This window comes from Haliaeetus leucocephalus, unplaced genomic scaffold, assembly GCF_000737465.1.
Source record: "Haliaeetus leucocephalus isolate CR32 unplaced genomic scaffold, Haliaeetus_leucocephalus-4.0 Scaffold280, whole genome shotgun sequence".
Classification (NCBI taxonomy): Eukaryota; Metazoa; Chordata; class Aves; order Accipitriformes; family Accipitridae; genus Haliaeetus; species Haliaeetus leucocephalus.
Window position 1 is genome coordinate 1 of NW_010972716.1, and position 72,089 is coordinate 72,089.

The 72,089-nt window shown below is 38.3% G+C and overlaps 1 protein-coding gene across 1 annotated transcript; it reads right to left on the reverse strand.

Moving 5' to 3' along the window:
* Positions 1 to 32: 32 nt before the first annotated feature.
* LOC104833316 (mucin-5AC-like) lies at positions 33 to 23,754 on the reverse strand (the record flags this gene model as incomplete). The annotated part of the gene is made up of 30 exons (XM_010569902.1): positions 23,715 to 23,754; positions 23,310 to 23,381; positions 22,010 to 22,271; positions 20,863 to 20,977; positions 20,287 to 20,377; positions 19,765 to 19,877; positions 19,056 to 19,272; positions 18,584 to 18,709; positions 17,418 to 17,535; positions 16,434 to 16,572; positions 14,547 to 14,657; positions 14,059 to 14,128; positions 13,135 to 13,272; positions 12,882 to 13,046; positions 12,047 to 12,141; positions 10,896 to 11,022; positions 10,072 to 10,327; positions 9,411 to 9,460; positions 8,695 to 8,795; positions 8,411 to 8,562; positions 7,730 to 7,868; positions 7,515 to 7,628; positions 7,014 to 7,193; positions 6,278 to 6,517; positions 5,555 to 5,711; positions 4,827 to 4,955; positions 4,330 to 4,471; positions 3,026 to 3,069; positions 2,722 to 2,928; positions 33 to 1,437 (listed from the first exon to the last, which is right to left on the reverse strand). Coding segments are annotated over exons 1-30 (5,315 nt in total), but the record flags the coding sequence as incomplete, so codon positions are not given.
* Between the last annotated feature and the right edge of the window lie 48,335 nt (positions 23,755 to 72,089).

Consider the following 72,089-nt stretch of genomic DNA (forward strand, 5'->3'; position numbering starts at 1 on the left):
TGGTGGTGGGCAAGGTGGTGCTGCTTGGGCACTTGTCGTTAGGGCTGCAGCAGAGGACGCGGATCTTGTAGTTGAGGCACATCTTAAATTTGCCAGCCTGGTCTTCGTTCTTGCACACCAGTCCAAAGTGGACGTCGCACTGCACGACCTGTCCGATTGACTGGATGGAGACGTCGGGGTAGTCCTCGGCCCGGCACTCGATTTCCTTTGGGCGCTGACAGACTTCCTTCCCGGCGGCCCGGATGTGGTGGTAGGTTTCAAAGTCTCCCTGGCTGGGCCCCGAGGAGGGGAAGTCGACGTCGAACCATTCGCTCCAGAAGCACAGTTCGGGTTCGCAGGCGGTGGTGGACTCGGTGGTGGTGGAGGTAACGGCGGTGGAGGATACGGTAGGTGTTGTTGTAGGGGTTTGAGTTTTCATATGTGTTGTTGTTGGTGATGTGGTTCGGACATGAATATGTTCTGTTTGTGGTGGAGGTGTTGATAATGGAGTTGTCTTATGTTTGGTTTCGAAGTGTGGTGTTGTTGTTAATTCTGTGGATGATGTTGTTGAAGTTTTTGAAATAATCCCAGTTGTTTTTGGTTTTTCTGTAGTTGTATGTGGCGCTGTAGTTGTCTCGCATGGTACTGTTATATTTTTGCAGCATTTAAATCTTATTTCGTAGTTATAGCAGATGGGCGGTAGTTGGTCTTTATTGTAGCATATCAAGCCTTCTTCTGTATTACATATTATTTGTTGCTCTAGAAGTTGATATGGTGTATTAGGGAACCTTACTGCTCTGCATTCGACAGCTTTTCTATTATCACAAACTGTATATCCCTCTTCTTTTATTTTCTCAATTGTATCAAACTCTCCATCATTGTATTCTGACCCTGGGTAGCTCACATCATACCACATTGACCAGTAACATTCTTCTTTAATGCAAGGAGGAATTGTGGAAGAAGTGGTGACAGGTCTTGTTATTTCAGTTGTGCTTGGGGCTGTTTCTTTAGTAGTTGAAAGTGTGAATGTTGTACTTTCAGAAGTTGTAGTAACTGGTGATGGTGTAGTGCTTGGAAATGATGTAGTTTCTGTGCTTTTAGTGATTGGTGTTGACATGCTGAAATGTGTTGTGGAAGAGCATGGTACAAAAATACAGCATAAGATTCTGATTTCATAGTTGTTACACATTGTTGAAATTTGATCTTTGTTGTAACATATGAGGCCAGCTGTTGTACTGCATTCTACTTTTTGGCCAAGGTCTTTCAGTGGTATATTAGGGAATTTCTCTGCTCTGCACTGAACAGCCCGCGGAGCTTTACAGACTTCATAACCTTTGGCTCTCAAATTATCAAAGGTTTCAAAATCTCCACCATCATAGCCAGGGGTTTGCACACTCCCATCATACCATTCTGACCACTGACAGACTTCATAAACACATACTGATGTAGTTGGTGACACTGTGAAAGAGAAAAAGAAGAGACCATAAAACTTAAAATAAATTCCTGTAAATATTCTTTTTATTATATTAAGTGGGCTGAAAATTCTCCTAAGGTCATTTGCTGCCATTGTGAGCCTGTAGTGCATCAGTTTAGTGTACTTATTTAACATGAAGTAGAACAGAAAATCCATCACCCAGCAATTTAATGTACTGACGTGCTTAGACCTGTCACTTGTCAAATGAATGCTAATTACCTTTTACAAAGTGCTGAAATAAGTCTCTGGCTTAATTTATACACATTGGGGGTAAAAAAAACCCTCTCATTTTTTTACATTTGAATCAGTGTGATTGCTTAGTTTGCATCTTGCTTCAATATTTACTAGTCTATCTGGAATGTCAAAACCCGATTCAAATCCAGTGGAAAAAATAAGATTTAGTCTATTCATCAGGATTCATAGGTACTTTTTTTTTTTCCTTCTCTTCAGAATGAGCTGACTTCTGTAATATGCTGCATTGTCTTTGCTCCTCCATTTGATATAAAAGATACCTAATGCAGCTTTATTAGCACCCCTACACTTTGTACTTAAGCTCTGGTCTTACGAAGTCATTTATTGGTTGGAGAGCAGTCCGTAAGCTTTTGCAAATGAACTCTCATTGTGAAATGGCTGGAAAACAGCTGATGAATTCCAGCAGTGCTGATGGTTTCTGTGATTTCAAAACTTGTAGTTCTAAATTTTGTACTGAATACTTATTTCATTAAACAAAATGCGCCCATAGTAATTAGAGATTGCCAGCCTGAAGAATGCTCAACAGGAATTCTAGAAATTAAAATTTCAGTATCTCAGTGCCCATATCTCAGCAATCCACTTAGTACTGTAATTATCAATACAATGCACCCTACCAGGAATTTTACAGAAAGTAATAATTCTGTAATTTAATAGGAAAAATAATGAATTATATGTTCAGTAATGATTATTCCAGATATAGAAATAGTTACAATTACAGATAATAAATCTGATACTGTTTTTTATCATTCACTGTGAAGATAAGCAAAATAATAGTATCGAACCAGTGTGCAGTGGTTGCCATTTTGGTATTTCAGAAGTGGTTTTATTTTCTATGTTTATTTCCTTGTATTTGGTAACCGAATACTGACTGAAACCAAATGCTAATAACAAATGAGACTGTAATTTATTTTGAGGTTGTATTAATTCATTTATGTTGTGAGTTTGGGTATGGTTTTGTAGCTATATTTTACTCCCTACTGAAGAGAATACGCTCTTATAGGCTGTAAAGGATGTACCTGAGGAAGTAGTGGCAGGTGGCGTAGTGCTGAAGTGAAATGTTGTTCTTGTTGTGGGTGATGTTGAGATTGGACATTCATAGACAACTCTTTGAAGAGTTCCATTGGGACCACAGATTGCAACAATACACCCTCCTGTGCCATCTGTAGTATTGTAGATCACATCTTTATAGTTGTATTTCTGTCCCTCATAAATACAGACACATTCTGTAAATCAAAAGAGAGTGATATTCCTTGGTATCCAAAACACAGAGCAGTGCCTCAAATGCATCCTATTCAGATAAAACCAACTTTGTCAACATACCATATTCATCATATTTGCATTTTTTGCCATCATTTGTGCATTCACTGGAAAAGAGAAAAAAGGAGATGATGAATGTGAATATATTGGTTCATGACATCATTCTATTTTTTCAATTTTTTCTACCCTTCCTTTGCTATTCATTGTGTGTTTAAATGTAGAAGGACCCTGTCTTCTCTGAGTTAGATATTCAGTTCTGCCGTACAAATTCAGGTTAGGTAGGATCACTCAGTTTTCTGGCAAGAAAGGCAACTCTTCTATGCCAGCATACTAAACATGCAGTATCCTTATTGGTGCTTTTGGGGGCTGGGCAAAGATGTGGGGATGGGTAATCTGAAGTGTTCTTACCTCCCCGATAGCTATATTTATTTTTTGGAAGTGCAGTAAATGTATCATTTGAGAAAGGATCACTGTATCACAGATGTTGAGGTTGTCTACACAGTGAATTTCCATCAGACTTCAAAAGACACAAGAATGCATTCCATTTCTAAAGGGAATTTATCTATTATCTGTTAAGAACTGAATCCTGATATGTTTATTTACAGTGACTGAGAGCATCTGTAGACTGAATAAACTTAAGTAAATATAGATATGTATTTAACAGGTTAGGCTTAGTGCCGTTAATGACATAGACCATGCAGGCAAAGCTGTATATGAACTGCAAAACATGCCATGAAAGTTGGATTAGCTCCAATGGGCTTCATGCTAAGCTCTTTGCAATCCTGACTGCACTGCTTAGAGTATTCAAGTGTAGCTACTTTAAAGGTATCATGGGACAGGTGTTAACTCCTTCAACAAATGGTTCTTCTAACTTTGTGCTATTTGATAGAAGGCTTAGCAGCACTTGTCCCAACGTCATCAATTCTGACAGAATGTGGGGAATACTTGCTGACTGTTGCAAATATGCAAGCACTAGTGCAATAACAGAAACAAACTCAAAACAATGAAGATTATTTGCCTGCTAACTTCTATATAATTTCACATAATGATTTTAGGGATATCTTAATAAAAGTTTTCAGACTCTTGTCTTCACTATTATTATTTTGTTTTTACTTAATTTAATAATGATAATAATAATAATTTAAAGGTACTCTTATTAGAGTACAGAATAAGTAGTAAATTAATCTCTCTATGGTAAAATGTTTTACCATATCATCATTTAACTTCCTGGGAACAGAAGAAAATTAGACATTATTCAGCAGCCTATGACTGGCCTAGTTCTTGTTGACAATGAAAAACTTAATTGATTATGCATTATGTTCCACAACTTTAAACTCAACATTTAAAAAAATCTTTACTAATCCTACCATGATTGACAATTCTGCTTTGAAGGCATCTGCATTCCTGGTTTGTAATTTTTTCCATTTTCATAACAACCACAATTAGAAACACACGTCATGGTTTCTTCATCAAAATAGGGCTTATTCTTTGGACAGTGTGGATAGCAGCCTGCAATTAAAAAAAAAAAAAAAAAAAGAGTTATGTTGACACTAGGCCTTTCACAAGTAGAAGTAACTCTATACTCTGCTTATATCTGCTTTCCCCAAATTATCCCATACAGTAAGTGGAATTTCAGACACTGTTACTGCTATTCCTTTGACTACACATTATGCTTTGGAGCATTTTGTCCTCATCTTCACTCCAAAAAAGGTCATGATCCATGAGGGAGTAAGATACTAATTAGAAAATCTCTTCTTATAATTTCTAACATAAACATGTCATACATTGAGCAATATAAATTTTGTTAATCATATTACATTTTAGCTTTTTATAAGTAGAATGAGATGTGCATAATTATGTTTACCTTCCAAACCTCTCAACTCATGAAGGCAGTTCCCACTCGGATTATTGCAGGTCTTCATACAAGGGGCTCCACATGGCTTGTAGTGCCACTCACATTCCCCTTGCGGATTGTAGTAATCACAGAACAGAGCTAGAGGAAAGAAGAAATGACAGAAAAAGACCTTTGATCTTTTTTCTCTACAGTCTTTCAGTTTTTCTGGGTAAAAATCCCAGGTGATCAGCATAATGACATAGGTGGTGAACAGTATATTGTCTTATTTCTAATTTAATACAGTTGTTACACTTCTACCACCTTTTGACACCAATACTGTTATAAAGCATAGAACAGAGCTACACATTAAGCATAAAAAAAATGAATTAATTGAATCACTGATTTTAGCTAGTATGCACTAATATTTATTCACACTGAGCCTGATGTAGACAGGTGGGAGTGTAATATAATATTATAGTTCACCAGTTGTGTATCATGATTGACAAGTCAATCAGACACTAATGACACCACTGGTAAAGTTACTATCAATGGTTTCATTTTAAGAAGATGGATTGGCTTCCAGTGATTTATCCAAAATGCTTTGTGGTTTGGTTTTTTTTTTGCTGTTTTTAGAATACAGCAGTTCCTCTTACAAATACAATTTTATCCTTCTTTCTTTTTTCTTTCTACTTGTTTTCTTTTTTTTTTCTGTTTTCTTTCCCTCTGACCCCTTCAAAAAGAAGTAGGGTGAAACTCACGACAAATGGATGGAGTTCTCCATGAAATGCAGATGTCCAGCTCATTGCACGCTTGAGCATAGGCAGCCACTGCTGTACAGAAACATTCACAGTCTCCTCCAGTGTCGCAGGCACAAGCATCATCCACGCAAGCTTGATAATATTCATTTGGTTCAACCTGTTGGAGAAAACATTTGAGTTTTCATGCACTTGTCCTCTTTGAAAAGGCATTCACTGTCCTAAAAAAGCTGAATAAAATATCTGAAACCGACAACTCTATATGTGCGAGAAAGATAAGAGAGGAAGAAACCATGAGAATGCTTTGAAAAAAGAGGAAAATGTAGAATAAAGTTATAGTAATAAGTTGTAATGCTAAGAACTATTTGGTGTTGAAGATACATTTGCAGAAAGAATACTGTTACATTACTACAAGCTAGCACACAGTCATATATATATATATGTAGAAAATGATGCCATTAGAAAATAAACATAACCTGAGATTTATTTGTGGTTGTCCCTTCTATTAAAAACCCTACAACTATTAATTTCTTTAGTGCACTAGTTCAAGGCACAAGCTGAGAAAATGAAACTGAAAATACTTTCTATGCAGTCTGCCTGGAACTTGATCTGACTTCACTTTGTCAAGGATGACAAAGTGTATTTTAGTGTTTTTTCAGCTATCCCACACAAAAATTAATGTAATCTCTTGCTCAAGAGAATTTAAGACTGAAGTTTTTCTCATACCTGGGAGTGACACTTGGTAAACACTTTGCTGGTAATGATGCTGCATTGCTTTTGTGCCCAGGCTTTCCTGTATGGGTTCGCAGTGCATGGGTCCTTGGTACGATTGGCATTTGGGCAATTAGAAGACACTTTCCAGCTATTGGCAAACTCCAGCACATTTCCTACCACAGACTGACTGCGAGTAGTGAAGTCATTATTTCCATTGCCATCATAGTTTCCGCAAAGTCCACAGACATGTCCCTGGATGGGGACAATAACAAAGATGAGTAAGGTACAGTTTCTCAGTATCTGCAAGTAACAGACCTCAGGAAGAATCTTATTTAATATTATCAGGACCTCTTCATTAACAGTCTTGGACACTTTCATAAATTATCTTTCATGAAGGGATGTCTCTAACATTGTCAGGAAGGATGAGGATAGGAAGCAGAGTAGACTCATGGTTTTTGTTCTTAGTATTGAGCTAATTAGTTTTACCTAATCCTGAACATACCTCTTCAGTGAGGGCTTTTCATGAAGAAAGCTACTATGTAGTTGCTCTTGTGCCATTGCTGAATAATGTAATTTAAGGAAAATGTGTAATACACAACATAAGTCAACACTACAAGGATAATAAAATGCAATTGCTGCTCTTTCAGTCTTCCGGTTACAGCCTAAATTTCCATTTTTTTCCCTTTGAGAGATAACATGAATATGTTTCAGAAATAATTTTATCCAGGATTTGGATTTTAAAATGTACCTGAAAGCTAGGACTAAGTTTGATGAATATACTGGTTTTCTTGTCCCACATGAGTATCAGGCCAACAGTAGTGTCAACCACCAGGTAGATACCCATGGAACGGATTTGGAATGGCATTTTTCCTCCAGGTGTCCTCTGGATGACATCAGAGCGTCCATCACTGAGGACCAGCTCATAGTTCTAAGACAGGAAAAGAAAAAGAGACCAATTAAAAAAGTCACCTATTGGGTACAGTTTTATATATTACCAGTAACTGTTACTGAAATAACAACTCTATCAAAATGATTCTATTAAACAACCTCATGTTAAGCAATTTCTCTTTAGAATTCCCTACTTTGCTTTCTCTAGCAGAGAGCAGAATCATTAGTAGTGAGCAAAGAAGTGTAGTAACATTTTCACTGTCTTGGAGAACACTTCTACAATGTTGTCTACCGGGGACAGCTTGTTCCATCCTTCTGGCACATTAGGCCTGGGGTACAACTTATTAAAGAAAATACTTACCCCCAGGAAAACTTTAATAGACTTAGAGCAGGTGGTTCCTGTAGTGCCACATGGAATGTTCTCAGTGATGACTCTGAAGGTTCCCTGATTCACACCTTGTTGACCACAGTAGTTCTGGAACAGGGGAATGATATTTAGTGTTAACTATGCTACATGGTCATATGTAAAATGCAAGGTACTTCGATAGTGCAAAAATCTGGGAAGGACTCTGTTACCTGGACCAGAACATATTCACAGTCTCCTTCAAAATCAAAGCGTTTGCCATCAAAGGTGGTGTAATGCCCATCTCCATAAACAGAACAGGTTTCCAGGCAAGGTTCCTCAGAGCAGTGCCATTTTCTGTTTCTACATGTGCTACATAAGACAAAAAGCACTCTGAATGTAAAAACCAGACATACACACAATACAGCTATATGTACATTCCTGCATGTACATCAATCTGATTTTAAAATGTGTTAAGCCTATACTGAAAAAATAAAGTTTGCTTATTCTCAGAAATGCAGCATAGCTCAAAAGCCTTCGGGATTTACCCAAAGTCTGTGTTACTTCATGATGTCATGAATAATTTGGATTAGAAAATACTTTAAATCTTTCACATTTCCAAATCTGGTTGGATGTATCAAAATGTAGGGATTCCGTGTGATGAAAAAGCTTTCTTGACTTGAATGAATACAACATCCAAGCCATATCATTCTTCTGACCACTTGCCATTTCTGTGCTGAGTGCCACTATAAAAACCAGACAGAGCTTGCTTTTTAGGTACTAAGTGGATCATCTTATGTAGGATTCCTTCCTATAAACCTTGATACTGCTAGAGTGAAATGCTATAATTCACCTAGAGCTTAAACTATTTGCTTTCAGATGCTTGAAAATAACATTTTTCAACATGCTCTTACCAGTTATTACAGCCAACTCTGATTGATTCTCCTGGACTGTAGGAGTTCCCATTATGAACACATGGACAGTCTTCTGGAGCTATACAGCCACGTTTACCATCCAACACTTGATTGTGAGGACATACACAGCCAGAGACACATTGGGTTCTGTACTGTAAGGACCATATAGAAAACATGACTTGAAACATTTATTTCCCTGATGGAAGAGTCAAGTTGGAGCTGGTAATTGTAAAAGAGATCTAGTTTAATATGCTTTCAACTGGTTATAAAGAGTCTACACTTACACATTCCATATCTAGAGTCTGACAGCTCTTCTGGCATCCTGCTCCTACCACATCTGCAGTGGCATTGCCGCAGTCTATATAGACCATGGGAGGTACGCAGACTGAAAGAGAGAAAAGCCATGAGAAATGTGAGATCAACCATGTATTTATATCTTCACGTTTCCTCAATGCAGGCTGAAGAAAAAAAAAAGGGGGGGGGGAGGAAGACTCCTTTGTGAGATAAGTGTACCTTAATATAAAGCATTTGACCAGAAAGAGAAACTGAATATTGTTTTGAAGTCATGCTTATCTGGTTTTTGTGCTTAAGCTTGGACTACTCATAGAAATTAATGTTTAGTTAGCTTCATGAAACCCTTCCTTTCAGGGAAGAAAAAAGGAGAAAAGATCCTGGTTTACGTTGTATTTTTTAGGCTTTTAGTACTTTTATTTTATTTTAAAAGTGGACGGTTTTCTCCTCATGTTCATTGAGGTGACCAAGTATTCTTTTCCCCTGGGTAACCCAGGGGGCTATAACTTGTTTCAGCCATCTGAAAGGTAAGACAGTATTTCTTTACATTTTGGGAATATCCTCTACATTACAGAAGTCATCAGTTCATTTTCTTGTTTATTTCAGACTTGTACAATTTGCTTCATTATAACAAAAAAAAAAAAAGAGAGAACTAAAAAGGGTAAACATGGAAAGGAAGAATTAAAGAAAATCTTAAGTGATATGTTACCTGGTTCAGGTTTCTTTCCAATGCAGCTCAGCTTTCCATAGATGCAAGTGCTATAAAAAAAAGAAAAAGACAACGGATATGTTTTTGCTTTTCCTTGTTAAGTTTCAGCTTGTTTCCTAATGAATTTGAAATAATGAAAAATTACTGTGTGATAAAACAGAGAAAATGTGTCCTTTATCAGATAGTTTGTACTGTTCAAAAGTATTTTATGTTAGAGCAGACAAAAATACAAGCATATTCTACATAAAGACAGGTTTGCTCTGTCCATTTGTCTGTTTAAAAACTGTCCTTCAGAACGGTTCAGGTTCCATTCATAATGGCAATAATCTGTAATGGGATTATCAAGCATTTTTCACCATGGAACAAGTCTTTTACAGTCATGGATAAGAAAAGTATGTGTGGTGGGGAATGAGCGACTGGGTGGGAGTTCGGCTGTTAGCCAAGGCTAACCTACCACTGTATGGTTTGTTGAATTCCTGTAGTAGTCTAAGTACAATCTTCTGAACATAGATAGCCCTAACAATTTTTAAGGATCTGTGATTTTTTTTTAATTGAAATTATTAGGGAAAGAAATGCATATGACTTGAATAGATGCATAACATGTATAAGGTTCCATGATTGCCAATATCCATTCTCATTCCTTTGTTTACAAATCTCTTACCAGACAACACCATTATCATGAATAACTTCTCCGGAAGACAGAGGCATTCCTTTGTAGTAACAAGGACAGCTAGAAGCAGGCACACATTTGCCACTTTCATCCATGTAGGTTCCATTTACGCAGGTGCAGCCATCAACTGGGACAAACTTGATGCTGCATGTGACATCAGGCTCACTCAGAGACCGACAGGTGGGTTGACAGGAATCGACATTGTAAGTGTACTTCAAGGATTTCGGACACAAGGTGGTGTCTTTTGCTTGAAAGTAAAAAGGCGAGTTACATTTGTAGTTCGTTTAAGAATCAACGTAGGTATAAATGCAGTATTTGAGGTGAAGTACATATCATAAACATTACAATATATGTACATATACTTTACTGATATCCTTGATAGTATAATTTTTTTTTTTGTACTGCTAGGGCAGATTTTTTTCCTATAAATGTGTCACAAATACAAATGTTTTGCTCAGGTTAAGGAAGAAAAAAGTTCAATTATATTAATGCATAGTGTGTTTTTTCTTCATTGCTATTTTCATATTTTTTGTCAAAGTAAACTGAGAAACACTCCACTTATTTTATTCCTATTGCAAGGGTATTGAGGTCCATGTTGCTGCTTCTCATTCTGAGCAAGTAATCTAACAAAGACTCTTTTTTATATTTCTCCCTGCTTACTGCTTGTCTTTTATGGTATTCCCTTCCTCCTCGAATTATTGAAAGTCAATGCCATACTCACAATTTAACACAATTTACTGTGGGAATCCCTAAGAGCTGCTGTGTGGGGCATTCTGGATGATCATTTTCAAGAGGCAAAGGGATGTAGAACTTACTGCAGGCTTTGCTCCTCCATCCAGTGATCACAACTCCTTTAGCAGCACAGGCCCTGACATAGCTGGAAAGGGCAGCACACATGCAGTCCTCACTCTTCTCACAGTTACACGTGTCAAACATGCAGTTCTAGGGACAGAGGATGATATATAATTGTCAGATTGTCATATCAAAGCCATGGCGCTCTATACTTTTTAGTGTCATGTTTGTTAGAGCTAAAAGTGAGTGTAATCCATATGCATAAACAAACATATGCCTGTTTTTCACTTGAAGATTTCACTGAGCACTTTCAAAAAAGATTCTTTGCAAGGAGAGAGAGTAATTAGAGGTCCACATTCTTAAACTATTTTTTATTTTTCTTGTTCTTTTTTACTTTTTCAGGTGTTGGTAGGTTTCCCAACTACTTTCAGTTTGCAGTCACTGTGCCATACATACTGAGAACAAGCAGAGGGTATTTGAATGCCACCCAACTTTTAGGGCTTAGGCTTAGGAGCTTGGGCCCTCTGCATCAGAGGAACAAAGAAAACAAGAAGTCATTTAACGTGTAGCTATGCTGGGCAAGGTCACTATAATATTGTCATTCCAGAAGATGTTGAACATAACTTATAGATTTCCAGTAACAGGGAGAATTTGTAAAGTCCCCAGGCAGTCTGTTCCAGAGCTTCATTGTCTTGAATTTCTGGAACATTTTTGTTCACATCTTATCTAAATCTCTTTGCTGCTTCTTACATGCATTTCTTGCCTTGTCCTTGGATATATGCAAAAACCTTCTGAGAGCAGTTCAGAGCAACTAAGCAAAGTGCTAGTTAAGATTCTGACTAAAGCTTTCCTCATATCTCAGGAGGGACAGCTTGTGTCCTTTGACCTCATAAGAAGTCCAGGGAGTCCAAGCTCCTAGCTTAAGCATTTAGGTTAGTACCTAAAAATATGGGCAGCAGGAATACAGCTGTAAGTTTATCCTCCTGGGAATGGAAAGAAAGGTACCTTTACAAAGGAGTTATTATCATGATGTGGAGATAAAAATGAACCCTTGGCTTGAAAAGAATGACCATGAATGCATCTCCTCCCAATTGGCAAGTTCTTCTCTCAGGTGTTAGTATCAGAAATCTGAGTCTTTTTCTTTTATATGGGAAAAAAACTAAGAGCCAAGTACCTTCTGGTAAACTTCTGGATTCACTGTTGAGTGACATTCAGCAAAAGGTCCCATGGTATCAGAAAGCAGTCCACACCAGTGCTGAGCATACTGGTCTGTGAATTGAATACATAAGAATTTCTGTTGCACTTCATTGTCTAAACTCTTGTCCCAATGTAACTATACTTCCTGCAGGGAAATTGCAGGAGCTTAACTTTAAAACAGAATTCAGCTGTGAATTTGCTGAAACACAGTCTTTCACTTCCTCTATACAGAAATATGAATGCTTAATAAACTGAATGCTCTTAATTCATGGTAGTTGTCATGGAATAAACTAAGACATCCTTAGCTGAATTTTGAAGGTGAAGGTTCACATTGTGAATTAAAAATATGCTAGTTCATCTCAGAAAACAGAACAGTGGCTTGTGAATGCTCAAAACTTACATATTTCATTGGGTGAAATGGAGCCTGAGAGCTACAAAGCTCTGAATTGTAAGTCTCATTCTCAGTTTAACAGTGGAAGGACCACACTGTGTCCAACCTTCAGTGAGACTATGCACAGCTTTTTTCCTGTATGACAATCAGTCCTTTCCAGGAATGGATCCCTGCTATGCTGTATGGTTCCAGTTTCCCTTATGTAAGTTGGCAAAACCACTTGCTTTCTTTATGCAAAAAAATATTTTTGAAGATCCAAAATATTATCCTAGTTATTATAAGACTTCTAGTATCAACTGTGCAAAATAGTGTGTGTGCAAATGGTCCACTTATTTTGGCTAAATACTTGGTGATAGATCAAGTTATTCCTTCTTTCCATCTTAAAAGAGAACAGCAAGAGGTTACTATATGCTGAGCTTACCATTTTGTATGCTGACAGTACAGGGGTTCTCAAAGGTATTTTTGGCATCAGGACAATCAGCCCGAGTTTTCCAAGTATTGCCAAAAGCAGCTGAAGTACCCTCTATTACACCACTGGTGGTTTTGAAATCATCTGTCTGCATGTCATTGAAGTTTCCACAGAGACCTAAAAGGAAGCAGATAGATAGGCTATGTACATCTCCTACAGAATGAAGCATACCGATGAAGGCAGTCGTTACAATAAGATCACTTACCGCAGGTCTGCCCTTTATGTGATGGGTCTAAGTCTATAAAAAGTTGCATGAGAGGCATAAGCTGAACCTGTAGCTGAAGACCAAAAGATGTTTGCAGAATGATGAAGAAAGATGATGGTCTGAAGATGGTGACATTCGCTAGGGACATAAGAACATAAGAGTTATAATTTCATACAAGATGAACAGTTGAAATGACTGTTCATTATATAGAGAGATTCTACAGTTGTGTTTGATATGATCCTAATTTCTGAAGAACTGGGGGGAAAATGATCCATATGGGATTTAAAATCCAGCACCAAACCAGACTGTCTTTACCCTAAACAAATGTATAAAACCCCTCCACTTTCTGTCAAGTATTTTAAAATAAGGGGAAGAGCACACACTTCTGTTGCTATTTAAAAGACCACATTTGCTTGATGGAAATTATATACCATGATTTAGTGCTAGACTCCAACCTGGACCTATTCTGTTCTTTCAGGGTTTGCTTTCTGTTCAGGTGCAGTAGTATGTGAGAAGAACTGGCATGAGAGAAACTCTCCAGTGATAAATGTGCACTAAGCAAAGGGACAGAGGGAACACAGGAAACTAAACAACTTGAGATATTGGAGTCCTGTTGCATATCAGAATTTTCCTTTCCTCTCTTATGGCAATGTTTGGATCTGGAAATGTGCAGTGATGCTATTTGCTTGAATTGAATCTCCATTTAATTAGTTATTGCTAAAATTAGACCATAATTTTGCTAAAATGATAAGAGTTAGACAGGCAAACCCTATTACTTAAAAAATGAGAGACTATGCTCTATTGGAGTACCTTGGTTTTGCTGCAGTGTAACCAAAGGTAAAATTTGACTTTAGATTAAATGATGTAATAACATTTTGAAGTCAAAAAAGAGAAAAGTTACAGAAGTCTTCCAGAGGAACTTACCTGCAGAGAATGGCAGCTGCGTGTAGATCTTATTTACAAATACGTTGCCAGGAGGCTGGATCACTATGTTCTGTCCACAAGAAAAGACAAAGATTTTTCAAGCATATTTAGGAAAGGTAAAACACTTTCCAAATATTTTCTGTCTAGTATTCTTCAGGATAAAGGAAAAAAAAATGGGGGGAGACTGTGATGATGTTCTGATTCCTATACCATTTCTTTAATCTTTATTACAGTGGTTCATTGACTGTCAAAACAAACAAGCAAAAACCCTAAGACAACTAAATGACAGAAAACTACTAGGATCTTGACTTCCAATGTATCTCCTTTATGCTAAATTTTTCTTTGAGTAATGTTCAAATGAGATACAACAACAAAAAAAAGAGTGCAGATTTCCTGTGTGTGCTGTTATGTGTCATTTGCAAACTACTTGTCTATTAAGCTTTGAAAACATCCCTGCAGAATGTTAGGTGTCTACATTTGCTACTTACAGTTTGTCCTCCACTTAGGCTGACAGCTATACCCTTGAGGCATGTCTCAGTGTCAGTCAGGCCACACTTGTGGATATCTCCCAGAACAGTGAACTCATTGCTGTCACAGAGCTAAAAGAAAACAAAATATATTGTTAAAAGGATTTGTTATATTAAAATATTGTTATGTTAAAAAGGTTCAAACTCAAATGGCATTCTTAGTAAAGTGGTCCTTTTAAAATATTGTTAATTCCTTTTCTTCCAGCTCATACATTCTTACGTATATGCATAGAGTCACCAAGTAAGGTGCATTCATGCAGTCTGCACAGTGGAAGTTATCTATTACTTCTGACATTTAAGGGCAAGTTAGACATATCAAGCTGAACATTAAAACTTCCTAATGTTTTGGTAATAGTAGTTCCTAATGTTTAGTTAATACTAGTTTAATATGCTAGAGAAGAAGAATGAAGTGTGCCTTTCTTGCCCACTGGTTATGGTGTTTACCTGGGAGAGGAGAGAAATTGTTTCCAGTTTTTTCTGCACTGAATAGATTATCAAAGAAACGGTGATTTGGTCATTCTTTTAACAGGTAGGAAAAAGGCATTTAAATATCCCCTCATAGGAGAAAATTAAGCTAATATCACTATTCACTAAACTACTGAATAAAGGCAAAATTCAGTTTTTCTCTTGGTTCTGATTTCCATTGGACTCTGTTCTGCAAGGTATATTCAAAGTGTGCCTAATGGCCAAGACATTACAGGGAAACATGCAGAAGGCTGTGATTCTGAATGTGTCTTATAATTTTCTTGGTGTAATGAAGATTAAATTAAGGACAGCTGAGTTGCAGAATTACAGCCATCTGGAAATTTAATGTTGAAATTGTGGGCTTTTTGACTTTTTGCGTCCACATTTAGGGGTTTTCTGTACCTCCAGAGCCTCTGAGAATCTAATTTTATGTGTTGGTGCCAAAAGGTGAGTTTAGCATGTAAGTCTGATCTATGCTCCCATTGTAGATTGAGCCCAGTGCTTGTGAAACTCATAAAAAAGTTTCATTGATTTAGTCTAACCTATTTCTAAATTACATCATTCTAGCTAATTTCTAAGTTTTTACAGTTCTCTTTCTTGGTAACATTCAGTTTGAGCTTTTTGAGAACAGATTTTATATAATATGAAGTTTTTATGAATATTGTTTACATCACTCATCCAGTACAAATAAACATCAAATATACCTAGGGTTCTGAAAATCTGCAAATCTGTAGTCATTATTTTAGATATATCTACTCAGAACTCAGTCCCTACTAATCTAAAAAACTCTAGTAAATCTTAGGTATTTTTGTAAGCCATCAATTTCTAATTCAAGTTTTAGAATACACATACAACTTAGCTTTTTGCTTTTAAACTCTAGAATCTTCAGTGTTTACTGGGGAAGACTGTTTGGAGGGTTGATCATCTTAATGAAATAACTCCTCTCACATGAATGCTGTATAATAATAATTCCTTTATGAATACTGTTAATCAAATAAGCCATTGAACTATATTAACTATGACAAAAAGGACAGTACCAATGGATGTAATAAACACATTGCTCAGAAAGAGTAGTTATAAAACACCAGACAGGCAATATTTAATTAAAAAATTAATGGGAAGATGGAGATTGTTTCATGGAATCTAAAAACTCAGTGCAATTCTTAAATGATGATCAAAGAACACAAAACTACTACAATATGTTTATTTAGTATAACCCTAACAGAAAGCCCCCTGAAATCCATTTAAGGCTCTATGTGGAACCTCTAAATTTCAGAAAGTTGATGTGATTGCCAGTAGTTTTAATTAAACAACATTATATATAATAAAAAAAAATTTCCTTTAGCATATTGCTTTATAGCAAGGATTCTGACTCATTTTTACCTTTGTTAGGACATAGCTACAGTCTCCAAAGAAGGAATAATATTTCTCATCAAATGTTGAAATGTGGGAGCCTCCTTCAATACTGCAAGATCCAGGGCATGACTGGGTGATACAAGACCATTCACCTCCAGCACAGGTACTGAAATGAAGAAAGCATTCAGTAACCTTGGGTAATGCAAGTATAAATGAAATAAGAGACAATAAGGGCAGTTGATGCCTTAATTTTCCTCTTGAAGCATTGATCATACTGTCAAAGAAACCAACATTGCTTTGAAATCTCAGAATAAATATGGGGCAGGCACATTTATATTAGTGATAATGTTTTATATATTGCTGTTCATTTCCAATCTTTGGACAGAATTCGGTCTTGGTGAACCTGGCATCCATTCTGCTGCGTATGAAGGATCGCCCCTCATCTTCCTTAGCATGGCTCAAGCTTCAAGCATGCTAAGTATTTCTTGGAAAATAACATGCATGTTTGTGGTTCTTGTATTCATAGGTAGATAGGTGCATTTGCATACACTTATGCAATATACTTCAGTAATTATAGTGATATTTAAAAAATATATATCTGTCAAGCATGCCTCTCAAATGTGATCTCCCACTCTGTCTAATGCCACATGTCCCTAAATGTCACGTCCTCCATAGTATTTACCTGAGCATCCTACTATTACACTATAGTGCTACAAAGGATGCAACACAGTAATTCACATTTTTAAACACTTCTGGTATTTGAATTTGATTGTCTCCTTTAACTGATTGGTCTTGAAATTGGAGTACCTATATGTAAATTCAAATTTTTGCTTCTAAGTGTGAGGAGAAAACAGAGATGTAAGTATCCTCTAAAAATGTGTAATCAAGGAAGTTCAGCTGATAAGTAGTTCCTCATTTCTTTTTAAGGGGAAATTAGTAATTTTTCCCTGTCTTCAAAATGTTCAGGTAATGCACCTAAGAAAAAAAAGTATGAGAAAGAGAGTACGTTACCATGATCTGCATTTAGATGAGAAGGAAGCACCAGGAGCGTAAGTTTCACCTTCATAGGTACAGTAACATTCTTGGCGGGGAATGCAGCCAGCACCATTAATGTCATCAAATACCATTCCTAGGGAAAAAAAATGGTCAGTTACTTATTCTATGCACTGCAGAACCTGCTTTTGTACATGTATCTGGCAGATGCCTGAAAGCGTGTTCCATTTCTTCTTTATTACACAGAAAATGAATAGAAAGTACTTTAAAATAATAGGATGCCAGCTATGTAGGGATTGAAGGGCTATGTTCCATTGAAGCCTATCTAAAATCTTAGGGTGATTGAAAGAGACCTCTAGGGAAATACCTTCCTGTTGTTGACTTCATTAGAATAAAATTATGATGAAAATTACTAGATAATGAGGTGGAATAGATGAACCATTTGTGAGACTACCCAGGGACATATTTGTACAGTAAATATTTCTATACCCAAAGGCAGAGGATTATCTAAGAGAAGTCAGTGCTATTATACTAACACATGCTGGTGAATTCTGTGAGATGTCATGGAGGATGGGCAGAAGAGCTGCAAGGGGTGAAGATCCTACCATGCAGTCACTCACAAGAGCAACATTTCTCAACCCCAGAAGTAAGCATGCACAAAAAGAACACATTTGCATTGTTTGTCTTGTAGTGATATTCAGTTCTCATGCATAATTCTCTGAAGCACCAGATTTTACACACTGCCTAGTGCTCTCTCAGCTTCTTGTTGTTTAGACATGCAGCACTGGACAGGAAGGGTTTGGTAATTTGGGGAGCCAGATGCAGCTTCACCAACACCAGGAGTTACCACTGTGGGCAAAATGTGATTAAACATTACATACTTTCTGTGAACTGAACATGGATGCTGAGAATAGAAGACTTCCCCTTATTGTTAGGAGTGAAGTATCTTATTCTCAGTTCAGTCATTATGTACATCTCAGGCACATTTGTTGTTTAAAAGGGCATTTTTAGCAATCTGAATAGAAATGATGCATGTGTATCAAGGAAGAAATGCAGTTATTACTTCGATGATAATAACAGTGATGATGTAATGAGAATGATACAGAGCATGAAAGTTGTTAAATGTGTGCAGGTAAGTGCTCTAGCCATCCTGGATATGAAAAATGGGCAGGAAAGAAGCTTGCCTGGAGGACAGACGCAGCCATCTGTACAATGATCTTCACAAAGTGCAGATCGTTCCGGGTTGCTGCACGTGTCAGAGCAGGGAGAGCCACACTCCTGGTATTGCATGTTGAAAGGACATAATTTGGCTGAAAGAAGAAAGAGTATTATAATGCTGACTTTTCCTTTGAAATGTTAAGGAAACAGTATTCGCAATTTAGGATGTTTTTTGTCAAGATACAATGGGGAATCCTGATCCAAGTGGAGGCTGCAACATTTTAGACTTTCTGATATATATCAAAAACCCTTAGTAATGCAAAATCCTCTAAACTTCCATATTCCCAAAGTCTTGAGTATGCTCAGGTTAAAACTGATTTCATGAGAATTACATGCACCTTTAAACAGCTGTCGTCTTTAGAAAAAAAAATCACATATTTGAAGTTTACTAGATATGGGTAGTAAGCACAGGTGAAAGTCCATTCCCGAGATACTTACGACAGAGTCCTGAGGTTCTCCAGTTCAGAGGCTGTCCCCCTGCATGAGCGCACTGCCGGGAGTACTCAGCAAAGGTGTTGCACATACAGAAGTCAGCCATAGAGCTATCACAGTGGCATAGGTCTTGTATGCAAGTTTCAATGTAGTCCTGGACATTCACAAGTGCATTACAGCTTGTAAATGCTTTACTGGTTAATACTGTCTCACAGATAGAAGCCTAGGACGGAAAATAGAGAAGGTTAAACAAGGGTTTGGAAAATATGAAACTAAATATTTAAGGCATGTAGCAGAACAAACCAAAGGTCCATCTGGTCCAGAAACCTGTCCAACAGTAGCCATAAGCAGATGTTTAGGGAAAGGTACACAATAAGGCAAGTACACATGGAACTCCTTTGATGAACTCCCATATCTTCCCATATCTTGAGCTACTTTCTGGTCAGGTGACTTTATACAGTTTCTTTGTATTAAGACAACCCCAGTGAATTTCTCTTTCTTGAAAATATCCAGTCTTCTCTTGGAAGGGGAATGCAACTTTTTAGCATTCACTTTAGCAAAGAGTAAAAAATTAAATTTAGAAAAATTTTCTTTCCAGACCAATGGTTGAGTCATATTCATGCTATATTTTTTCCAATTCTAACAAATTTTCTCCAAAGACAGGGAGAATGTATTTTACACTGAGAAAACAAATTTTAAGCAAGGTGGTTCTTACAAATTCAGCTGAGCAGTTCACCGGAACACTAGGAGGAATAGGATCAGCACACTGCTCTGTGGGTCCATCCATCTTCTGCTTATTCCCAAACTGAATGGGAGTCAGTTTTGTGTCTGTAAAAAGCAGTCCAAATATTAGAATAATATTTACTGGTTTGCTGGCTTTTGCATGGAGATATTTTCTTTTGTGACACTACCCGCTATGACATGAACAGTGATTACCAAATAATATCATTATAATATGAAAGGCAAAAGGAGATGAAGAAGTTACACAAGGAACTGGATCCTAACTATTGAAAACAAGTTGAAAGTTGCATGTGGCAAATCTTAAAAGATCTAACAGTGATGGAAGCAGCCTAATACATCTCAAAGCCCTGACTCTATACATAACTGACATCATAGAAATGCCTGAAGAAGTATCACTAGTTTTGCAGTTAATACAAGCCACAACCTATGTTACAGTATACTACTAAAAGAAAGAAAAACAAAGCACCAATACTTCATAATGCTTTTTATTACTTACTCTCTGAAATAAATTCATTGCTAATTGGAATTCCATTGAAATCCCCACAAAGTCCACAAGTTTGATTGGCATATTTCTTATCTAGTTCCACCTAAAAGAAATAAGGAAAGAGAGCTTAGGTTCATAGTAACATCAGCCTTGATGGTTAGGAACACAGCCTACACCAATATTGCTTATGTACTCAAAGTTAGACATATGTATGCTGTGCAGACTGTGTTGTGTGGTAACAAGGTAGGCACTATTGGGAAGGTCAGTGGCCACCAAGAAAAGGTTGGTCTTATTCTAGCCCTGGGGCTGCGAACAACAGCGCATTGCCAGGTCTGGAATCTGAGCAATACTTCACTGTGAGGTGGAAACTTTGTAATTGGGTTCTATTGATCCTGAGCTGAGCTGGATGGTAAAAAAAAAAAAAAAAAAAAGGGAAACTGGGAGAAGACTGGAAGACAGAACAATCCACTAAAAGTGGACACAGATCCAAAAGTAACTAATACCTGCCTGGCTGATTAAGACTGCAAATATGTAAACAGACTATTTTCAAAATACAGGCTTTCTGCCATATTTTGGATGTTTGCTTACCAGCAGGGCATCTTCTTTATTCCAGAGGAAGGTCAGTCCTAACTTGGCAGAAACTTTCAAATAGCTGTTACTTCTCTCTATCAAGACTCCCATATGGCTGTAGGGCATCTGAACCCTGGGGAAAGATCACCATAATTCAGCAGGTGGTAGGGACAGAATATCCATTGAATATCCACACTGATATCCTTTCTCATTCTCTTTGAGAAGCTTCAACATACATACATAGGTGAGGAAATTAGTCAGAGCAGTAACTAAATACAGACAACACGTTTGAAACATTTTGGCTGGTTCCTATGCAATTACATCTCATTGTGGAAATGGATCAGCCTTGCTTTCCCTGCTGTTCCTTTTGTCTCTCTCTGTTAATGGTGTTTTGGTAGGTAAAACGTTGGCATGTGTCTTCAGTTGTATTGTTCAAAAAAGTGCTGGGAGGTTCTGTTTTGCAGGCAGTATGCTTCAGGGTATTGCTATTTACTCCTTAAAGTCCTTGATAATAAAGGGATAGACTTGTTAAGCTTTCTGTGATATGAGTGCCATTCATAAAGGTGTACCCAAGATAACCTTTAGCTCACTGTACGTAGCTGCTATAATGCACAACTCACTGTGGGATAGCTGCCCAAATATTTATCCAGCCTTTTGGACAGGTTTCACACCCTATGCCAAAGTCAGTGCTACCATTGCTACACAGTTAGCAAGTTTCCAGACTAGCTCATTTTAAATGAGTGCAGGTACAAGCTGCAGTCACTGCTTAACTGCATAGTCTTCAGTGCAGGGACAAAAGCCATTAAAAATTCCTCTCAAGGATCCTGTTCTGGTAAAATTAATGGCAAGTAGAAACTTACAGTGTAAAAACCTAACATTTTGACTGAATCCCACTTACAGACTCAATTGTATATATACACACACAATTGTAGCAGTGGGGCAGCATCTGGGATATAGCTTATCTGAACAAAATGGACACAGGGATAATCTGCAGAAGCAGCACTTAGCTCACTGTCAGGCCCTTATTTTTGTTAATACTTCAGGAAGGACCTGAGCCCCCCAGCTGCTCGGGAGCAATGTGAGATCAAATGAGGGAAAAGGACGCTCTCTCAAAGAGCCCACTGGGAGCAAGAGCAGTGATTGCAGTTTCAAGTTATGAACATACGATTTGCCATCAAGCAGGACAGAGTCATAGGTCAGTTCAATCACGGCTCCTTCCAGCTTCATGATGACGTGAGTGATCTTTGTAGCATTTTCCACCATTGTACGCCTAATCTGGATGTTGAAGTCCTCATAGGGAGATTTGCAGTTGGATGCAAAGATGTAATTGCAGACGCCAGGGAAGTAAAAGATGTCCCCGTCAAAAGTCTTGAAGTGGAAGTTACCCCATGTGCTGCACACACGGCCATTGTGAGAGGGGTTGCCAGCTGCAGATTCATAATAAGCAGTAAGAATTTTCTGTAATTTGCTGTAGATACCCTCCCTTTAGTTGCTTTTCCCATTTTATTTCTTTCACTAGCCTCTGTCCAAAAGCCCATCTTCTGTTTTCCTTCTTGTCAAGCTATTTTTTTTTATCGATCTGTTATTTATTTAGTTCGGTTATCTTTTGTATTTAATCTGTTTTGCATAGGGATAGAGGGCCTAAGATTGGAAGAGACCTCCCAGGTCACTATATCCAATGCTTTGGTTCTGCTGACAGCCATATTCTATAAATCCTTTCCTAAACATCTGAAGTTCTAAAACCACTATGAAGTTTCACCATAAAACCAGTTTAAAGTTAGTTTAAAACTAGCTGGTACTCTTACTAGGGAAGGCCACTCATAGCCACACCCTTCAAATGGCTGGAAGACTTTTGCCAGCATTTTCCAAAACATATTCTTGTCTCTTGTATGCCTGGCTGTTCTTGTGCCAGTGTTACACTTCACCTTGAAGGGGTTCCACCTCTCTGCTCCTCCCCCCACTCATTATAGAAATCACTTATCTCTTTTCAGTCTTCATTTCCTTACAAGCACGGTCTCCTATCTCCCTGATTATCCTCACAGTCCCTCTCTGCATCTCTTCCAGATTTACACTCACCCTGCTTGAACACGGCTAGTCAGAATTGTACCCTATACCCTAGGTAAGGTGTCTCACTAGTGTTTTGTACACATTAATATTTCCTTCTCTTTACTGGAAATATTGTACATGATTTATCCCAGTATTATTTATATTTTATATATACATATATAATTTAAAAAAAATATTTTTTTTACAGCTACATCATATTAACAAAATGCAGGCTGAGTACTGGAGTCACATTTAGATTATCCTTGTTACCTGATGAACTGGCTACTTTTCTTGTTCATTTTTTATTTTATGATGCTAAAGGATCTTACACAGTTTATTAATCTCCTCAGTCACTCATGGTCTTCCTGTGTGATCAACAAGAACACAGATATCTGAGCCATGACATTTGTTTAACTCACCCTTTACTTTCAGTGTGTTTTGAAAAGTTGGAATGATTTTTACTTCTTGGGATTTCAAAGCTGGTGGAGAATCTAAGGGGGAAAAAAATGATCAAGTTTAAACTTACTAGAAGTCCTAAAAAATGGATAGAGATTGCCTAGTCTCTTTATTGATTAACATTTCGTACTGTTGTGGTTTAAACCCAACAAGCAACTAAGCACCATGCAGCTGCTCGCTCACTCCTCCCCCCGCCCTGGTGGGATGAGGAGGAGAATCCGGACAAAAAAAGTAAAACTTATGGGTTGAGATAAGAACAGTTTAAGAATTGAAATAAAATACAATAATAATGGTGATGAAAGGGAAGATAACAGAAAGAGAGATATAAAACCCAAGAAAGACAAGTGATGCACAATGCAATTGCTCACCACCCGATGACTGATGCCCAGACAGTCCCTGAGCAGCCATCGGTCCCTCCTGGCCAACTCCCCCCAGTTTATATAAGGAGCATGACATCCTATGGTATGGAATATCCCTTTGGCTAGGTTGGTTCAGCTGTCCTGGCTATGGTCCCTCCCAGCTTCTTGTGCACCTCCTCACTGGCAGAGCATGAGAAACTGAAAAATCCTTGACTTAGGATAAGCGCTACTTAGTGACAACTAAAATGTCAGTGTGTTATTAACATTATTCTCATACTAAATCCAAAATTCAGCACTGTACCAGCTACTAGGAAGAAAATTAACTCTGTCCCAGCCAAAACCAAGACACCTACTACTAGTTACACTCTAGGGGAAGTTTCCACAAGGTTTCATTGGAGGATTTTGCACAGTGCTTTGTGTTCCATCTTTCTATATATTTCACTAACCGCCAAAGTCCAAAGACCATGCCCTTTGGCTGTGGTAATTTCTTTCATTATTTATTCAAGACATCTATTTGATGCTGGCCCTGATGTTCCGAACTCAAAAGCAGCAATCTAATCCTTAGAGCACAGTGTTGTAATAGTGATGCGGAAAAAGCAGTGTTAATGTCTATGTCTGAACCTTTGCCTCTCAGTACACTTAGAAGCAGAAAGTTACTGAAGTATATTAGAAGGTGAGGATGAGAAACAGGAGCTGTTTTTTTCTGAAGCTCATGTCTTTCTTTGTGCTGAGACATACACTTTTGCACAACCAACTCTAAGCAGACTTTTTAAAAAGCAGTTTAAATTCTGTGAAACTTTAATCACGTGCTTTTCATGCAAAGACTTTTATTGGTACAATCCCGCCCTGAATTTTCCATGTCCAAATCCAGTGTTTTCTCTTTGGATCCAGCAATGAAAGGGATAGAATACTTAAAGAACCTGGAACGTGATTTTCTTAACATGAGAATGAGGAATTGATGCAGTTTCTCCCTTGAAAGTATCAAAACTCTAGAATTTGATGACTTCCAAACTGTAGATTGTGCAATGCCAGCCATTGACTTCTGCATTTAGACCAAGAAAACATCACTGAGACAGATATGTGTTTTAGAAAGACAATCTCTTTTAGTCTTGATGTAAAGATTTTAAGGGAAAGCACACATATTACCATCCTTGACAATCTGTTCCAATAATTAAACACACTCACTATTATTAAATAATTTGTGGTACACTTCCATTTTGGGTTTATCATTATTTTAATTGCCAGCTAGTGACCTAATAAATTGCAGATTGCAGGGCAGGCTTAATGATTAATTGTTTCAGCCTGTCATTACTAATATACCAGTCAGCATTGTATCCTTCCACCCTTATTTTGCTCGGTACAGTTATGGTGTTTGCTCTGTACAGTTGTGTCATGCATGATCTTGTAGTGCTTAATTATTCTAATGTTTAACATAGTTACAGTTTTCTTATTCTCTCGTGATGCAGTCCTCTTGATGCAGCATAAAAAAATGTATCTTTTATTACCCACTATCAAGTACCTTGGTTATATGTATGTATACACACACCTCTTCTGAAAATACACTTTTAGATAGAAGGTATGTACCTTTCATGAAGTTAAAGATTAGATAAATGTATCATATTGGTAGACCAGATTCGCTGGGCCAGATCTCAGAGGAAGTTCTCCAGTTTAGAGCAGTCAGAGATTGGCTGGGAATTGGGTATTGTCCAGAGGATTTCTCTCTCCTTTTTTTTTTTTTTTTGGGGGGGGGGGGGAACGGGACAGGGGCAGGGGAAGGGAAAGTATGTTCTAGCTAGAAATAAGATTCTAGTAATCTTAGTATTTATCAATTTAATTTGGGACAAAATCTTAGAAATAGATCAGTATAAAAATACTTACTGTTTTGTCGCTGCAGGGTGGATGAAGAAACATAGTTTGATTTTGGTTGTTGTTCATCATCCTGGGCTTGAACTGCATCAAGAAGAATGGAAGAGGAAAGTGTTAATGTCTAATTTTCTTGAGTTCCCTTATCATTTCTGAATTATATCTGTTTAAACATGCAACAGTCAGTATATCAAAAACCAGCAAAGCTATGTTCTCAGGTATAGGAGGTCAGATTTGTATCAAGACCTGTGCTACATGTAACCACGATGGCCATATACTTCTCCTGCAGCTTTTTTTTTTTTTTCTCCCTAATAAATTACTGCAGGGAAGCCATCAAAAACATGCCTGTTATAATTTGAGCAGATCCTTATTCTGTTATTGTCACAGTATCCCCAGATACCCTTGTTAGCTTTTCAGATAAAGGACTTCATTTTCTTAGTTTTTATGATCACTGTGTACTTTAAGCATCAATAAAACCCTTTGTCTAGCCAGAGGGCTTTAAAAATAGGTCCTTTTTTACAGGAGGAATTCATTTTAGAGTTAGAGGACTGATCTCTGTCCTCCTTTACTGGAAGCCAAAGTTCGTCTGTATTTTACAGTTTCAAGCACTTTTGTAATAAGCAGCAGGAGGAAAATAAACGCACAAGCCACACAAAGAAATAGGCCTTTCCAATAGATACATTTGTGACTGTTGATTTTGCCCCAAAGAAAACCTTTTTGCTTCCAGCAAAGAAACCATTTCTCACTCCATTCCACGGCAGCATCAGAATAGGAATACACACAAAATCTGCAGGGGCCGGGGGGGGGGGGCTTTTAACGCACCGCTTAGTGAGAGTTCATCAGCAGGCAGGTTGCAGGGGAGGCTACGCTGGCCAGAGAACACCAAGGCAGCAGGCTCACCCTCTGCTGCAGCCCACAACAAGAGCAGTCTGAGGGCAGCACTGCTGGAGGGGCTAATGCAGAAATCAGAACTGCAGGGAGCTCCCCACGTCCCTTCCTTTTTGCACCAGCTAAGGATCTGCAGCTAGTGTTGGAAGGACATGCTGTGCCTGTTTTTAAGCTATGAACCATGCAGTGCTTCTGGGCTCCTCCACAGCCTAGCCTCAGAGAGCTTTTTGCTTCTCTCACCACGCACAGTATGGCTCCAACACTCTGCCTCATGTCATAGGCATTGCAGACTCCTGTTTCCATTGCACGGTGTGGTAATGCTACAGCTAGTCTTTGGATGGGCTATTCTTTGACACCACCACTTTTTAACATGTTACTGTGGAATTACCTGGAAGTAGGAAAAAGTAATGTAATACAATAAGATCTGCACCTGAGATCAAAATGCACTAAAAACTAACATTGTTGTCACCTTGAGCTTTAAGGGGCATTAACAGGTGAAGTATATGTAAAAAAGGTTTCCACTCATCTGTGAGTATTAAATGCCCTCTTAGAATATTTAAGGCAACTCCATTTGTTTTCAGCCCATCAAAAAACATCCCTGTGCTCTAAGATTTTATGCAACCTCATGTGCAAGAATAGATGAACTTTCAAAAATCTGTTGTCCAATGTTTTTCAAGCAAAATCTCTCCTTTTTTTCAGTACTGTATCATCAGCTGATAAAACAAAGTCTTTAATAATGCATGCAGACAGACTCCACTGATTTGTTCCTTCCTAAAGCCACTTTTGCACCTTTTGGTTTGTGCATTTAGAAATGCCATGCCACCTTGAAGAGGACATCAAAAGACATCAAAAACTAAATGCAAATCTTGAGGCATTTTGGTAGAAATGTGAGTTCCGAGTGAGTTCTACTGAATTCAGTGGAGCTATTCCAGATTTCAACTGGAGAAAATAGGATGAGAGCATAGGCTGCAATACAAATGTTCAAGACAGTTAATTTCTTCTTCTTAGGTAGGAAAGTATTTGTAACAGCAAAGAAAATCTTGCATAAAGGTAACAGGTTCATTAGCTTCACAAAGCCAAGAAAAACATTTCAAACTTCAAAGCAAGTTATAAATTCTTTAAAATAGTAAAAAAGCCAAACAAGTGAATCTTCCTACCTTTGATCTGTATGAAGGCAAGTGCTAGTATTGATATCTGTAGCAGTATTCGTGTCCCACCACCTGTACCCATCTTCTGGAAGTCCAGTAGAAACTACCGAACAACCTGCCTCTGAGGAAATACCTGTCTGCTCCTGAGTCTTATATAGTGAGAGAGTAGGTTTTGGCTCAGTTCCCAGATTGTTTCACAAGGTTCTTAAAAGGTGGGGCTTCAGACATTTTAGTTTTCCTTTGCAGGTGCACAGGTAAATAGAGGATGCTCTGACTTTCCCTCAGGTATTTGCTCTCTAGGAGGAGTCTTCTTTCTATGGGTCTTTTTGATGAAATATCAAGAAGTGAGCAGGAAGAACTTTTGCTCAGGCTTAGTCTTCCCAAATTGTTATATATTATGGGATAAATACAATTTAAGGGAGTTCTGAGTGACTTTTGAGCAGGAGCTTGGAATGAATTACTTCACTTTTTTTTTATTTTCCTCCTCATGGTAAATGATGGCAACAACTTCTCAAAAAAACTGAGGAAGTTCCGCCTGACATGGATTTTTTTAATGAGTTTGCTCATTAATGAGTTTGCTCATGAGTTAATTAGTGCTACTTCAGCTGTTTCTTTTCTGAGTAAACATGATTTCACCATAATAAATTACATTGATTCTACCTACAATTAAAAAATATAGATTTTCTTGGTGATTGCTGTTCTTAGAAACACAAAAAGATTGATTTGCAAGAATATCCTTTGGAATGTTCCTTATCTTAGGAACAATGAGAGAGTGAACAATGTTTTGTGAATATGTTAATATATTTATTTACAGCTATATTACTCTTGTGAATTGACCTTTTCTAGTGTTTTACCCTGGGGTATAGAGAAACACAGTCATTCAGTAGGAGGATGGATCCCATAATCCCACATGGGATCAAACAGTTCCTGCAAAGAAGGTGGTACCGGGACAGTCTCCGTATTCTTTAGCAAGAGGACAAGACATAATTAGGTTTAAAACTGGAATGAAGTTTAGGTTAGGTGTTGGGGAGAAAGCTTCTTTTTGCAAGGATGGTGAAGTACTCATATAGGTTGCCCAAGAAGACTGTTGAATTTCCATCACTGATGGTTTTTATGAACAAGTTAGAAAAACACCTACCTGAGAATGGTGTAAGTGCTATTGATAGTGCCCTGGGGCACGGGAATAGTCTAAATGGCCATTTGAGATTCCTTCAAACATGATTTTCTATGACTTTTTTCTGTGTTCTCTCTGCTGGAGCAATTATATTTGAGGAAGTAAATTCACATTAAGAGAGAAATAAAAGGCACATTTTTTTTCCCTAAGCAGTAAACAGAAGCAAGATGCTGTCTTTCCCAAACATTTTAAAAGTACAACTGGGTATTTATTTTAAAATAAAAGTGACATAACCAAATAAAATTGGAAGTGTTGAGGAAAAGAATTGGTCGATTTCAGTCATAAATTTTACCTTTGGCAACTTTATTGATGTATAAGTCTGTAGAATTTACCTATTAGTATTATTTAGTTAGAAAGAAGATGACTACAGGATACTTGTATATACAGAAATACATGCAGTGAAAATTTAAGGAAAATGTTATTGCCTCTAACAGTTATTATCAAAGTTCCAGGATGAAGATCTAAAAAAGAAAAATTTTAATGGATATAACTGATGTGTAATTAAAGCAATTATAAAATAGTATGGTGAAGTCAGCTGGGTAACATACGTAAGCTTATTAAGTGATTTTGCTGGTGAGAAGAAAAATATGCTTTATGAATCATTACATTGCTTACCACTGAAAAATAATTCATATCAGCAGTTGCTATGTTGTGGTTTCATATACACAGGTTAACATTTTCTGCATGTTCAGGGAAGTACTATGACCCATCAGAGATCCAAGTTTGGTCACTACTGTTCATTCCCTTTGTATGGCCATCACAAATCAGGCTGAAACTGGTTTACAGTTAAATTTAACCCCTTTGAGCTTTAAGGCACCACTAAAAGTGTTTCCCTATGTCTGCATTTTTGGCTGAAAGTCTCAAATCTCTTTTATGTCATGGATCACATTATCCTTACACTCCTAAGTGGTTACTTCATTAGTTAATCCTCTTGCCATGTTAACTTCCATTATCTTGTGCTGATTCTTTTCAGAAATTATTATAAAATAGATCAAAATATGAGACTTGCAAAAATAATTTCCAAATATTTATGGTAAATTAATTTAGTAGTATTACTAATTATTCACATAAATAATTTCTTTTCAAATTGTATTTCACCTCCATTCACTCAATAGACCTACACAGGTGACATGGAAGAGTATTTTTGTTAAGACTTTGGTTTGGAGTAACATGTGCAGATTTGTGTAACTGTTTATAGTCAAACCAGTGTTCAGCTGACTGCATAAGCAGAAGTATTAATATGTTAGAAAAAAATATTGATGTACAGTTTGGGTTTTTTTTTAACAGAAATTATAAAAGATTCTGACATTGCATTTGATCTGAAAACTCTGACACTTCTGTCTATAGTTTCTCTTTCTTTTTCATGGGATCATATTCCTACTCTCTCCATGTGCAATATTAAATTGAATGAAACATTTCAGTAAAAGAGTTGTTAGCACTTTCAGATCCATTCTTTTTAATCCTACATGATCAAATGCTCCATGGTGATGATATTAATTCACACATCTTTCTCATGATTTCTGAATCTAGTTCTTCATAAGAAAAAATGAGACCATCATATCTTATTTTCAGACATCCTCTCTGTAGAATGCAAATAAAATGTCCTAGGAAATTTGGTTAACTTTCAGGTGCAGTAATGATTGAAATCAGTGTCTCCATTTATATTTCTAAGAGATAGAATGATGGACTTGTAGAGACATGCAGAAGGTGTCTAGTCCACCTAGTGCTATATTGGAGTAGCTTCATTTCGAGGGAAGGACAAAAACATTTGTAATTGATAGAAACTATGGCACTTCCTCTGTGCCAGCGCTAAAATGCAAATTAACAAGGATCTGCCTGCTGGGCTTTTCTTGGCTGGTCATTTGCCCACTTCTGAGGTTGAGTTTAAGCTCCAGAATTGGTGCTGGGACGTTAGGATTTGCATTCAGCTGAAGTACCATTCTGATTGTCCCTAATTTTTTATCTGTGCAAATTAAAACCCACATTTTTTATCTGAAAGTTTCTATGAAAAGTGAGGCAACTGATCAGTTTCTACGCAAAAGTTGTTCATCAACATTATAGGTGTTCTCTTAATTATGTGAAGATGAACTACATTTTGAACAGTTGCAGTAGGTATCTTATAGTATGATACAATATAGTCTATCTAAAGTAAAGCTATAGTTAAAGACTAGAATAGGGATACAACTCCTTTTATGTCCTTTACTAGATCTTAGTCTAATATGGTGCCATTGATCCATTCCTTTACTTCCAAGTGCTTAGATAAATAAAACTCATTGATCGAAAATCAAATCACATTAATACCTGAGATTTGAAACCCTGTTTCATTAACATGAGTAGTTCTCCTGCTGTCTTTTAGTGTGTACACTGTAGACAACCAAGTACATAATGCTTTGATCTCCACTGCAGCCTCTATGCTTTTCTATAAAACATGCAATGTGTAATATGATTAGGTTCTATTTCTGGTTTCATTTCTATTATCATATTATTCTATATTTTGAAGGTTGCAGTGTCATTTAGAAGAACCCAAGCAAAGCATAACAAATTAAAACAGTCATTGGAAGCTGTCTAGCTGCAACATAGGAGGCTAATTTACACCAATATGACTGGGAAGTAAAATACATTGAGTATAGTATCTCTCTTTTTATTTAACAGTTTTCCTTTGGGAAGAAATTCAGTCACAGAACATCTTAGAGTCCTGTATGAACACATTCCACCTATGCAAAGTTAGTGGAGAGACCTCATTTTATAAGTATTGCATGTCAAATATACCCATGCTCTTATATTAACAAAGCTCCTTTTCCTCGGAAAGATCTGAAATGTCATGACTGGTGTGGACAGGGTCAAGTGGACAATAGTATTTGTATTAGCATGATAATGTGAGATTGCCACAAGTTCCCAGAGTAACCCTGTACTGGTATGAGGTGTTTTCCCCTGTAATAAAACATTCAGAGGTTGAACAGGATTGTTTTAGCCTTCCTTCACAACTTTCTGCAACTCCACTGCCAAATTTCGTGTTGTCATTCCCAGGATTTTGCATACAGAATAACCTTTCTCATGGCTGGCTGCTTCTGCCATCTAGATCATTACTGTTTCTTTGCTTGAGATCTACCTGCAATCAATGCTGCTCTGCATTCTTCTCTTCCTTTTCTTCCTCCCTCCAGTGTCCTTTATCTTCTTGACATACCCAGTTGAAGAAAACTTGGGATCTGTTGGGTTTTTTTTTCCAGTGTATTTGTCATTACATACAGTGCTGTATGGTCAGAGTATGGCTCCCATTTGTTTCAGCAGTAACTAAATGCACATTCAGTCTCAGCGTTTCAAGCTGATTGTCTAGAAAATGAAGAATGCACAGTTAAAAACCATGATTATGATTTGACATGAATCTTTTAACTGGCATCACAAATGAACTTTGTGGCACTCAAACAGCTTGATGATACTGTCCTTGCTCTTTTCAGCGTTTTCTTCATACAGTCACTTCAAATTTAAGTTCTGCAAGAAACAAATAAATAAACAAAGCAGGAAATCTTAAAGACAATTTTACCAGGAAGATCCCTGCAACGCTCTGAGTAAGAGAAGGTTCTGCAGAAAAAATAATGTGCATCCTGTACCATGAGGAGTATGAACACAGGGGCCAGAGTGAGGTTTCCATGTTGTCTGAACACATCCGGGATATCTCTGTGTATAAAGCGGATAAACGTTTAAGCCTCTTTATAGCTTGTAAACTCAGACACCACAACTGTGCGTACTAATATTTGAGATTGGTATTATAGACTAAAAAATTGATGTACACACATACTTGAGGATATATTTACATTGTGCAGTGGTGCATGTTGCGGAGATCCCTGTGCTAGCAACAGCCAATGTAAATTTATAATAAAAAATAGTGTCACTACATTGATATGAAGTTGCAGCCAAGAGAATTTGCCTTTCTCTGAGGCACTGACACTGCAACATTGTGTTTGGGATCTGAGCTGATATCTCTACGCAGGGCTATACTGTGCCATATGGTCATAGCAGCACTGCCTAAAGCCAGCTGAAAGCTGGACTCTGTTATGTAGTGCCATAGTGCCCCAAAATAATAATAATAAAAATCAGTCTTTAGAAGAAATTGGTGTTTGCAGGCTCAGAGAAATAAATGGTACAACTAGTAAAAAAGTGGATGAAATGGAGTGCTGAGCTGAGCAGTATATCTAAACCTTCAAAGGGACCTATTAGTGATATACAACCTCAAAAAGTCTATGTACTAGAATACTCTGGTGGACATCATTCTGCTGAATGGCACTCAGATACATTTGTAATAATATAAACAACAGGCTGTGTAAGAAGGGGATATATGTATACTACCACCACTAGCAACTTTTGTCAGAAGTCCTATTATTAGTGGAAGTTGTACGGTTCTTCCTCCACCAGACCGTTGCAAATATACCCTTGGTTTATATCTGTAGCAGACTTTCTTTATCCAAAAAAGTGCATGGAAGATATAATCAAATGCATAGAAACAAAGACAAACATGGACAAAGAAACAAAATCTGTGGTCCATGTATGATTCAAGGCTCTGAGAAACTAGTTAAATTTATAGCTGTGGTGTAAAAGTTAGCAGAGACCTCTTTAGTATTTCTATTTAAATATTGCCATTCATTTTAATAATTAAAGTTTCTGCTATGTCATTGAGGGGAGAACTTATTGAAGGGGGGGGTGTGGGTGTGGGTGTTGAATCTCTATTGTAAAATAACTTTTTAAAGTTCCTTTTCTATATTTAGCATTTCAGTTTACAAACTTAGATAATAGTACAGCAGAAAGACTTAAACTAATGGAAGATATTGGACAAAATACAGGGAAGTACAAATTGGCCACGAATTAATTTCGCTTGGAAATTTGGATAAGGTTTGTAAGTGTCAAAGGATTGCCATCAGTTCTGCAAGACCTGGAACAGGACTGTAAGTACTTTGAAGACAATCCTGATGTTCACTCATGTGGTTATTGGTACAATGCTTTATATTAACATTCTCTTCATCCATTGTTTTATTTTTAGTTTAGTAAATTTTATGCAAAACTCCTCTTTATTTTTATAAAATATTATTAAGTTTGCAAGTTCAAAACACTGGGAGGTATTTGTGTTAAGAGTGTCAGCACAGTTTCATGAGGTAATTTTAAATTGCATGAGTGAAATATTATGTTTCTTAGGGGGTTCTTGCTTTTTTAGGCAGAGCTTAGATAACGAGTATTGCATCTTAAGTCATTTGTTCAATTATTTTTAACTATGTGTCCTAACACTTTGTTACCATGTGTTATTCAAACCTTACTTGGAATATAGACTTATCAGCTTCCTCAGTTACTTTGCTGGGTGCCCATCACTGGAGTACCTGAGAAGTTCATCAGTAGTAACGTATTGCTTTTGAAAATATGTTTGGAAATACTTGGGGTTTATTATCTTTGTTTTACATATTGCTAGATGAAGCATAGAAAAGTTATGGGTATCCAGTAATTTTGGGTGAACAGTCTAACACTCCTAGGATTCATTTTTCAAAGTACTGAGCTTTATTTTGGTAGTATGCATGTTTAGTGTGTAGACTTTGGGTAGAACTGTGAAGGTCCCACACTTCTGCAGCTGAGATGCTGAAGTGTCCAGCATGGCATCTAGAAGAAAACAAATCACTGACTGTGAAAATTGCAGTTTAAACAGATATATGCAGCATCAAAAAAGAACTATTCAAATTGAGAGAGAAATTGAATCCATTTCAACTTGGCGACATCTGTGTGCCACATTTACTCCACAATAGCCAAATTCTCCAGGCAATGAGAAAGAGGACTGTGGACAACCATCACACTCACAACATGCTGTCATTCAGCCTTGAGTCCGGGTTCACCCTCCCTACAGCAGGTGCTTGATGTGCACCCAGTGAAATAGGAACCCAGCAGAGAACAGCAGGATCCAATCACAGACATTGTGTAATACTGCATACGCACAAAGATGGCACATTACAACTTCAGATAGCCTGCACTCTTACTCACGTAAGTAATCCTTCGTCACTGCATCTGAGTTGGCAGAGGAGAACTTCTCATGAGAAATTATCATTTCTCTGGGCTCTATGTTTTAAGTTATCATAGACCATGTTTTTTAGATATAGTTTCTAAATACGCATCATGGAGGTGAGGCATGGTCTGCATGGTTTGCTAACCTGAACTGTCAGCCTCCTTATCATTTTGGAATGCCAAAGTATGATATAAAACAAGAATGCTGTCAAACTTGAGCAGCTAGACTTGTACTATATTGAACATTCAATACGTCAGCGGATGAATTGTCTGTTGACTTCTTTTATAGCCAGTTTTTGGCTTTATTGATCTGAAAACTGTGAAAATCCTTATCTGTTTTGATCCATTGCTGCAAGTGGCTGAAAACTGGTGTTGCATGTTCATGTTTTGTACATAAGAACTGTATCGACTGAAATTTCTTCCCTTGACTTGAAATGACTGCCAGAGTTATAGATGAACAGAAGATGATTCTGCTCCTTTCTATTGTCATAATCAGGCAAACTTTATCAATAGCTGTTTGACTGTCAGTCTTCAGTAGGAGTATGATGTTGTAAGCTTGTAACGATTGCTGTAGCCATAGTCTGATTTTGACAGAGTACATTTTCTAACTCTGCAGCTCCTTCGAGTGTTAACAATATTTCTGACTCAATTAAGGCAGAGTCTGCATTATTAGTAATAAAGTGAACAGAGAGAATCCCACACAGACTGCAGATCTGAAGCAGATTTTGGTGAGCTGCTGATCAGGGAAGTAAGACTAAATTATAAACTGTTTCTAGTCACCCTAGAAATCAAAATAATGATATTTCTAGATTCCCTGGACAGTGTAAAATTCATCTAGTTTTCATAATAAAAAAGGTATTCAAGTACTTAATTTCTAGAAAATAGATTTGCCTTTTTATTTGCTTCACTAGGTTTTCAAACACTTGATCTTCTGTATCTCATCTGTCTCTTGATACAGTGGCCATTGTGGTAAGGTAGAATATGTGGAATTTTTTTTTATCTTCTTGATAATTTTGTTCTACATTATGTTATCTTAAGACATATTCTGTGTGTGGTTAGTTCTGATACATGCATGTGGGCTGAAGCCATTATACAGGTGCAAAGTAGAAGAGCTATGATTCTTTTTGTATGACACAATAAAGCACATTTATCTCTTGTTTATATTAACCCACAACTAGCTTTAGGGAAACACCCCTCTGTCAGTTCTTCATGTGTCTTCTGTACTTTTTTTCCTTCTTTTGAGAATATGGTCTGTGATAGAACAAGAGTAATTTGTGCTAGAACATTTAACTCATTGGCTGCAATATATTATTTGTGCATGTTTACATTTCGTGAGTGAAATAACAGTAGATCCTGTTTATTGGTGAAAGCACTACGCCCTGTTGTTGAAGAAGTTACTGTAATTTTGTGGATAGCAAACTTTTGACTGCTGACTCAAACTAAGCTCAACACTGTTATCCATTCCCCTCTTAATAACATAGGAATGTTGTTACTGTTTCTGGAAACTGTTTTGGATACTACAGATGGAAAATGCTGCATTAGAGCAAATAAGATCTGCAATAATGAATGCATCAAGGGCAGGTCTGAACTGACAGTCTTACCATTTCTATGCAGTGGATGCTGAAGAGATCTGAAGAAAACTTGTCCATTGTAGAATTAATTACATGATCATGGAAATGGCTGGAAAACATATTTCTGTAAAAGGCTGACTTTTTTTGAAATTGAAAGTGAAATAGAGCTTCTTATTGAAGTTTATCTCAGATTAATATTGACACAAAGGGTTGTCTTCCGTTATTAGTTTTATCAATGCAATAACATTTTTGATAGAGAAAATGTTGTCATGAAATGAGGAGATATTTTTTCTGTCTTTACAAGAAGGAACAAATCGATTAGTCTACTACAGTCCTGAGAAAGAAATAGAAAAAATTGGACATATGTTTCATAGCAGACAATGAGCTCTTAAGCTTTCTGAAACAAGCACAATCCAGAAGGCTGTCTATCTCCATTTTCTGTTTCTGTCTAACAAGAAGAGAAACAGGAAAAGTAAGTTTGCTTTTATGGTGTGGATCCTGCAGTTTTGGAACTCCTTTGTATGCTCATTTGTTCTCTCTGAATCATACTTGCAAACAGGTGGGGAGCGCTTTCCTTTCTTACAGATTTTGGATTGAATTCAAGACTCCAGGAAGCTCAAGTCTCTCATGCTGGTGTACTTTCAAAGTAGTTCAGCATAACTCAGTTGAGCTGTGCAGAAGTAAACCTGCATATGAGTTCCATGCTCTTTCAATGATATTCCAAACAACTTCTAGTACATTTCGAGACTCAAAGATTTAAAGCCATCAGAGATCATTGTGATCATTTTTGTCGAACCAGACCACCTCTATAAACCAGACCACACACTCATACACTTTTTCCTGTACTTTTTTCATGTAATTTACCAATTTACATTTGATTTAGGGGAAATCCTTTAGGCAAACATCCCTTCTTGGCTCAGAGATTCCCAATGACAGACAATTGTCTGCATCTGTTGATAAGCCATTCTAGTTGCTGTATACTCAACATTGCTAAATGACACAATATATTTTTCTAAGGGAAGAGTTGAGGGGAGGAAGCATACATACATCAGTAGCTGAAGCATTGCCCAGCTGAGCACTAAGTCAGTTTGCTGAAAGATTGATGTTAAAACTTGGTTAAAATAGGTTTGACTGCCTTGTTTTTCATGGATAGTTTCAGCTCCCAGGAGCTCAGTCCATTTTTATCCCACACCAAGTGAAGGTAGATCAGATCAAGACAAAATACTGCCTGTAGGTGAAAAAAGTGAGAGAAGCCATTCACTGTGTTAGGAATCATTTGGGTTGTATGTAGCCAAAGGTGTTTTGACCACATTGGAGCTGTACAATGGTCACTTCAGCATAATCTTTTAGGCTTTGTGGTATATTTCAACTTTGCTGTAACTGCTGCGTATCAAAAGGCTTAGATGATTTTGTGTTTTGTCTTACAATTTGTATAATGCTTAGTAATTGCTGACCTATTTATGCATGTTATGGCTTGAAACTCCATCAAGCTAGACCCCCATTTGAATCAGCTTGTCGTTGCTCACATGAATTCATGGTGTTTACACTGATTAAGCTAGCTGACGAAATACAAGGTGTTTTCTTACTGCAATCACTTTCCCCTCTAGTGGTTCCAAGCTGAACTTATAAGTATTACTAGGAGTTCATAATGCAAATTTTGTCCATTTTCTCTCATGCAACATTATAATAGTCTAGATTCTTAGGTAGTAGAAACAGGTTTCGGTGTATCTAACCTATAAAATCTTCTGATATTCAATTAAACTTTGTCCACTGAAGGATTCCTTTACAGATATTCACAAAACTTACTATGCTGTTCTCAAAGCCAAAAGCAAAACTTTTCCTCAGCTTGCCCTCAAGTCTACAGGAAGTAATGGTTATTTCTGTGTTGTGCAGTTCATTAAATTCAGTGGTCCTGAGACATGATCCACCAGGATAAGCAATCTACTTTGACAATCTACTTTTCCACTACAGAAGCTAGGGGAAAATTCCATGGGCTTGGAATATGACTCTTTTTAACTTCTAAACTGCAAAAGGTGGGATTTTTTGTGTGTGGTAAGTAAAAATAGATATACACAGTTGGCTTCTAGCTTAGAAGTTTAAAAATCAGAGGCACTGAATGGATGGTGATTTGTGCTGGTTCCCACCTTGGTAAATAAAAGGCTAGGGTAGAAATGCCTGGGAAACCTGGTCAGAGCCAGAATTGTAAATGAATAAGTAAGCAAATGGATCTAAGGACACTTTCCCTTTGTAAAGAACAATAACTGTTCTACACTGTACAGTTCCAACATATAAGATTAGCCAGAACAAACCCTATTAAAATATTAAACACACAAGCCTAGCCACTGTTTAGGGCAGTGTATAACACAGCTCAGTATTTAATGATGCAGGATGGCAGGCTAAATGCTAAGAAAAGGTAGAAGCCAGAGCTATGGCATTGATGATGATTTTAAATGCACAAGTGCATTTAAGTGCACAAGTTCAATCACTCTTCCCTTTGCCATTCCCTGAAAACAAGGCACTTAAAACTCATAGCCACATTTCATAGTGTAAAAACAGTATTTGTTGAAATACTGGAAGTCAGAAACAATGCTTTTGTTGGCAGCCTTCTTGATGTGCGCCTATTCAAACCAGGGAAGAAATGGTTTGATACACAGTATTGGAGAAACAGCTCCAGATAAAGATCTCCTCTGCATTGCTTTTTCTCTTCATTCCAATAACCACAAAGAATAAAACAACCCTTGATGGAAGCGCTGCCACAGAATGTGCCCCAGCAGGCATGCAGAGATTTTTCTTGTGTCCCTCTCACAGGAATTTTGGGAGATAAAGAAGGAAAAGTGGAAGGAATGATAGTTGTTAGTAGTATCTTGTAGAATGGTAATGTTGCGTCTTAAGCACTGGCCACAATCACGAAAGAGATTTGCTTACAGCACACAGTTTCTTGAAGGTTTTGCAGCACTGGTTAAGGTGAGCTAAAAGAGCACCTTCTGGAAATGCAACTAAGAGGGGCTGAGCAGAACTGAAGGTGTTATGAACAGACTTCTTCCTTCATGTGTCACTACCGTAATCTGCAAGTGACATCTTTGAGCTTAAAGAGCAGGTTTACCCTTACAATGAATAATGTATTTAGAGAGTTATGCAGCTATCCAGCTTCCTGGCAATTGCTCCTCATGTCCCAAACACTTTGGGTCTCATTAGTATATCCTTGGCTGCTTTATTTGAGGATAGCCGTACATCTGATGGTGATTCCTGATGCTCTACTATGGCTAGCAGGAAATGTAATCATTGTGAGAACCACTGGTAGTTACAGATTGAAGTCTGATTTGAGAATTTCTCTACTAAGGATGAAGCTGTGGTATAAATTCCTGGCAGCGTGCATACATAAGATTGTGCAGCAGTGCTTTGGAAGCATAAGAGTTTCCAACTTACTCAACGACAAACAGGCAATAACTGAATGGAAGTAATATGATGCTATTTTACTAACATGCTAACTGGAAATTATAGCAAACTGTATGTCACTTTCCTGGCTAGCTTTTGGTACCTAATTCCCTCTGCAACTCCTAAATTCCTTTTGCCAAACCAAAATCAACTGCTCAAATAGTTTTTATGTTCTGGTCTTAATTTTAGATATTTTTCCAGTTTATCTGGGTAATTTTTATGTCAATTCTTTTTTCCAGAGTACTTGTTGCCCATCCAAGGTTGGCACTATCAAGAAATGCTATTATCCAAATCATGAATGAAACACTGAATGGAACTATGTCCAGAACAGATACCAATTTACATGTACAAAGGACTAGAATGATTTGTGATATTAGTATAATATATAATAAGAATTTCCTATATTATTTTAATAAATTATTAATTTATAGAATTCCTGTCTTAGCAATTTCCCATTCTATGTTATTAGTTATTAGTGCAAAATCTGTGCTGTTTGATTATGCCAGTATTTTCTATTGGAGTGAAGAGCAGATTCCTACCATGACAGTATTTTTAATCAAAATGTTTAGCAAGTACACAGCCATAGAGAATGCACAGCACTGCCAAAAGGTTGTTCTCTCTGGTGCCAAAACACTAATGAACAACTTCGAGCCAAGCATCTGTGAAAACAAAGACTAGCCTGTTCAAACCATTATCTAGGAGAACAAGAACAATAGCAAAGAATACCATTTGTTGGTTGGTTTCCACCCATAAATGTATGTTTAATACTAAACTGTGCTGTGCAGACAGGTATCTGAAAGGAAATTTCTCATGTTCAGTAAGAACAAAGTACAGAACTCCCACTTCATTTTATCCCAGATAAATACCAGGCATCTCTTGACAGTAACCATACAGTCCATAACCATATAGATCCCAAATCTAGAATTCTTGTTCAGCCAAAATTTCACATGTCAAGCACTACAAGGTTAAATGTGTTTGTTTCTGCAATGACTGCAAAAACCAAACTGCAGTTTTACCTGAAGGGGTCTCCTGGTCAATCTACTGTAAATAGAAGACTCATTTATTCCTGGTGGTTACTGTGGAGCAATAAGGAGTTTAAATATACTGAGCTGAATAGCACACTCAACTAGCACATACACTAAGCATGCCAGTTTACATATGGCTTCTGGGGCTCTCAGATGGCATCTTTTACACAACAGAAGAGACAAATGTTGCTGTATCTGTCGCAGGTCCTTGGACACAACCCTGAATGTCAGCATGAGCTTCATTCTTGACTGACTAAACAGGGAGCAACACCACTGAAAGGGCATGTGCTGGTTGATGGCTATGGTGCAGCAACAGCAGGAAATAAACAGAGTCCTCAGAAATGTGTCTTGCTACTGTGCATGCCCCACATTCTTTCTGTAATTACATTCACTTGCAGGTCTACACATTTGAGTCAGGAAATTTAACTCTATTTTGAACCAAAACACCGTGGTTGGGTTAAACCCTGGATTGTGAAGTGTATTCTGTCTTTATCTGTAGTAAAATCTATGGTTGAAGTGAAAGTATATCTATGAAATATATTGACCCTATAGTCCTTGTAATTAATTATATCAAACATCTGTGTAATTATCCCGTGACTTCTGATTGTTTGCCTGGTTGTTTGAGAACATGAGTACCTGCAGTGTGCGACTTCCTGTTGACAAGACTGCACATTTTCTTTCCTTGGAAAAGTAGTACTTTAAATTCAGAAAATACTCTGGTGCTGTCCCAGTGAAATTCAGTCCAAATCAAGCCTTGTTCCAAGTCATATTTCCCACTTGTGTAGCAGAGATTTGGCTGATGAGCCCTGACTATGTCTCCTAGCAGGGGTACAGGGAGGCAGCAAGACTCTCTGCAGCTGGGGAAAGGCAGAGTCTCAGTTTAGCTGCTTTTCTGTACTGGCAAGGAGTGAAGTAACGACTCAAGGAGCAAAGCTTGTGTGAGAATAGAGTGATGATGCTGAGGGAGTTGCAACTGGGCAGTTTGGATGAAACAGACACCTTTTGTGGCACAAAGGGGAAAAAGACCATTTTTCTAGTTGGTAGGGTCAGAAAATAAGGGAGTAAGACTATGACTCTTCTCGTAATTAGTTTCATTTCAAATAACTCTTAAAGAGGAAATTCTGCATTCACATGAACTTAATGATAGATGGTTGTGGCTAGAGGTGCTTATTCTGATAATTATTTGTTTCAATGAGCAGCTTCCAGATCACCTATTTGTATCTGCCATCTTTGGGAGTTATAGATTATTTGTCTACTTCTATTTGTTTAAGTTTCCATATTTGTTCAAGGTGCCAGCTGGGAAGTGGCTTTTGGTAAGTACAGAAAATAACACCTACCTTCTTATGGAAAAAAAATTAGGTTACATTTCTAACATGATTCTCACATTGAGAAGATGGGTGGAAGTGGTGTTTTCCACACTATAATGCCCTCTTGGAATTATACAGGAGTCATGTTTAATGCTGTTTGAGAGGGAAACAGGATTCACCAGTAAGATCCAACTCAAAAGAAGCAGAGGAGCCCAGCAGAGATTTCCAAGGCAAAAGGCAAATTGCCTGAAAGTACTGCATCTCTCCACTCAATTAAGGACACAGATGCTGGAATACTTAGTGTTTGTGGCAAGACACCTCGGTCTCTTGCTGCATGTAGCAACCAGTAGTGCAAAAGATTGGAAGGACAGCTCTAGTCTCCCAAAAGGTGAGGCAAAAAGAAAGGCTGCCTGCAGGCACATCAGTCATGCAGATCTCTTGCTGGAGGAGAAGAAAATCATCCTGGTCTCAAACAAGATGAAGGGAATACACACACAAAACCTTAGAAAAATGTTGTTTTCATTTGAAAGCATAGAAATGCATTGCATAGAAATGCAATTTTTCATATGAATGGTGGGATGGAAGTAAGTTTTTTTGCAGAACTCTTAGGGTTTCTTTTTTCATCTGCTGTTTGATTATTGACACTTAACTAGCTGAAGCAAGGAAGACAGTGTCCTGGACCAGCTAAGGCTGGCTTTTTCTGCTAGCTCAGACCCTCTGTCTCTTTTGTGAAATTGTTTCCTGTCACATTTGCAGATCTCATTTAATATCCCCTTTGATAAACAGCCTTCCAGAGCTATCTGACCACTGCACTAGCTCTGCAGCCATGAGGGCAAAAGACAGTAACTTGAAAATCTGCCATCTCTGAGACCATTACTGAATTTTTACAGAGAGTGACTTAGATGAAATCCTGCTGACAATATTTAATTTGATTTTTAATTGTGGAATAATGTAATACTTAAAAATCAGATAAAGATATTTATAACTTAGGTTGTGCTACACTTCAGTCTCACACTTAAGCCCTCTAAATATTTAAGTTAAAGCAGGAAAAATTTTATTCTGTTAACAAAAATTAATGGAGGTAAATTCTTGGGTACTGTAAACCAGCCCTCTTCTACTTATTTAAATCTAGCTCTGTTGATTTAATTATGAGTCTGGTCCATGATGCACTGTAAGTGAGGAGCACACAGCTACTAGAACTAACTTTTAAAAGAGATGCTAAACTAGGATTCTCTGCCCTCCACTGTGGTGATTCAGATGTACACCTGAACACACTGAAACCATAATTTACATCTTCCAAAACCCTGAGAAAGTTTGAATCTGGATCACACTCTTTTCTCATACCTCTGGTTACAGACTGGGGTTTGCATGTTCCACGTTTGTGGCAGGCAAAGGTTTGTTATTTTAAAATACATGGCTCAGACCATTTGACTAGTAAAAATGAAGCGTTGGGAATTGACAAAAGATAGCCCAGTACAGGAATAATGAACTGAGAAAGAAGGAGGAGTTGGGCGACCTACAGCCAGTCTTGAATAAGTTGCTGTGGAAGGTGGTATGAAGTCATGAACATATAAAGAGAAGCTATGTATATATATCGGTCTCAGGCCAAACCTCTGCTCTGCTAGACATGTAATTACAGGGCAAAATATTTCTTTCTGCCACAAAGGTCTTGCAACCAAAGAACAAAACAACAGACAGCAAAACAGGCTTTGGATGGCATGCAAGAAATAGTGTGTGGGAAAATGGTCTTAGTTAAAAACAAGTGCAAAAACTAGAAAGTGTGGAAGCAGGGTGTAGTGCAGCTTTTCCATGGAACATGCACAGAGGACAACTTTTTGAGTAAATATTAGCAAAGATTTACTCCAGATATTTATCCAGGTCCAATGAAAGTGCATGTGTGTGTGGAATCGGCTGATCTGCTCAGCCACTACACACCTGTTCTCTTGGAGACATTCCTTCGACTGGAAGGAGCAAGTGCGAGACTGAAATGCCAAAACACCCTACCACAGCCCGTTCTGCCAGGCTCACGGCATTGCATAAGACGCCCATAAAAGGAGAAACTCATGAAACCGCATGCAAAATGAAAATACCCTGCAGGAAAAATGTCTGCCTCCTCTGAACATTTACTTCCAAGATGTTACAGTTAAGGCTTGGACTAGGTCAAGGAGGGAAATGAGCTGCATTTTAAACCTCTTTACCCTCCAGTTATTTGTGTTCAGTCAGTCACCCACAGCTAATGTTTCTCCTTTTTTCTCTCTCTCTGTTATGACAGACCTCAGCTAGACAAGACATGTACCATTTGTAGAAACAGCTCTTCAGTGAATGAGGAGGTCCACGACGACCTCCTTCAAGATGTATTCACTGTATCATGGTGCTGATGGAAGAGGCTCTCAACCAGTGCTCACACCGATAGCCACTGCTTATTGCTGCTTCAACAGCCATGTCAACAGAGAGCAACGTTCAGAGTGGAGAATGGCCTTGATTATGACTTTTTTTTTTTTCAATAATGCTCTTAAAAGCAGATTTGACAGTGCCACACAGACTACCAGCTCCCAACAAGTTTGCTGTGCCAATAGGAAAGATGAGATTTGGAGCAGAGAACAATCTCATCATAAACACTTTGGTCTTCTCAGTGCAGACTGGCAGGTTGACACCAGGCTTCCAGGCATTTCCGCTGCAGTGAGTTTGCGGAGGTCAGAGGAGCAGGGAGAGTGTTGGGCTGAGGGGAAGATAACCAGGAGGTGAGAAGGAGGAAGGAAGCAGTCACTGGGAAGGAATAACAAGAAAGGGAAGAATGTAGTAACAATGAAAAAGACTGGAAACTAGCTGCTTTTATATGGGGGTAGGAAAGGTAATGTGATTTAAGAGAGATAACAGAAAAGATGATAGTTTTTTTTAAGGTAGTAGGATTCACTGATATGTCTTTAAACATTTATTTAGGATGTCAGATAAAAAAAAAGGATTCAAAAGCTACCATGAAAATGAAATTGCTGGCTTTCCATGTAAAGTTGTTTGAAGAGTTGTGAACGTGTTTTACTAGCGTGGTGCTTTTGATTTGTGGCAAACAGGTGAAAATCTTTTGGAGAAGCTCTGAATAAATTGCTGAAAAGCTCTTGGATGTTGCTGGGTGACAATCTGAAATAGCAACTGGAACAGAACAGAGTTCAGTTTAGGTAAAAACGATAACAGTATGTGATTTTTTTTGTTGTTATCATTTTAAAGACCTGCAGGTTAGAACCCCATAATGCTGACCAGCACACACATGTGGAGAGAAATGTAGTCCCTCCCTAGTCCAACTCACACTCTGAATAGGTGTGAATACTAAGAAAGAGCAGACATGTAGCTTGTTCTTTGCCCTCACATAAGTCTGTGGTGGAATTCAGGAGAGACTGCAGATCTCCTAGTGTGGTTACAGCCACTAGTTTGCATAATTTCCCAAATTTCCTCTCCTTATTGATATCCTGCTCCTCCCTTCCACACTATAAAGGAGGAAAAGTTCTAGTGTTAGGGAGGATCTATGATTCATTTCTAAATTTTGGTGGATTACTAATATTTAAGAAGGTCTTACTCTAAATTATTCTTGCCCTTCACAATTACATGTCTTTAAATATTTCAAAATCACAGATCTTTGGCTAGCAATCAGCTACATTTCTTACTGGCCTGAGAGTAGCATTCAGCTAGTTGCTCCTAGGTATAAGCCTTGCATATTAAGTTTATGTGTTCTTTTCCAGAGCCCAGTTACACCACATATTTCTCATTAAACAAACAAACAAACACGTTTGGATATTTCAGAACAAAGCACACAGGAGTGTTTAGAGTTCTCACTATGTAATATACATCATGAATGTAGCAGTCAAGAATTGGCACATATTTTCCTCCCTTCCCCTGGCTTTCTTCATGGTCCCTAGGTCAAATCTCAAGATACCACTAGACATGACTTCTCATTTCCTCTCCTCCACAGAATTTCTGTGACACTAACTTCTTAACTTAACAGAGTCTTAGCACAGCTAAATGGTTCAGCACCTGCACTCAGCTCTTTCAGGTGCAATGACCTTGTTCACCAGTCAGCTCTGACAATACCTTTTGATGTTAAAGAGTAATTACAAGAATGGCTTGTAAAGAAATAGCTCATCTCCACCTGTATACAGAGATACAGACAGGGGTCACCAATTAACTGTATGGGATCCTTGTTCTGCTCAGTGGCTTCCTGAAATAACATTATATCAGTTCTAGGATTAAATAAGAATCCCTGCTCCATGTCAACACAGGCCTTCTTTATTTTCCCAATAGTCCCGTGCATATGCAGATGGGTGGTGGATCATATGCAGATCTCTGGGAGGAAGCTGAGCTTCTGCAAGTGGTTTATCCCTTTGGAATTTGCACTAATCACCCCTCCCCAAGTAATGCTTCATGGAACAAAAAGATGCATAGACCTTAACAGATGTAACACTCTCCAGTTTAACTATATCTGAAGTCCCTGTGATTTCATAGTTGCATGTCTCAAAATTAGAGTCTCCTTGCCAGCAGCTCCTCCCAAAATTCAGATCCAAAGCCCAAAGCTATTGGATAAAACAGTTTTACGTTCCCAAGGATGCAGGACTGTGCTGTATTTCTGTACTCGCTCTGCAGAGGAGCAGAAGCAACACTTCAGCCTATTACCTGGCACAGCATCTAGTGACAGGTTCTTGCTGTCCTAGAGGTTGTGGAGCTCACCTGTAACAGCTTCCCATCTGGGCCTACTGTTTGGATTTTGTCTGTGCATCCAGGGAGGAGGGATCACTGGTCATGGGAAGGGAAAAAGCAGAAAAAATCAGGAAGCATGTCAGCCCTCCACTGAACAATTATTTTTGTTGATGTGCTAAAATATCTCTAAAAAGACAGAAGTTATGCTGCCTACCGGCTGTGGTTGTTTCACCTGATTTTTGGGAATAAGCTGATTGTTTGGCCATTTGCATGTTAGAATTGCAGTCAAAACCAGAAGAGATATGAAGCCGTAGCAGCATGGACACTTCATAGATAATTATAATGGGATGTGGTATAAAGAAAAAATGAACTTCTTTTAAGAAACAGGTAAACCATTTTAAATATCTAATAAAACAAAAGCAAACTCATTTACTCTTCCCTTTGACACACTAATGTGTCAAAGTAGAGCTCATATTCTGTATCTGGCCAATAAAAATGTTACTGGTGTGTGGAAAAGTAGAGAGAGAAGTACTTTCCTTTAAAGACAACACAAAAAAGATATAAAGAAAGTGGAGTACACATACATGAAATCCATAAATGTTACAGTAAAGGGCTTGAGATAGGTATATGTATATCAGAAGAGAGCAAGTCAGAAGCTCATAAAAAGAAAAAGGAACTTATAAGGAAGAGGGAAAAAAATTAATTGGCATTAGCCAAGAAAATATCAAGCAGAAAGTTGCCTGGTTTAAAATAAATTAGAAAAAGAAATTAATAATTTTTTAAAGAAAAAATATAGACAGAGGAAAGAAAAAGGGTAAAAGAAGCAGAAATGTAGTTTAATTTGAAATAAATTCATTTGGGAACAAAACTAATGGAAGTGGTTTGTGAAAGACATTATTTTCATGTTAACAGGAAGCAAAGAAAAACTAAAAGCAAAGATATAAAAATAGTGTACAGGAGTAAAGACGATAGTTATAATTACAATTATTTTCTTTTAAAGACTTACAAAATACCCCATTCCACCACTTTCACCTGATTATTTTTGAAGTACATATTTTTTCTTTTTTTTTTTCATATTCAATGCTATCATAATGTAGTGCAAGCATGTGCAAGTGCTTCTCTGAATGCCCGTTACTGGTACCTCTAGCTGTAGTGCTGTGTAGCATTAAAAATGGACTTCATCACCCACTCTGAACTTATATGTCTCAACCTGCTGCTCATTTCATGTGCAGCATTTCAGCGTCCTTATAACTGCCAAATTACTTGGCTTTACTTCTGAGTTAGGGCAGGTGTTGCTCATGGGAGCATTTGGACTGAGAGCATCTCTGAAAGTCCCCTTTATAGGTTTGAAAGAATGAATATTCACAGCCAAGTCCAAATAGATTTTCCCTCCCCATCAGTGGAATATACCATTCTTGCACTGTGATATGAATGCAAATACTTATTTCCTTTGAAGCCAGGAAACCCCACCATTTCACCATTTACTGTCTGAAAATGGAGGCGAAAGCTGAACCAGGAATCTCAAAGGAACTTAAACTCTCCCATTGACTGGAAGATCCTGATTTAATGGCTCAACAGAATCTTGGCTTCCATGACAGCTTAGTAAGGTAGGCGCTATAGGTTGTTTTCCAGACGTGATAGAAAAATGTATAATCCTCTGCTCACCTCTGTGACACTTTCCCCTTAAAGCTCTGCTCACTTTAAAGTAGGAACCGTTGTGGTAAGTAAATTCATACAGTGAGTAGAAAGCATGGTGGAAAATCACCTTTCCATGAGATATGTAGTAAAGATGTGTAAGGGATGTCAAATTAACATCTTCAGTACATTCTTCTCCCTGACCTTTCAGATGTTTCTGAAAATGAGAATGGAAAAAAAGCATTTCTCTTGATTTTTTTTTTTCTTTTCATTTCCTTTGGAGTTTTTGTGGTTTGGGGTTTTTTTTTACGGTAAATTCACATTTACTCAAAAAGCCATTTTTATCTTTAAAACTGATTCTGATGAGAAATCTTTTGACTACTTTATTGTATATTATACCTAGAGAAGTAAAAGAAGTAGAATTTTTTCCTACTCTGTCATTTATTTTATGCCTTTTGATCTTGTCTCTGTCCTGGAGATGATATTACTGTGAGAAGTCTGTGGCAAATCTCCAGGGTGAGAAAGGAGCTTAGCTCTTTGAAATGAATGTAGTCCAATTTGTGTTACACCCTCTGTGATCTGATAACAACAAATTTAACATGCAAACAATTGCAGAGACATATACATGCAGGTAATCCACTTATTTGCAGACTTGAACAAATATTGACAGAAGAAACACCATACTTGTGGGTAATGACCCACCACACTGATAACAGATCACAGCCCTAACCAGAACTTGTGCATGAAAATACTGGATGTACAGGGCCTAGCTCCATTTTCCCAGCAGTATAATGTGTTTTCTTCTTTTGCATTAAAATTGATCAAGTCAAAAGAGTGACACTGATCTGCGTGGGTCAGGTGTCAGAAGCTACTTCTGAATGCTGCTTTAATGGTGTTTGCTACAGAATGGTAACTTTGGGTGTAGCTATACTACATGTTCCAGTCAGATTTTAGGTGGGCTGAATGACCTCCTGGGAGTGCCTCTCTCTACTGTTAACAGAGGAGGACCAAGAAACTAAGTGCTGGATTTAAGAGACTCAGTTATGTGCATTTCACACTCTGAGTTTTTCACCTCCTCTGTGTAATTCCTGATTCATTTTGGGTAGGATGCTATGGGCTAGGTGTGAGAGGTTTTGTTAGACCAATGTAAGCCAGAATAAATGTGAAATCCCTTCTGTAAACTACTTTTTGGAAAATAACCCATCCAATTCATAGATGTTAGACATTTTGATGTCATGCCTATAGTAGAAATAGCCTGCATTTTGGAATTACTATTATCACATTTTTGCTATATAGAGAAGTTTAAAAATATAGCAGTAATGTTTTTGTAATGGCAATGGTCTGAAGATATTTGTAAGATAAAGATAGAGAAAACAGACATAAGGATGAAAATTCTTAGGTTGGATAGCTTTCTCTTCGGTTGGGAGCAGTTTGGGTACTTGCAGGTTCCTAAATTGCTTATAATATCCTCCTGCTTTCACTCTGTCTTTTCATCCTGGAGCTCCAGCCCAAAAAAAGGATGTCAAGTCTGAGATGGGCCAGTATCATCCTAATTCAACAGAGGAAAAGAAAGGGAAACTCTTCTGTTATTTTTAGAAGAGCAACTGCCCTCCCACACGTTCACCAAATACTCCTTGCATAGTATATCTTACATGCATGCCTGCTTGATGAGGAACCACAGGCTTCATTGTATCTGGCTCTTCAAAGAGTGTATTTTGTAGGTGTGATGCCATTGTGCAGCTACGCAGTCAGCATACCACACCTCAAAGCATGGGCCTTTCCGAGTCTCTCGCTGAACATCTCTAAGTTGCTAGACTCCTATCAATACAAGGGCTGCTGCTGGAAGAACTGGTCAGGAATATTATGCCAGGATGATTTTGCTAAAAAGGTCTTTCTAGCAACCAGTCCACTCCAAAAAAGAAACAACTCTTCCCTTCTATCCCTCCTCCCCCAGCCAAAAGAAGCAGCTCTCCATCTGCTTGCTTGGAAGGCTCACTTTTTGCCTGCAAAGAACCTTAATGTCAAAAACGTCAAGCAAAAACATTACAGGTTGATTCCCTCCCCCATATATTTTCACTTTTTTTTTCCATCCAGATTTGGGGTGAACATTTCCTCCAAGCACATTATACCTTTTACTTTTCTGTTTTAAAATTGGGAAGGTATGTCTGATGTTAATACATCTCTAATTATGTTCCATAGCTTGCTGAAATGAAGCTAAAATTACATCTTTCATGATGACAGTCAATCAAATTTTCTACCTGTTTGGGTGGATATGAAGGTTTGTGTTCTCCTGATGCCATTGACTCAGGACTGCTAAAGGAAGTCTGTGAAGGAAAGTCTTCTTTTATCACTTAGTATTTCTGACTTGCTAATCTGATTTGAAAGAAAAATTGTTTATAGGAGTTCCTGGTTCAGATCCTCTTCCTTGCTGAAGTTGATGTCAAAGCATGCGCAACAGTAACTGGATGAGCAAGTCAAGCTTGCTGAGTTGAGACCCAGATATGCTAAGAATTTACTGATTTAGCAGCTCTCAGATGCCGGTTACTAACCAGAGAAATAGCAACCCACCCAAAGTTACTGAGTTGGACAATCTGACTTCTTCCTGTTCTGGTGCCAAAACCCAAGTCTGGGTTATGTTCCAACTCAACAAATCTCTGTGTCAAAGATTATATTCATCTGATGCCCCTGGCTAGATGAACTGATAAAAAAACCAGCCTGCGTTTTCTCCCCTCCACCACCACCCCTCCTTTACTTCCCATTGCTACTTACATGGTTTTATTACCCACACTGTCTCTTGCAGCATAGTCTGACCAAGCAAGTGATATGGTGAAACTCAGGCTCATTTTTGTGTGGCTATTCAGCCTCTTCCTGGTAGCAAGGGGGGAGTGTCAGCAATAATAGTCTGCACTCAGACACATCAGAGAAAATACCTGCTTGGGGAAATCATGTGAGGGGGGACAGGCTACATGGTATCCTTCACAGGATCAAATGGTATAGTTAGAGAAGGTGACCAGCCCACCACACTTTGGACAGAATAGTTAACATTTTCCAGATGTTTTCCTTGTGCCCCAAATCAAGCCTCCAGTTCAGTTTTTAAAAGTCTGTATTCCTGACAACACATAGAATGTATTACAGGAAATAGACATCTGTGATCATGTGATCACAAAAAGAAGATAAAACTTTTAATGAGTTTGTTTGGGTTTTTTTTTTTTTATAACCAGCTATATAAAATCTCCCTGAAGTATTGACTCAACTTGTTTGAGAGAGAGAGGCCTTGGGAAAGACAATAATAGGACTCTTACTTATTCTTATTTACTCCAAGGTAGCAAAGGCTTCACCTTTGTAATGCCTTTAGGGACTCTATCCAAACAGTCGGTAAGAATCTTTACATTGATACCCTTGGGCATGCCCACCAACAGAAAGCCCTCATCACTCAGGGTTAACAGGGAGGTGGAAATCTTTTGGGAGCCTACAGTATTCAATTCTGCATGGCTGGTGTCAGTACTCAGAACCCGTGCGGTCAGTCGGTCAGCTTGTCTGTGGCCATGGCCAGTGGCAAGCCATACTCCTTTATGGTAACACCGACTATACATCAGTTCCCTGCAAAAAAAATTATGTCCCCAGAGGTGGGCCACATGTATCCTGTTGGCATGGTCCACATTCAGGGTTGTTCCTATTTGGCTCCATTCCCTTGAAGAGACGAGGAGCAGCTGTGCAGGAAGTAAGTGATGCCCACACCGCCTAATGTTTCCTCCTGTACAAACAAATGGTGAGCTACACAGCCTGGTTAAAGGCATGTACTGGAGAGCTGGAATCCATTCCCCTCATGTGCATGACCACATGACACCAAATGAGGGATGCCACAATGGGTGGGCAGGCTGGAGATGTCCCATAGCTAGGATCTGACCTCCACAGCTACCAATATTGCAGAGGCTTGTGAATGACAACTCGACATATCCATCCCTTAAGCAGCAGCCCCACAAAACAAAAAAAAAAAAGGGGGGGGGGGCTAGTCTTCTTGTCTGAAAACAGTTAGTTCCAGTTTTCTACTAAAATATCAAAAAATTTCAGTTACTTTAATTCCATTATAAAAAGTTTTTAAGACCTTTTCTACTGATTATTCTAAAATTAATTATATATGGCGTTGTTTCATTATTCATTTTTCCATTTGCCACTTATCAGAACTTTCAAAGGGAAAGTGAAGCTCCTGTACCACATCACTATGCCAATACTGAGCAGAAAAGCAACAGGATAGAAACTCAAAAGTACAAGAGAAAATATGAAAGTAAAAGAACCTCTGTCTTATTATTATATTCATCCTAAAGAGAAGAAGGGCTTGGAGATGCGGAAAGCAATGGAAAGAAGTCAGAGGAGGAAACCAAAATCTGATCATTTGAAACATTCAAAAGAATATTTTTTAAGTATGCTTTAAGGAATGAAAGTACGTTTGACTTCATTGTAAAACAATTTCAGACGGCTAAGTTTTGATAGGCTTGTATGTGCGTGTGTGTGCATGTTTAAAACTGTAAAGATTAATATATCAAAAAGTAAAGTAATTGGCTTTAGAAAATCAAAAGCTAATATGAGATGCCAAGTTTAGCTGTGTGATCATTACAGAGGAGAAACTAGAAAATAGTCTGTAGACATAAACACCATACTATGCCTTCACAGCTAAAGACATCATCCAAACAATCTCTGACTGCCAAGGCTAGTTTCCTCTGGAGCAGACTGACCGCGTTCATGTTGGGAAGCTTTTGACCTGGATTTCCTCTGCGTGATATGTGGGGCTTGTGGCGCTAAAACATAATTATTCTGTGTTTGGTTTGGGCCTTTTTCAGTCTAAAGTGCACAAATCAATAAGATGGGAGAGGGGTATCTTAAAGCATGATGCCAAATGCTTGAGTTGTGAACCTTGGGCATGGGACTAGGACATTCGATGATTTAAGACCTTGCTGGATAATGCTAAACGTCCATGTAGGTCAGAAGGTGCTGGTCCTAGCATGGGCTTCTCCATTCTGCCTCAGGAGGGAAATTACCAGGTGGAGGTATCTCTCAAATTCAGATTTCACCCTGGGTGGAGTTAGTCTGTTTCTGAAAAGAGCCTGGGAGTAAGCTGGCATATGAGCAACGTGAGTGAGCCATTGAAACCGGGACTTAGGAATGAGTATGAGGGTGTAGGAACTCAGTTAGATTTCTTCTATGGGAGCAACTAATGCCTGACTTCCCAGGTTCATGGCACCAGGGATGTGGAATAACTAGACTTGGCAATATATATTTTCAACATTAATTTTTTTTTCTGTTCTGCATTGAATTTTTTGGCAAACTTCCCACCTGCCAACTTTTGTCGGCCTGCAGAGCCCTGTTAGTCCTTAGGCTGAACTGTAATTAAGGGCTTTTCAGAACCATGGGTGGATTTTTTCCAGGTGACAAACGCACTGAACCATTAAACCCAGTCTTGTTTATTGCAGTATCTCTCTGCCTGGAAATCCCCATTTCTTTTAGGTCAAAGTATGAGCAAATATTTGAAGCAACATGAAAATGAGATCCTATAGATTCTTACAACAGCTTGTTGCTCTGAATCACTATTAGTAAAGAAATATATGATGCTTTACTCTAAAAAGGTTGGTAGTTTTCATTATAAAGTGCATGAGATGTGAGGTAGCAAATGGGGAGATATTTTCTAAGATTCAGTTTGCTTTACAGTGCACACACCTGTAGTTTTTTCTAGTGGCTGCAGATGTGGTAAAACATACCAACTCGATAACATAGCAGTTTTCAAATAAGTAGTTCTCATTCCCAGTCATTTACTGTTACTTTCTTTTTCTTCTTCAGTTTCTTAGCTTGAGTTCTTTCCATTAACTTACCTGCAAGCTGACCTGAAAACAAGAGGAAATTATTTTTCTTTAATGAGAATGTTCATTTTACCACTTCATGTTAATTTCAAGCTTGAGGTGCTTGCAATGTTCCTGCCTGACAGTGGATTTCAGGCTTTATTTTAGTGATGAGAAAAGTTCATAGTCAGATCCAGCACCCAATTGACCCAAGATGACGTATGTGAACACAGCATTAAAGGCCTCACTGAAATGTGGATAGGTTTCTAAAAGCTGAAGCTACTGCATTTTGGTGGAAAATTGCTTGGGCTGATCTTTAAGAAACCATTACATTTCACATAGAGATGGGAGTCCTGTCTTTGTTTTATGTGACTGGCTTTTCTGATGATGCAGTAGATCATTACTGTTCCAAAAGCAAGTACATTGCTTGTGATTACATCAGAAGGTGATGTCACAAAGTGGTTATATGGAGTTCATGAGATCTTTTTCTATAAAAAAGACAATAAACACAGATAAGGGAAAAATAACAAGCTGGTGAAAAAGTTGAATATCTAAAATCCATAAAATGTGGCTTCCTTCTTTTTAAAATACACTTTTAAAATCCACAAGAATCAGTCTAAAAGAAAACATTGCATTTTATTCACCAACACAGAGAATTTAAAGCATTAGTGGCCAGCTGAAGGTTCCCTCTCATATCATGAAGTCAGATATGATTTGGAAAATGTTTTTAGTGATAGAAAAGGCAGATCTACAAGTAAGGTAGAATTCCCAAGACATTAATTGCTCAGTTATATGGACAATGAATATGTCTTCTGTTCTGTTACGTAAGCTATATACGTCATACTTCAGAACATCTGCTAATTATTAATTGACAGGGATTAGATAGAAACTTAGTGTGGTTGAGCTATTTTTTACTTGGCTGATGTGAGATTTTTTGCACCAGGATGTTGACTTTGTTAAACCACTGTAGCGTCTCCTAGTTACCTAATGGTGTAAATTTTAATATACACCAAAAAATGGAAAAGATACTTCAATTTTGTTTATTTCCTGTAATATTAAAATAGAAACAACAGGCTCAAATAATGGAACACTGTATATTCTTACATTCTTGGTGTAAGAAGAGAAAAGATATTGCTTGTCAGCTTGCTTTCCATGAATGATTGTTTATTGTTTCATTTGCAAACTTTCTTGATGTAGATACAATTTATTTATGTTTTCATGGAATAATTATAATAGACCATGGATACAATTGCAGTTCTGTCAGCGGTTGCGGAAAGGGTTTCCCAGACTGTACTGGGAGTGGGCTTGTACTTGCAATGATAATTCAAGCTCATCAGGTATGAGCCATTGACATACCTGCCCAAGTCAAAGTGGATTTCAAAACCCATGGAAACTCACTGTGCTTGTATACCCAATACCCTCCAGTGAGGTAGAATACCAAGAGCAGGCTTCCTCCTCTGGTTGCATTCCCTAGTGCAGCAAGTATAGTGCCATAAAAGTATGAATATTAAGCAGCAATAATTTATATTTGGTATGCATCTTAGCAAGCATGTTGGAAGGACAGCACTTTTTACCATTCTGAAAAAAAAGCAGTGCCTCTTTCATTCTTCAAGAATGCTCCCTTTTAATCTTTGACAAATGAACTAAAAAAAATTATCTCTTGATGTATCTGTTTAATTACTCTGTACCTGTGACTACCAATAACTTAGGCTTCAAAATTTAGGCTGTTATTGTCTATACAGCTTAAAGACAGGAGCTGGAATTTTCCATGGGCTCTGTTGACAGTGGGTCAGATGAGACTGGGCTTGGATGGATGATGCACCATTTTTATGGTTATAGATAATGCATCACATCATATTTTTTACTTACATTTTTGTACATTATTGTGCTGTCTCTCTTTTCCAAATAGGGCTGAAAGTGGAACATACTATGACTCAGGAAAACTACTTGATACATTAGCAAGGAGTTGTTACTTAAGAATGAGAACAAATGCTTCCTCCCTCAGCACTTTGTTATATTTTTGCATCTGGGAGCACTGGCGACTGCCAGGCACAGCCTGATTTTGGACATCTTTCTTTAGACCCCAGAAGTAGGATTTAGTTGCCTCAATATAGTGCCAATGAAAAAGCCTTGTGGCCCTTAAATGGCCCAGGATACCTGACAGGCATCAACAAGGAATTTGTGTCCTTCTACCTCTGCAACCACAGGTGATGCCAGATACTTGTGAAGGGCACCATATGCCTGTGTTATGTAGCTGTATCCCACCTCTTCCACTGCTAGGGGAGAATAGAGGATGCTAAGTTTGATGCTGTAAATATTCCCCTGGAGGAGCTTGATTCCCTGGACTGACTTTAGAGGGAATGTGGTCTTCCACCTCAGGTGTCTGAGTTGCAATCCTGAGGTTGAATTTTGTGACATTTCACTGCTGCTACAGAGCTGGCCAGTTGGGAGAAGGCAGCAAGCCTAGAACTTCATGATGGCTACTGCTGAGCCAGCCACACCATCACCGTAGCCTTCAGCAATGGCTCACTTAGACCCATTGATGGTGGGAGAAGAAGTCAAGCCTGTGGAATCAGGAGGTGAAAGAGAGATTGAATGGGTTGTTTGCTCTTGTCTTACCTTGGTATCACCTGTATCATTTACCACTACAAGTGTTATTAACACAGGCTGTGTGACTTCCAGTCAGGCAATGAGCTCAAAATCTACCTGAAATTCTCCAAACCCACACCCATTGCTTCCCTGCTGGCATAAAGATGCTATCACAAAAATCTGTGGGTTGAGTACCTCTCTCAGCGTAATCTTCTGCATATAGCTTGAGCCACATACCTGAAAAGCTGAGCTGCATTCAACGCCTTGAAAACCTGGAAATTAGGTCATTCTACATGACTATAGAAAGACCTGCCTTTTTGGAAGGCTGTTAGCCGTGTTGTGGTTTGATGGCCATTGTCCTAATAGGAAGCCACTGAACTACGGCATAGGTTGAACTGTACCACGTAGCAGTCAGGAGATGGTAAATCACAGTCCATGAAGCTAAGGCTGGGGGTTGCCTCAGTGTTGGTAGAAATAAGACTTTACATTTCAGTATTGGTTCTCTAAGACATTCAGTACCTGTACTTCATTATCAGGATAAACCTGTGTAACTTGAGATCATCCAATTCTCATTTGGACAATATATTATTTATTTATTATCTCATATATACCAACTAAGTGAACTAATCTTTAAAATTTATTACTACACTGGTCTTTACTATGACACAATTACTCAGTGATACAATGAACTCCTGTGCATATGCATATGTCATGAAACAGGGAATCGATTTCCAGCTTTGCTGGAGTGCCCTTGTAAGCATGGTAGAGCTTTCAAATCTATAAAGCAACATTCAAATCAAACTTTCAGCTTCTTAGCTGAATGATCTCTTTTTTTTATTGCCCTTTTTTTTATTTCATCAATACTGTCAGTGCTGACTTCAGCAGTGCTCTACTACCTGAGTGCTGAGGGCACTATGCACAGAACGGGTCTAATGGCAGCAGGTGATAGTAGGATTTTTTTCTGTCTAGGAGGGTAGAAATTTGTTCAGTATAACCTTAGGCTGTTCAAAGTCAGTGGCAGGGAGAAGCTTTTTGCTTAGGGTTTCTGCTTCTCCTAAGACCATTCAGATTCTCTGATAATACAATTAGGGATCTGAGGCGCCTATGTTAACCATGAATGCTTCCTTTGCAGCAGTGTGTGGAATGGTCTTTGCAGTTTTTCACCTTATTTGAAGCTGAAGCTTCTGGACATTTTGTAGGGTACACTAGGAGGGTTTTTTTCTTGCAAATTTATAATGAACATAATTGGTTTAATCTTTAAGGCTTATTAGTTTCCTGTGTCACCTGATACCTTCTATTATTCTGGTCATTCTTGTTGCATTACTGCTTGGAAGCACTTCCCTGCTGCTGTTGGTCCATTTTAACAGAACAAAGTTATTTATCCATTGGACACCATTTCTGGCATAAGACAAAACATTACACTTGATGTGGCTGACCAGACTATTGCATTAAGTAACTAAAAGGGAAGAAAGGTGGGAGAAGTCATAGTCTCAATGTGCCTGGTAAACCAACCCCTGATGGTGTTTGTAATGAAACAGTGAAGATGAGTTGCTGCATACTCCATGTGCTAGGGGTGACACCCAATGACACTCAGCACACTATAACAAGTTTGGCAATTCTGCCCTATGTGTATTTGTCAGGTTGAAATTGATTCCTGAAAGATGAGTGTCTAACTGCCACCACTGATGAATTAGACACCGATAAGTTGGACTTGATGATCCTTATGGGTTCCCTCCAACTTGAGATATTCTATGATAAGAAAAATCGCCTTTCTTTCTGCTTTTTATGTTTGCATAATCCTATGTTTAAAAGCATTATTAAGGGCTTGAAAGTGAAACAAAACATATCTAATATGTACACGTGATATTTTAATCACCTTAAAGATTTTTGGTTTGGTTTAAAAAAATAATTTCAGAAAGAAAATAATTTGCATGCTGGTCTTGAGACTGGCTCTTGTAACGCAGTGCATTGTTTTCTCTGACTTAAAGCATTAGCAGCTAGATGATGGCACTAGTATGGAAGTATTTTTTTATGAGTGGGCTTTGCTAGGATTCTCCTAAGTGTTAGCTGAATGCCTTGGTTTTGTTTATGGACTCATTCTCTCTTAATTTATAGACAAAAAAAAAAAAGGAAGCTAAGAAAACTCTAAGGCACTGGTTTGGTTTTTATGCAGGAGTACAGCACCAAAGAGTTAGGTACTTAAGAGTTGTAGAAAATCAAAGCCAAAGGCTTACCGAAAGTCATACAAGAATTCAGGTATGAAACCAGGAGTCATCACAGCCAGATCTCCAAGATAAGAAGTCCAGTGCTGACTGGCAGCCATTCTGCAGAAAAAAATTTGGTAAAACTGTGAAATACTTCATTCATAATGTTCATTTTTCTTTACCTAATATGAGTGAGTTGCTTACCATTTTAACCACACAAAACTCAGTGTTCAGAGAATGCATTCAGCTTAGCTAAATCAAAATCTCATCTACGTGGCAATCAAAAATCAGTGGAACTACAGTTATTTATGAGAAGTGAGGCCCTGAGTTCAAAATGTCACACAGCATTGCCAAGGCAGCAATATCAAATCATGATTAGTAGAAATACTCTGAACAGTAGACATAGCTTAAAATGAGGTTAAAACTGCTTTTTCTGAAGGTCAAAGAGGGCCACAACACTCACCAGTTGCCTTTGAGTAAACAGCACCTACAATACCTACAGTATCTTTAGCCTCTATAATGCATAGCATCGCCTTTGTGATAGACATCCTATTGACTCTGTATTACTCATATTTTATGACCTCACCAATGAGATAACACCCTCATTTGATGAAAGGCTATATCAATTAAGAAAAGCCCTGCTGTCTGATAACCTGATTAAGAGCTGAGTACTCAGGGTGGTGTTGTGAGACCTTTCATTTCTAATCGCTTCTAGCTTCTTGTTGAGCAGCTTTATGGAATTATCCAGCCTTTGACAAACTTTTGTATGATGCTTATTGCACCTAAAGATAAATTATTCTTTATTTGTTCAATTTACTGCAAGGTGGGGCCCACCTGCTTGTAGAGATCAGTTTTCTAAAGACTTGGTATCAGAAGGTTCTTTTTCCATTTGAGTAGGGCTTTTGTACTTTTGCCATCTTTAGAAGTCAAAAAAGGAAAAGCAAAGAAAAAAAAGTCATGCAAAAACTTGAGTTTTAAGATCACAGATGTACATACTGTTTTATAAGTTCTCTGACCAAAAATGTCAACGATTAATATCAAATTTGAGAAAATTCCCAAATCTAGAACTGGAAACAAGGTTTTCCTTGTTTAGGTAATCCAGTAAATGTAGATCATAAAATATATTCATTCTTCCCACAACGTGGCCAAACCCTTCCCTCTGTCAAAATGTTGTCACACGTCACTAAGTAATGGAAAATTTGAATACATGTTGTGAAACATACTATTAGGGCTTACGTTCCCTTTTCCAAGGGTGGAAACATCTATGAGGAAAATGCCATGTAGTTTACTTTATAGTTCGGTTCTCCTTTTGTTGCTCCCCTTTGGATGTCTAATCTTAGGATCAGTGTTGAACTTAGTTACTAACACGGCCCTTAACAAAGCACCTGTGTAGGAAGGACATGTGTCCCTTTTTTGTTTCAGTTTAAACAAGAAAAACTTCTGATAGCACTGATGTAGATAACGGTGAGGTTTTGCTCCTTGGTAACCAGCAGTGTTTTGTGGTGGCAGCAGGAGCTCGAGGCAATTCTGGAAGCCACTGGTGGAGCACTGGGACTCAGGATAAGCCTGCCTCCACTCTGCCTAACACAATGCAGGCAAACCAGAAAGCACCATGCTAGGATTTTTTTGTTTTGGTTTGGTTTTAAGATTCAAGCCCATCTGTTTAAAACCTTCCTGTTACCGAGCTGGCTTTTGCTGTTAGGATGACTACAGTTTTACTTTGTGAGCTGAGACCCAGTTTAGATAGTGTTTCCTCTGATAACAATCTTTCACAACTATTTTAGAAGCTACTAAACAAGATCCCCTCTCTTAGGCAAAGACTGTTGGATCAAAATTCAGTCTTCCCAGGGCGTCCCTATTTCAGTCAAAGTCCTGTGTCCGTTCTTAGATTAAGTGTGGATTAGGACATGTCCTTTGTCTAAATCAGAGCCTTCTTTTTTACCTCTGGTCCCTTTTGTATTTTCAGTCTCCTGAACCATGTATATTCACTTGAATGTCATGCTGCCCAAGCAGTGCTTAGGTGGAATAGGTATCTGCAGACATCTGACAGTAGAAGTGTCATTTCTTGCACAAAACCTCCTTTAGCTGACTCAGCTGATCAGAAAAGCGGTTGTTAACAGACAAGTAGCAGTTATAACAATATATACAACTATATAATAATGTTTAAATATTCTATGTTCATCAATCATGCCTCAGTAAAATGTTTGAATAGTACTGTTTACAACAGTCTTCAGAATAATTTATGTGAGAACCTGAAGGCAGAAAAGGTGATAGTGCCAGCAGGCCTTGAAGGAAGACAGTGCCTAGAAAAGCACTTGCAGTGTTGGGAGAGCATGATGTCAGATGCAGACTAAAATCTAGGTAGTTCAGGCAGGGGTGGGGTCAAAACAGCCACTTGCCATTGCTGGCAGAAGTGCAAACCAAGGGAACATCTATGGGATCTCCAAAAGGGGAACAGAGACCTACACCAAGAATATGGATGTTATGGTCCAACAAATATACTCCTGAAAATATAAAAACTTAAAGAGTATGAATAACCAGGTGAGTAGCAGAAGATGCTTACAGAATGTTGTGAGAACAGGGCATGTGTAAGATACATCATATCTTATAATAAGCAGTTTGGAAACTTCCTGAAACATGAAAAACAGCAAGAAAATAAACCATCAGATATTTATACACAAGGCTAAGGCACCTCATGAGCCTTCTGTGTTCAAGGCTAACCAGTCCCAGCTCTCTCAGCCTCTCCTCACCTGACAGATGCTTTAGTCCCTTAAACATCTCTGTGGCTGTTTGCTGGACTTGCCCCAGTAGCTCCATTTCTCTTTTGTACCAAGGAGCCCAGAACTGCACACAGCACTCTGGATGTGCCTCACCAGTTGTGAGTAGAGGGGAAGGATCTCTCCCCCTCTCGACCAGCTGGCAACACTGCCCAATGCAGCCCAGGAGGTTGATAGGACATAAATTGTACTGGCAATACATGAATAGGTGGGGCGATGTACAATAAAAGCATTCTGAGAGAGTGGCAAATGCAGTTGAAAGCTAATGAGATAGCTCATATTGCCCCACCTGGATCAGGGTATCACCCACTAATGGGCAGCAACACAACAGAAACTAGATTCAAACTCAGGACATCAATATAAGACCTGAGGCATGAGTATCACAATGATGGGCCCTGCCCAGAATTGTACCAGGATGTGCCAAGGACATATGGCAAGGAGACAATCTGCTGAAGTTAGGACCAGGCACCTTTGAGATTATACTAATTATATCACATCATACCATATCATATCTAATAGATACATGTAAATATATACACATATATGTACATGCAAAGGCACGGAGGAATGTACTGGCAAATCTGTAAAGAAGAGGAAGACTTCCCCAGTTAGCATGGTCGTACCAGTAAATTTATAGTCTGGTAGCAGTGAGAAATCCTTCAGGAACACCACAAATCTGCATGATCCCAAACTGCTTAATAGTGCATTGAAAAGCAGTCATTAGCCATTACTGGTAGAAGATGTACTGTCTGATTTATCCTGGGCAAAATGTCCAGATGCAGTGGTGGCACATTAAGTTAGATAAGCCATCCATGGCATACCTTTCACTTGTTACCAGCTGTGGGTGATAAAGCGATCCCAGAGATGTTCCAGTGTAAAGTGAACTAGGAATATTGCAGATATAAAGAGTTTCTATTTTGCAAGAAGTTAATATGAGGGAAGAGGCAGGATAGGACCTTTTTATCAAACAAATGAGGGCCAATATACATTTATAGCAAAAGCAGCAAATGGAAATTGTAGAGAACTGAGACCATATTTATTGGCTTTGGAATTAATCAGTAAGGAAATGCTTAATCAAAACTAGAGTGTGGGAGCTCAGAAGTTGTGGAGATCTTTACAGATTATACACACCCCATACTTGTCCTGCAGTTTTGTTTCTTCTGCAAATGCTTTCACTTCCCCTGTGGTGTCATGTCGTGTCGTCCGTCCCCCCCCCCGTCCCCGGGGTAGTATGCCAGCTATGCAAATGTTTGACACTGTGAACATTCAAAAATTGATTGTATTTTCTGGCCTTGCTGAACACAAGCCAACCCGTGTCTGCAGAAACAGTATTTTCCAGAAGCAGCAGTGAGTATGCACAGACATGTGCTCTGCTTTACTCAGGGCACTTGCCAAAGCCTTGTGAATGTGTCCAGAAAAGAGAAATGTTCCTGGTCAGTCAAGTCACTCCAACCTTTACCATCAGGAGTTAGTAGAAAAGATCCCCTTTTTAAGTAATGACCTCTTATTTATGCAATATGTGTTATAAAATAATATGTTCACTGGTGTAAACATCTGTCTGTTCCCCAGAACATTATCTGGACCTTTGGCTAATTTCAGTCAAATTTAGCAGATGGCTAGATGTCTCAAGTTCCTGTAAGTTTCTGTAAGGCTAGAGAAATTAGTTAGCCAAGTAAAAGAAAGAAACTTTATTAGGATATCTCTGTTAAAGACCTTCCACTGCAGGAGAAGCTTCAGTATTAATCTGCCCCTTATTGCACAGGGAATCAACATGAGAGCTTAATATCAAAATGCTTATATGTTGGAAACAAGGCTTCATTGCCCCACACCTTAAGAAACCTCTGACCTGATGGGTGGGTTCTGTGGTATCTACTAAGGTGTATATACTGACTGAAAGCTGGCACATTCATAACATTCTTAGCTTGGATGAATAATGTTGGTGTAGTTCAATTAAAATTCCATTTGGTGTAACTCAAAGTTTCAGTGGACCAAGAGGACAGAACCCTCTAGGAAACCTGACTTTATTAGGTCTGATGCTTGTGGAACTGCTGTTCAGGATATTTTTTGCCCTGGAACTGAATGAATCCACTGTGGTTGTCCCTCATTGTGCACTACTGTTCTGAGAGGAATGAATGACCTCCCCTTTTAGCTGTAAAAAAAGATGTACTTTTTTATGCAATCATGTACTTTCCAGTTGTTGTGAGCCATGAAGACACTTTCAGCTCTCCTGTCCTTTCTTCCCCGTTCTTCCTACTCTCCGAGACTGAGAGCATCCTGGTTGTCTGAACTAGCTCTTGTGCTCTGTTCTGCCATCTGTGCACACTAGGATAATATTCTTTCTTGTCTATGACTTCAAGAGCTTCGCTCATCTTCCTACTTTCAGGTCTTTGTTACTGGTACTTTTATTGAACTGCTATTCCTCCTTTATAAATTCAGTCTGAACTTCAAATTTTTCTCTTGTTTGGCAAACTCTTTGTTGTTAATTCTTAACTCTTAATTTCAAAATTGCTTCTTCAGTATTCACTCTGTTCTTCTGCAGTTTTCTCTTTGGGTCACAAGGTTAAACACAGTGTGTTTAGGAGATTATTTTGATAGATACAAAACCTGAGGAATGCCACAAAAAAAGCAATACAGTTTCAGAGCCAGCGTCCTCCACCTCCATTCATGAACAGGGTTAAAACCCACGGAGTGCTTCAGAACTTGCCACTATCAGAAATAAGGCTGCTTTCTCATTGTCTTGCTTTTCACTGTCACTCATCAGTTGTAGCTATGGAGATAAATGCTCCTGAAATCTCTTCTTTCATCTTTATAGAGAGTCTTACTACATTTCCGCCATGGGGTCACTTTCTTTTGTTTCTATTTATTTTTCACTATCCATGTTATTTGGGAAACATTTCAGACCCAAACATAGTCAAATTCAGAATGACTCTGAACAGAGGCATCTGCCATGCCCCTTCTCAGCTTTTTTGTTTCTTAAGCCATGTGTTGAAAGGTACATTTCTCAGGAATACCACAGCAGATTCTCTGCACAGCAAGTAAGCAATCATTTGCACAAAATTGCAAATGCGTGTATAGCTCCTGGAGAAACTGGGAAAGCAGGCTGGGGAATTTTAGCTCTCCATGTGACAGTATTTTCATTTGTATTGTTCCTGGTATGACATTCACATTTTCCCTTTTCCTCCCCTCTCCTTAATCCACATGCAAAGCTGAAAGAAAATCAGTTCATGAATGATTTATCAAAGCACTACACAAGGGTCAGTCCTTCTGGTGGATTTGCCAAGTAATGTGACGTATTGTATTACACCACATGAGTTATTGGTCTTTGTCATGCTCGGGGTGGGGTGGGGGTGGGGGGGTGGGTTATTTTACCAGCAGTGTGAATTTTACTGTAGACTGTGTGTGATATGGGGATTCAGATTCTCTTCCTGGTTCTGCGAAGTTAACACCTTTGTAAGAGCCACCTCAGTAGCTGAGAAGGAAGTCTCTAGTTGTGTTTTAGTCACAACAAAAAGGTTTTCTGGAAAATACAATAGAGAAAATAATACAATAATACAATTTACTTTTTTTCATTTGCCTGGGGGACTATTTTAACTCCACGACTTCAGCATGGGCAATGTTCAGCTCCAGCTTCCTTCAGTTCACTTCTCAGTCTCCAGTTAACTTATTAATGATGTGTTCCAGGAGACCTTTCCAGATCTGGTGTCCTGATTTTCTTTTTAAAGCAGAGGTCCCTTGGCATTAGCAGGGTAGCGGAGGATATGGTCTGACAGCCTGTGGTATTAGAAGGTGGGAAGGGGCAAAAGGGCACCCAACAAGGGTTGTTGGTCTTTCTGCTTCAGGAGAATACAGGCAAGAAACAAAGCATGTTGGGGACCAGGTAACTGAGACAGATGGGAAAAATTCAGAGGCAGCTTAAAAAACTTAAGAAAGCTGTTTCAAAACTGGTTTGAGTTGAAAGAAGAGACCAAAACCTGTAGTAAATGGATTGTGTGTTTCTCTTCCCAGACCAGCTTCAAAATTCTGAAGTTTGCAGTTTCACAGAGTGAAGCACAGGTCCGTCTGCGCACTTGGCTTGGATAACTCTTTTGGGTCACTCATATTTAAAGAAAACAGTAAGACGGTTGGGGGAAAAAAAAAAGAAAAAAAAAAGACCATGGCTTTGGGAGGAAGAGCAGCCTGGAAGAGCTGGACTTAGAATTGATCATGTTTCTTTCCATTTTTCCCTATTTTGGTTTTTTTGGAAGCTATGGCCTTTGTTAGGAAGCATTTTTTCAAAAATGGGATTGAGAAAGGTAAGCAAAAAAGAAGTCTGCTTTTCCAAAAAAGGACCTTCTGCTTATCAAAAACTTAGGAAACTTAATAGTGAAATGAGTTTCATTTTGATATGAAGTAATGTCTTTCTGATTCTGGTAGGAGGGAGGTGACTAGTACTAATTATCTTCTTAGTGTAATGAAGCCCAAGATTGTATTTGCCTTGCTGACTTATACATAGATGATGCCTCCATGCCCCTGTATTTCATATAACTATGACACACTTGTTAAATAATAATAACCATATTTATATTATTCCTCTCAAATTTTTATGTTATCAATATGTTTAGCTAAGGAGGCAACACATCATACAAGTTACCAAACAGAAAACAAGTTTAATGGACAAAGATTGCAAAAACTACATGAGAGAAGGTAACACAAGAAACATAAAGATATGTAAAACAGGAGTTAATCTCCAGCATGCCTAGGTGGATGCAACTCTACAACCCTTACCAGTTTGTCCTTTGACTTTTTTTCTGCCACAGTGAAATAAAATTATTTGGTACATGGGAATCCTGGAGATCCTTCCTGGCTTATATGGCCTCTCTACCTCATTTCTGTCAAAAAGGTAAGAAAAAATGGGCATGTCTTGAAGGAGGCACCTGAACAGGCTGTATCAGCAATTGTTGTCAGCAACCCCTGCTCCTTCGGTTTCACTAGGCTTACCTTGAGTTTTAGCTAGTGGAGGATCTAGTTTATTAACTCTCTAACTTTTGATGTTTCATGGAGATACACTCCATGTCAAAGTTTAACTCCCCACTGAGAGGTTTTGTGAGGGTTTGCTGCTGATGGAGAAACCACGTACAGGAAAGTACAACTTCTTTCCTGGTTCTAGTTTTGTGTTTGTGTGATTGTTAAGATAAGTTCCAACCATAGCTGTAAGACGAAGATATGCACAGTCTCTAATAAATTTTATATGTGGCTTACAAGTTGTACTGACTAAAGAGAAAGTCTGTAATGCTGAGACAAGTGGGGAGCAACTCTGCCATCTACCTCTGTGATCAAATGTGCTCACAAGGCAGTACTGACAGGCTGAAAAGCATGTTAAGATACTAGTGAACTACATCTAGATGGGCAGAAAAAGGCCAATTATTTATGTTGGAACTTGGGAATATAAGCATCCCCCAAGAAAGAGTAGGGAGGTGGCTTTTTAAAGTAAATATAGAGAAAAAGGAGAAATATTAATAAGGTTTTCACCTGAAAATCAAAGAAAAAAAAAAAGAATAATTTAAGAGATTTTTTTGTTAGCTTAATTTTTCAAGCTGGGTTTTCATTCTCTCATGATTTTTTTTTTTTTTTTTTTTAATTTCAGTGTCTTGATAGATTTGGATCTGTGTCTGCAATAAACTGCACAGGCAAAGCTCCTAAGGGACATCAGTTTGCATACTACTTTAATTTCAGTCCATATGCCTTTGATATACATATTTTTAAGTCAATAGATTATAAAAGGGAATATTTTTTTATCCTTTAGCTCTCTAAATTAGACATTGTTCAGATTTAAAGAAAACTGCTAGTGTCTCAAGGAGAAAGGAATCCTAATCTGAATCCAAAGTCATCTTCAGTGCTCACAGAGGGACATGTCCTCCTTCACAGGAATTCAGTCTTCCACAGGCTGGAACTGCCTATTTCTCCTACCCATGCTCTGGCCTCCCAGGACCTTCTTCCCTCTCTGCCTGGTTCATCTCTCTGAGATATATAATAGCCCTTCCTCTTGGAATAAGAGAAATTGGTGCTGGCAGCCTCCACCTACAGCCTTCTCAAGTGCTGGCAGTCCAAGAAGCCCTTCTGTGATTTCTTGGGAATTGCTGCAAAGCAGTTATGGTAGGAAAACACCAAGAACATATTGACAAAGAAGTGCATGAGACTAATTCCGGCAGCCAAGCCTGCAAATCCTGTAAATTGCCTTTGGCAATGGCTGGCCAAGTAGCACTTTCCAAGGAAAGTGCAAGAAACCTCACAACAGACAGTGAAAAGGAACAGCTTATCAGCAAGAGGAATTTACGCCTATCTTTCCTCAGGCAATGGAGCCTGAAGGTTTGTGTAACAGTATCTTCAGTATCTGTCTTTCGGCCAGAGAGACCTGGCCACTGGGTGCATGGGGTTAGGGGCTGTGGAGTGCACTAGCAGATTTGTTTATTGCTGTTGCTGTGGCTGTGGCTGTAGTTGGCACACAGCTGACCTGTGGCAAGAAGCCTCAGTGAGATTCCAAAGAGAGAAAAATACATGGATTTGAAGGATATCCAAATGAGCCGTAGAGACACATGGGGTGATGAGCTTGCAGCAGAGATTGTTAATTCTGGTGGAGTTCAGGGTGATGAGTGAGGAAGGATGGAGATGCAGCATGCTCTGTATGAACCTCTGTACCTACTTCTGGTGAACCAAGGGAATCCCTTATATTTTACCCTGGGGGTAGAGTGAGCTAGCTTTGTTAATCTCAGAAATAATTCTGCTATTGTAGTGTAACAAAACCTCTAGATTGAGACTAATACTCCAGCTGTAAGTAAACATATTGGGTCACAATCATAGATGTGCTACTGTTCACGTAAATGGTGTTTTATCAGTTTGCTTAAGTGCTGACTCTTAGCTTATAAAACACTTGAATTTACCATATAATACAGTCAACTTCAAGGAACTGCTGGTAAATAAACGTTTCTGATGAAGACTGATAAGTCTCAGAGCCACAAAGCCATTTTTGTTTGCCAGTTAAGATTCAGTGGCCTGAAGAAAAAGTAGATGAGGAAACAGGTATTTGTTCTCTACAAATAGCTTCTTTTTAGTATTGGTAGATCATGCATGTTTGAGATGAACACCAGATACACAGGGATAGTTTCTAATTCTTTCTACGTAGTGCCCAAGGAAGGAAAACAATGCCTTCAAGATTTTGTGCTTCCTTTTAAACTGTACCACATATTTAAGAAAATATTGCTGATGTGCAGAAACCACCTGCTTTGTTTTTTTAAATGAGACATCTGAGAATTTCAGAAAGAACCTAGAACATCATTATTTTCTTTATGTAGTGTCCAATTTGTTTCATGGCTTTATTTTCAGTTGTTCTTATTACATTAAAAGAGCATTATAAATTGTTAAACAAGTAGTACACTCAAGTAATACTGAACAGTGCACACCCAATGGTACCCAGCCTACACTCCGCACATTCACTGGCAAGGCTTCAGGGCTCTCCTTATCTTGCATGAATCACTGAACAAACTGACATCCTGTTTCCTAAAGGTATGTCTACCCTGCTGTCGCTCCAACAGCAGCAAAGTGCAGCCATACCACAAAACCTATGTAAAATGAATCTAAATTAGCCTGTACTGCTGCAGCTGATTTATAAAAGTATCTGTAAGGATAGACGCTGTCATGTTCAGCAGGACTCCTTTCACTTAACCTGAGCCATCTGAAGACAACTCCCTGGCCTTATGGGTTCATACAGATCTGCCTTAGTCCAGAGAGAGAGATGGGCACCTCTAGAAGACGATTCCTCTCTTTTGGGGTGACTAGGATAGGGGAAGGGAGCTGTCTATGTGGTCTTATGTGCTCAAACTTCAAATCCCCAAAGTTAGGTGAAAAGCGCCTTCTGCAATGTGGTTGCTCTGTGTTTCTATCCAGTTACTGTGCACTCACACATCCCTCCAAAGCAGGACTAAACCCATTTTTCATGTGACACAAGAGCCCAGTAAGGCCCATTTTGGTGTCCCCACTGAAGGTCCTAACACAGTGCTGTGAAGAACAAAGTCTGATGAGGGATTGAAGATGTGCGCATACAAAATGAGAACTGAAATTAGTAGCCTGTGTCAGGCTTTTTAATACATTACTACATGAATATAGAAGGGAGTCAGCTGGTCATACATTAAAGCTTCTAACTCCAATGGCTGTAGAGCTGTGCAAACAGAAACTAGTAAGTGTTTGAGAAGCCTTGCTAAAAGCTGCATAATTACTCAGACAAAAGAAGATATGAGCATTGAACATGAAAATAACAGAAGTATATTATGGTTTATCTTACTGTAAGAACAGTCACATGGCTGCCTTTCAAGGAATAATATGAGCAATTAATCTTGTAGTGCATTCATGTGGTAAGATTGAAATCTTTATAAATTACACAGTAAAGATATTGTACATCAAATAATCTTTTAAGTCCAGCAGTATTTTTCAAGTCATTTACAAAGTTAATATTTGACATTATGTTTCTAGTGATATTAATAATATAAAAGTGGTGTAATTATAATGTTAACCAATAAAATAAGGGGTATATAATACAGAACCAATGCAAGTTGCTTCAAAACAACTAATCAAATAACTCGTCCTTTCCAACATCTGCTATTCTTGCTTTTCTTAAGCAAAAAACTTTGTGAGTATGAGAAGAAAAACTGTTGTGATAGGACATTATTACTGAAAGATTCTATATTATTAGGACTGCTTAAAATAGTTCCTGTTATACTGTAATAAATACTGTGATTGTACTTGTCATGGTTTCAACCCAGCCGGTAACAAAGGACCACGCGGCCGCTCGCTCACTTCTCCCGCCCCCCTCCGGTGGGATAGGGGGGAGACGGAGGAGAGAAAAAAAAACCAAACAAAACTGGAACCTCGAGGGTTGAGATAAAGGCAGTTTACTGGAACAACACAAAGAAATTGCAACAACAACAACGGTACTAATGAACGAGTATACAAAAAGAGTGATGCACAGTGCAACTGCTCACCACCCGGGACCTGACTCTCCGCCACTTCCCCCACCGAAAGTCGAGACCACCCCCCGGCCCGCTCCCCATTTATATACTGAGCATGATGTCACATGGTATGGAATAGCTCCTGGGCCAGTTCAGGTCAGCTGCCCCGGCTATGCCCCCCACCTCCCAGGTTCCTGTAAAAAATTAACTCTATCCCAGCTGAACCCAGGACAGTACTGAAACATGATACTAATTTAAAAAAATAGCTTTTTAACTAACCTGTCATTATTTAACATTATATGCATTAATTTCTATATCAATGACTTGAAATAGTTTGTGTAGTTTGAAAGCCTTATTCCAATGTGTAGCTTTTACTCCACTTTTTCCCTGTTGGTAATCTCTGATTTTTGCTAAAGCTGAGTATTCCTGATATCCCTAATATTTAATACGTACTGACAATGTGCCTTTTAATATGCACTTTAACAGATGTTTTTATGGGTTTTCATGACCATTGTTATTGTGTGTGCAGGTAAAATGTCTAACTTGGAAAGTCTAACATGTACCTTTTAAGTCTGTTTTTTGACAAGCTCATGACCAAGAATTCCAATCTAAAACCAAACTCTGAACCATTTTAAAGCAAATAGTGTAGTATATTGTTTTCACGTAAACCTGAAACCCTCTGGAAAGATCCATCCGTGCCAGAGAAGTGGCTGGGGGAGCCCTGCTTCTAACAAAGCTCCAGGCTTAGAAGCCCAAAAGCTTCTAAGTGCAAATAGCATTCCTGGATATCATTTTCACTGAGTAACTGTGGCATCCTGGGAACAGGCTAATATTTTTAAAACACCATGTGCTAGCTTATGAACTAAAGTTTTCTTTGCATTTCCAGCTTTTTTTTTTTTTTTTATTTTAATCGGTTTGGTCAAAACCTTTCCCTTTGTTCTTTATCAGCATTAACAGCTACATTGCAGTGACCAGACTGATGCTGAATTTTTTGGGGTTTTTTTTTTTTTTTCCAGTATTTGGAGGTATTAAATCTGTAACTACATATATACAGTAGATATTAACTTGAAGCATTTGTGTTTGGGTGATAGCTGAAGGCAAATATTCATAGGTGACATATTTGCTGAAAAGCAGAGGCAACAAAGTAGTAAAGCTGGGAACAATGTTATTGCAAGTAATTGTGTAGAGTAGCTACATTGGAAGAAAATATAGACCTGGTACAGTCACATTCAGTCAGTCTATA